Source organism: Cynara cardunculus (genome assembly GCF_001531365.2).
Source record: "Cynara cardunculus var. scolymus isolate 2C chromosome LG 3, CcrdV1, whole genome shotgun sequence".
Taxonomy (NCBI): Eukaryota; Viridiplantae; Streptophyta; class Magnoliopsida; order Asterales; family Asteraceae; genus Cynara; species Cynara cardunculus.
In genome coordinates, this window is record NC_037530.1 from 31,431,531 (window position 1) to 31,500,231 (window position 68,701).

A 68,701-nucleotide genomic window follows, 5' to 3' on the forward strand; every position below is an offset into this window, starting at 1 on the left:
CCCTCTTCACATCCCCCATTGAAGCTCATGCTTTCACAATATCCAAAGACGATGTCGTCTCATCTCTAACTCAAGTAATTCATATCCTTTCATGGCTTCTTGTTTTGCTTTCAATCGATAACCCACCCACCCGTTTCATCTCAATTGGTTTCAATTTGTAGGTGGAAGAGAAAATCGATCTGGTTCAGAAGGTGGGTTATAATGTTTTTGAGTTCACAGGGAATGCAGTTAAAACGGTGACGGATTTCCTAAAGCCGGCGGCGGAAGTGGCAATGCCTGTGTTAAAGCAGGCCGGCGGTGAGGCGATCAAGATTGCTTCGCCGGTGATTTCAGAGGCATCGAAGAAAGCTCAAGAAGCGTTTCAGAGCTCCGGTTTTGATACTCAGCCTGTATACGACGCTGCTAAAGTAACTCAATCGAAACCCCCCAAATCTTACAGTTTGATTAGGAATTATTTCGAATTACCTTTTTTGTGGTTTGTGTTGCAGACGGTGGCAGATGCAGCAGAACAAACTGGGAAGGTGGCGAAGCCGATTGCATCCACGACGGTGCAGACCATCTCATCGGCGGATCCTACCACCATTGCCGTCACCGGCGGAGCTTTAGTGCTGGCCTATTTTCTTCTCCCGCCTGTCTTCTCCGCCATCTCTTTCAATTTTCGTGGGTACAAAGGTAGAATTTACTGCAACTTTAGAGATATAAATTGCATTTAAACACGATAGAAAGATCAAAAGGTTGCTATAATCGAAACCGTTTTGATTTTTGGATGACATTATGCAGGTGATCTCACCCCTGCTCAAGTTCTTGATCTTGTAACTTCAAAGAACTACACTTTGATCGATATTAGGTCGGAAAACGATAAGGACAAATCCGGTGTTCCACGCCTTCCTTCGAGTGCCAAGAACAAAATGATCGCGGTCCCGTGAGTACCAATTTCCTCCCGAAGCTACATAAGCCCATTCGATGTCGTGTTCTTTTTGTCACTTTTTTCAATTATGCTCGTTATGTTGTTTTCTCACTTAGTTTTTCATCGTATAATTTTGGCTATTTTACATTGTCATTTAGCTTATTAGCTAGTTTGCCACGTGTAGCCAATATTATCGGTTGTTAACACATTTGGTCATTTACAATCTTCAGATTGGAAGACTTACCGAGCAAATTGAGGGGCATCGTTAGAAACACGAAGAAGTTAGAAGCCGAAATTGCAGCTTTGAAGATATCTTATCTCAAGAGAATCAACAAAGGCTCCAACATTGTGATCCTGGACACGTAAGTTTTCTGATTTCCGCCATTGTTGCTGTAAAAATCGAGTTTTTCACTGCTCTGATGAAAGTTTACGGATGTTGAATTCATCAGGTACACCGATTCAGCAAAGATAGTTGCTAGATGCTTAACGGAACTAGGGTTTCAGAACAGCTGGATTGTGGCGGATGGGTTCTCCGGAGGCAAGGGATGGTTGCAAAGCCGATTAGGAACGGATTCGTATAATGTATCATTCAGTCGTGTTCTATCGCCATCTCGAGTCATTCCTGCTGTTAGAAGTTTCGGTACTACAAGCTCGGCCAAGTTGCTTTCTGATTAAACCCATTTTCATTGTTTCTTCGAATTATATGTTTATAACAGTGGTCTTAATGTGCATTTGTGGTTCATAGATTATGATCGTTTTGCCTCTTAACTAGGGCTGTAAACGAATCGAACGTTCAGCGAACCATTCGGCGGGAAGTTCGTTTATGTTCGTTTATTTAATAAATGAACGAACATGAACAATTTATTTTGTTCGTTTAGTTAAAGGAACGAATATGAACAAGAGTCTCGTTCGTTCATTTATGTTCGTGAACGTTCGTTCATTTACTGTTCGTTTACATATTAAATTTAATATATAATCTTTTATTTATTTACTTTGMATTCAAATAATATTTATTTATGTTCGTTTAGCCCGTTTGTTTAAGTTCGTTTAGCTCGTGCGCTTATGTTCGTTCAGTTAACATGTTAACGAACGAATATAAACGAACACGAACACACCTGATTTCTAAACGAACGAACACGAACACAAAGATTTTCGTTCGTTTAATGTTCGTGTTCGTTTGTTTGTTCGGTTAAGTTAAACGAACGAACATGAACAAGCCTTTGTTCGCGTTCGTTCGGTTCATTTACAGCCCTACTCTTAAACAAAGGCACATTATTTCGGGTAAAAATATGTGAAACCATGTTAAATTACTCTCCAAAAGAGTCATTGAAAATAGGAGTGTTCAAATCTGGCCGATGTGGGACTACACGACGCTCACAAATTGTCATTGAGTGGTTGACATTAACTTTGATACCATGTGAGAATATGTAGAACTATATTAAATGACTATTTAAAAAGCGCTTGAGGAGAGAATCAAAGGTCTTATGTATATTACAACAAAAAAACTTAGAAAGTCCAGATATATGATAGTTTCTAGTATGAATGTAAGCGGTTTAGGGGTTGTTTGTTTACCTTTTAATAGTTCCATTAAGAGACAACATCTGAATCATTAAGGTGAATCTTGTTTAGCGGTTTAGAGGTTGTCTGTAATCCTTCATTTTATATACTCAATTCTTCAATCCCCTTGATCTCCAAATTGTCTCTCCTATTACAATGGCTCAAAACCCTCATCATCGTCAACAATAATTCTAGTTACCTCCTGTAAATCCACAACGTCGTTGATTGTTTGGAGCTCCAATTTCGTGGAGGTTGATTTGGTAATTGACGATCTTTATCTTTACGAGGCGTCGGAGCTCAGAGACGGTGATAAGAATGAGTATGGCGAGAAAAGGTGTTATTAATGCGTTAAGAACATCAATGAAATCTTGGGCCCAAAGAATGGTCCAGTTATACACATTTTTTTTATGAGTTTAAAGGTTACTGAATAAAAAAAAAAGATTTTAGTTGAACGACCCTCATCCTAGTCGTTCAACTAGAATTGGACCAACTAACGTAACTTGACTGAATCCAGTAGGAGCGGACAGGGTCCTTATTAGCCCTTTTATACTACTTTTTACGAATTTTAAGGTTATCGAGTAAAAAAATAGGTATGACTAAAATAGTAGGGACCGACTGGTCCAGTTATGTCTGCTAAATAAGATGACTGGACCAATATACTATAACTAATATAGCTCGGTTGGATTCAGTAAGGCCGGAGTCCAATCATACCTATTTGAAGGTTATTGAGTTTAAAGAAGTGGTAAGGTAATCATAAATCAAATCGTCTTACAATCATTAAGGGTATTTTGGCATTAACACGATTTGAAGGCCACTGAGTTGAATAAATTCATCCAATGATTTATGTCTTGTAAAACAAATAATTACAATGGGGCTGACTATGATCCTTTGATGAACATTTAGAAATGAAGCAGATTTTGATGGCATTATGCTAGAGATTGATTGAACCCCAAAACGAGTGTAAGGTTAGTGTATGTTTATAAGCATATTATTGGGAACAAAAGAACTGGTTATGCTTTTAATGGTGGTAGCCATGAAAGAATTCAGATACTTCACGCGTTTGCGGAGGCTATGCGAATGGACAGCAAAGGGGCCGTTTACTAAACACTTACTTGGTAAGTGCTTACCGGATAAATTTTCTTATTTGATGAACATGAGAAGGACCAAAAATCTTACCGGGTAAGAGCGATGAGAATGATGGAGAGTCTTACTCGATAAGTGAGAATGATGACTCTTACCCAGTAAATTGTTACATTCAATATGTTTTGATGTACTAAAATCTTGCGTATCAAAATAAAACATATTGTTGACTCCTATCGGTAAGCGCTTACCGGGTAAGCAATTGGGTAAACGACCCCTTACCACTTCCACTCTCAATCCCCTTCTCTCATAAACTCTAGCTTATGGATTTACCTCATGTCAGTAAAGCCTTGGGAACCTTTCACATAGCCAAACATTATCGACCCATTTATCCCTCCAAAATAAAGTCTCTCCCTTCCCCAATTTGCCTACCGAATAACGAAGAAAAGTCCAAACCCACACCCTCTAGATCCTTCCCAACTTTGGTAATGTTCCCCCACTTCAGAATGTCGTGAGACAGTTCAGTCCATATCCAGTGTGGACATTAGAGCATTGAGAGGACCGTTGATCCTCTTGAACCCTCACTAACTCGGAGCCATTTAGACCACCATCCTTCCCATAGATACTTCAAATTACCCTAACCCAAAGCGCGTTGTCCTCTACTCGAAATCTCCACGATCATTTCCCTAAAAGGCCAAGTTTTTAGCCTAACAACTACCAATATCGAGACCCCTTTACCAAACTCTATAAGGACATTTACCCACTTAACCAAATCCAATTGAGAATTTGATCCCTCCCCCTCCTTAAAAGAAGTTTTTCCTTACCCTCTAAAAAATATGAACCATAGTAGTCGGGGAGTAGAACAAAAAGAAATAGTATAGCAACAAGATTTTGAGAACTGATTTCACCAAAGTTAGCCATCCTCCAAGCGAGATTAGCTTTCTTTTCCCTCACACAAGCTTATTCTTGAACTTAGAAAAGAATTGGGTTCCAATTGTCCACTCTGCCAGTGTTAACCCCAATAGGAAGACTTAGGTAAATAAGAGGAAGTGTCCCAACTCCACAACATAATCGGACCGCCAAATATTCCACTTCTGATTGGGCTACCCCACACCGCATAAATTACTCTTCAGTCCCAATAAAAGCTCTAAGCTTTTTAGAATTCTCAAAAAGTTTCTAGCATTAGATTCCTTCCATTCCCCAAAGAAAATTCTATCGTCATCATATTGAAGATGTGAATTGGAAACTGCATTATCATTTGAGCCAAATCGATATCCCACGGAAAACATGCTTCCTTGTTGCCAATCGTATAGCAATATTCAGACCCTCTGTAGTGATAAGAAATAAGAAGGGTGAACGAGGGTCATCTATCGAAGTCAATTTATGATTTTGAGAACACACTCTCATTACTTACATCAGTTATAATAATTCTAACAAATTTTGGGATGTTATATTAAGTATAATTAATTCAAAATTTGAAGATACATCAGAGAAGTTATAATTTATATTCCAAACCTCGCATTTGAATCAAATACTCTCGAAACCTTCTATATTGATAATAATTTGATGTTAGTATCGAAATCTAAATACATTTGAAACTTACTTCAACATTTAACAAGTCCTCGCTTGGTTCAACATCCATAAAACCCTCCAATTTATATTAATTTTTTTTTAAAAACAGCTATTTTTGACCATGATGACCATACAATATATCAACATACTGATACCAATAAAATATCAAGAAGCCTATGGCGTCTAGCTTAGTTGGCAAAATGATGAAGTGACTTTGTTTAAATACAAGACAAATTTTGGGTTCAATTCTAGGCTCTCCGCTAGCCTCTGCCGTCGAGTGAGCCAAAAAATATCTTCTCACATTGATTTTCTTAGAAGTGGTTTCGTATGGGGCCGATTGGAGACTGGAATTGCTGGTAATCAACTTTTTACATATCGGAAAAGTTAAAAGTGTTACGGTGGAATCATATTAAGAAGCAAAGAACAAAGAAGTCATATTAGAGAGAATACAAAGACAAAATCAATTTTATTATCAAAATCTGAATGAAATTTGCACAAAACAAAACTATTTATATTAATACAGTTTGATGGGCCTTGGGGTTTCTAACAAATTTTAACGGACATAACAAACTGGGCTTTTTCTTATAACATTCCTCCCCGTTAACAACAATCTTGACCTCAAGATTTCAAGTTTTGACTACACAACTTAGAACACCAATCGTATGAATATGAGAAGAGTCAAAAATCTTACCGGGTAAGAGCGATTAGAATGATGGAGAGTCTTATCCGGTAAGTGAGGATGACGACTCTTATCCAGGTAAGCGCTTACCCACTAAATTGTTGCATTCAATATGTTTTGATATACTAAAATCTTACGCATCAAAATAAATCATAGTGTTGACTCCTATCGGTAAGCGTTTACCGGGTAAGCAACTTAGTAAACGGCCCCTAAGCCATTGAACCCCTAGGACCATGTCATAATTTCAAGTTTTGCAGTCTTCAAGTAAAATTCTTACAAACAAATTGACGCACTATATTGGCACCATCTGCTATTGTTACTTCTTGAGGACTTGAAAACTCATCATTTAAATCTTAGTCGTTTAAATCAATCTTGATATCAAATCTTAACAGTTTAAATCAATCTTGATATTAAATCTTAGTCCTTTAAATTGTTTATTTTAGGAAAAATTGTATCAAAATGGAACCAACTTTCACCTTATTCCTATTTTGGGGAACCAACTTTCAAAATCGTCATTTTGGGGAACCAACTTTCACCTGATTCCTATTTTGGAGAACCAACTTTCAACTGATTCTTATTTTGAGGAATCAACTTTCAAAATCGTCATTTTGGAGAACCAACTTTCACCTGATTCTTATTTTGGAGAACCAACTTTCAAAATCGTCATTTTGGGGAACCAACTTGCATCTGATTCCTATTTTGGGGAACCAACTTTCAAAATCGTCATTTTGGGGAACCAACTTGCACCTGATTCTTATTTTGGGGAACCAACTTGCAAAATAATTATAGAAAAATAACTAAAATTCGTTTTTTTCATAAATTAATGCAATAAAATTTATTTTTCATTTCAAATCTCGTTTTTTTAACTTCGGATATCAAATTGAAGATTTTTTCGAAAAAAATSCAAATTACCACGATAAAAATTGTTTTTTACTAATGCAATAAAAAATCAATTTAATAGAAAAAAATTAATTGATGCAATAAAAAATAATTATTAAATATCACATTCAAGATTTTTATATCTAACCAATCTGTGTCAATATTAAAGTTTAAATCAAATTTGACAAATCCAACCAAAAGTTTGATAGAGACCCTTAAATTACCTGTTACCTGTTCAACAGATTAATCAGACCCTTAAATAAACAAAAAGTTTGATAGAGACCCCTAAATAACGATTTTAAAAGTTGGTTCCCCAAAATAGGAATCGGGTGAAAGTTAGTTCCATTTTGGTGTAATTTTCCCATTTTTCTATAATTATTTTGCAAGTTGGTTCCCCAAAATAGGAATCAGGTGCAAGTTGGTTCCCCAAAATGACGATTTTGAAAGTTGGTTCCCCAAAATAGGAATCAGGTGCAAGTTGGTTCCCCAAAATGACGATTTTGAAAGTTGGTTCCCCAAAATAGAAATCAGGTGAAAGTTGGTTCCCCAAAATGACGATTTTGAAAGTTGGTTCCCCAAAATAARAATYARGTSMAAGTTGGTTCCCCAAAATGACGATTTTGAAAGTTGGTTCCCCAAAATAAAAATCAGGTGAAAGTTGGTTCCATTTTGGTGCAATTTTCCTTTTATTTTACGATTAATACTAAATCATCTTCAATCTCTTCGATTCCAAGCGTTAATCTCAACTCTTTTCAATTTCGAAATTGTATTTTATGTCCTTCTAGTTAGTGATTTGATTTACTTTATATCTTTTATTATTTTCATTTTCATTTACCATCCTTATCATATTAACACAAGCAATTATATATGAAGTAAAATGTATTTAAAAAAAAGGAAAAATCACCAAAATGACCAAAATATACCCGATATATTCACGAAATAACCAGTTTTTCACAAAATTGCCAAAACGTTCACACAGATCGCCCCCCGTTGACCATGGGGGGCAATCCCCCTTAGTTTGACCCAAAAAGTACAAAAAATAATATTAAAAATCATTTTTGGTGGGTCCCACATGCATCCCTTTAGGACCGTCGGGGAAAAGTGTGATTGGATTTCCACAGCTAACACTATCAGGGTAAAAAGTGTTTGAACCATCTGGTAAACTTTGATGGATTACGGCACTTGATGGATTTCCATCATAACCACTATCGTCGACCACAAAGTGTGTCAACATTTCTTGTAAACTTTGATGAATGGCGTTATGGAACATTAGCACATCGTCGTCGTTGCTTAACTGATATAATATTTGTAACGAATTCGTTTTATAAAATAAAATGAAAGGAGCACGTAAACTCAACTTTTTCGTGACACGTTTAACGACACCACAATGCGTTATTGGCGAAGGCAAACATAATACATGTACGAGGGAGCTTAACGGAAGGTACTCTAAGACACCATTTATCTCTTGCAATGAACCGTCACTTCGAAGATACACCAAAACATCATCACTTTGACGTGATTCCATATATTTGCTTAAGGGTGATGGGTTGTGATGGTAGATTGTGTTTAATGGATTAAGGGTTAAGGGTTGTGATGGTTTATTGTGTTGAAGGGTTAATGGTTGTGATAGTAGAATATATAAGAATATAAATGAAAGAAGAGGTGTGAAAAATAATGAAATAGGAAGTTGTATTTATAATGAAATTTCTTTCACTAAAAGACGAAATAAGATTCAATATAAAATATCTGATTTTTGTCCACCAAATCAGATACAAATAATTTTTTCCGTCTCCACAATTATTATAGAATATCAACATTTCTTATTAAAATATATATATAACAACATTCGTTGCTTAGTTTATATGTTTTAAAAAAATTGGTAAAAATTAGAAATTTTCACGTACAATCATATTTTTATAAGGTTTGTCACGGTAGATTATGTTTACGAGTTGTAAGAGTAAAAGTGTTTTATTTTATATACTAAAACCATGACATTTGGTCCTAAAAAGGTTTAAAAAAAAGTTTAAATATCGTCTCCTATTTATTAAAAACATCCCTTAATCGATTTTAAAAAAAAATTAAAAAAATATTAAAATACTCACTTTCAACGCTCGAACTCCAGAACGAAACTATGGAAGTCGGGGCTAGCCCGCCCCCATGGGCAACCCCCTATCAATCTGCTTTCGCCGCTAGCCTCTCCTTTGCTTTTTTAGGTTTCCTCCCCTACGACACAAAAAAAAAGCGGGCCGAACTTCGCCGCGCGACTAGGTATAAAAGGCACAGGATCCCCACGCAATAACATCTATCTCAGCTCTTGTTTCATCTCTGGTCAATCGGTCTTCCCATTTCAAATAAGATCCCGGGCTCAATCCGGTTTAGTATCGAATCACCCCCGGGGGCGATCGGTGACGTGGATCGCCCCCGGGGGTAGATCCACGCAAAACGAGGCTTGTACTCTTAAGAATGCATGTGGGACCCACCAAAAATGATTTTTTATAATATTTTTTGTACTTTTTTGGTCAAAGTACGGGGATCGCCCCCCGAGGGCCATCCGTGTGTATATTTTGGCAATTTCGTGAAAATTGGTTATTTCGTTAATATATCGGGTATATTTTGGTCATTTTGGTATTTTCCCTTAAAAAATCACTGTTCTTTTTTTACAAATTATACAATTATATTCATCTCGTCAATATCTTCAGATTGAGCCCAATATTGAATATTTTTTTAATTTAATAATACTATTTAAGTATCATAAATACATACAAATTAATTTGTTTTTTCATTTTACACCTTTATCAATATATATTATATTATAAAGTATATTAAATGGTTATTGTTAAATTTTCAAGATGTACAAACCTTAATGCATCATGTACAAGTTTAAAAGCTTCACAATCTCCCCACGTTCAACAAGATAATTAAAAATAAGATTATTTTTTATTTTAAAGTTACACTTTATACTCTTTTAGTTAGGTATTTAATTTACTTTATATTTCTTTCTTTTTCATTTTACACTTTTATCATGTTAACATACATAATCATATATTAACTAAAATACATTAAAGAAATATGTTTCTTCATTTTACAAATTATACCGTTATAATCATCTCATCAATATCTTCAAAATAAGTTCAATATTGAATATTTTTTTATTTAATCATATTATTAAATAACATAAATACATAATAAATTATTTTTAATATCTTAATTTTTCATTTTCATTTTCTATTTGACACCCTTGTCTATACTATCTATATCTATACTATATTATAAAGCATTTGATAAAAACTCTTAAAAATAATTTTTTATGCATGAAGTATTGTTTATTGATGCATATTACTTAAAATTCAATATTACAAATAATTTTGCATAAGTACAACTTATTAAAACTCAATTTTTAAATTCGTGTAACTAACTGCAAATAAAACATAATCAAATACATGATAAAATTTCATTTTAAATATAGAAAATCTAAAATATAATTAAGATTTAAATTGTAACAGAATGTTTAATTATTATATTTATAAAAAATTATATCATTAAACCAAAAATAAATTAATTTGTTATTAAATATAAATAAAATTATAATAAGAAATTGAATTAAAGAAGTTACACAAAAAATCGAGTACTATTAAGTAGTTAATTTGATACTAATAACAATTTTATTTTTTTTCAAATTTTTATGTTATCTTCAAATTTATATTTCATTCAAAAATAAAAACATTATCGTTTTCTCAAAATCACATAAAATCGTATTATATCGATAGAGACAAAGAAGAAAAACTAAACATTAAAATGGAGATCTATCTTGCTGCATTGCGTGAGTACCCTTCTAGTTATTCTTGAATTTTTAAGACATATTCATTTTTATGCTAAATGTACAAGTTGTAAAGCAATTTATAACGACTTTCAAGATTGTGGTTATCTTGAAATTTCAAGAGTACGGGATTTTATGAATAGTGTGTAACTTCTTCAAGCTACATAAAAACCAACTTCTCACACTCATGATCCGTGCATCCCAAGATAATACTAATATTTTTAATTTTTTAATTACACTTTATGGCGTTGTAATTAGTTATTTGATTTATTATTCTTTACTTTTTCATTTTACATATTTTTTTATCATATTAACATAAATAATTATTCATGAACTAAAATACATTAAAAGATACATTTTCTTTTTTATGAATTACATAATTATAATCGTCTCATCAATATCTTCAAAATGAGTCCAATATTAAATATTTTTGTATTTAACCCTATTATTAATGTATCATAAATAAGTGAATTATTTTTAAAACTTATGTTTTATACCCTATATTTATTTATTTATTTCTTTTTTCATTTTTCATCTTTATCTATATTATATCAATGGGAAAAGTCTAAAAAAAATTCAATAGACTTTGGTGTTTGGAATGATTAAGTTTTTGGACATTTCAAAACTTATTAAATAACTCTTTGGACATTCCAAAACCTGTTACATACAGTCTTATAACTTACACACTTAGTCAATGTGATAAAATGATGGAAAAAGTCTGGAAAAAAAAACCTAATAGACTTTCATATTTTGAACGATTAAGTCCAAAAACATTTTTTTAAATACTTACAAATTACATCTATAAAATGAAATAAATATACTAAAAAAAATACTAACATTCACAAAAAAGTACTTACATTTAAAAAAACATTATTGATAAAATTTATTTTAATTAAAAATAAAGTATTTTATGTCAGTGATTTTTTAAATTAAAAAAATATAAAATGATTTAAAATGATTACTGATGAAATTTATTTTAATCAAAAATAAAATATATTCCATTGGTGATTTTTTAAATTAAAAAATAGAAAATAATTTGATTAAATTATTGATGTATTAACGATAAAATTTAACTAAATACATAGTTAATTAAAATTCGTCGTTAATTCATCGGTGAAATGATATCACCGATAAGATTGAAGCACGATCTTTCACACTTATTAACATGTTATTATGTTAAAGCGTTTGACGATAGTCAAGTTAGTCATCAATTAGATATAAGTAATCTATGCATATATATCAATGAACATTAGCGATAAATTTTTATTAATTATGTATTTAGTTAAATTTTATCGTTAATTTGTCGGTAATTTAATCAAATTATTTTTATTTTCTTAATTTGAAACATCACCAATAAAATATAATTTATTTTTAATTAAAATAAATTTCATCAGCAATCCTTTTTTTTAATATTTTTTTTAAATTTAAGAAATCATGTATGGTATCTGTAACTCAAGATTACATTAATGTCATGTAATCTAACTTTATCATACTTATCATCATAATAGGTTCAATCATAACACATTCTCATGTCCGAAATCCCAGTGGAACCTATTATCACGTACTCCACACCTCCAGTTTAAGTCTAAGTATCAGGATACCCATATCTCTTAAACCAAGACTCTGTTACCAACTGAAACAACTTATCATGCATTAAACAATGCTAACAACAAAACTCATACTTTCGCTTACATCATGTATCAAAAATTTACAAACATTCCATGTATATTTACACATGACAAATCAATAGTATAAATTAACAAAAAATTTGTCATAATAAAATTTTCTTCCAAATTTTCTTCTCTACATCTTCCTTTTGCCTTTATAATGAGATGTTTGATGACCTGCAAAACAATTTATTGCAACAAATGAGGGTTAGACCAAATGGTTTAGTGAGTGTGTTGGGTCACCTATTGATTTGGTGATGACTCACTGATCTGTTCCTCTACCTTAGCAACACTTAGTAGTTATTGGTTTCTTTGTATATTGGTGTCTTGGTACATACTTAAGCCATTGGCAAAATCGAAGACTAGCCGATGTGAAGACAGAAGGTCATCGATGCGGTGTTGTGGATCAACTGTCTAATATACTGTTGATCATCTCTCTCAGTGATTTGATGATAATCCCTTTGCACCTATACGTTGTATTTATGTTTCTGTATTTTCAGTTCCAGCGATCTTCACTGAGTATGTTCAGTAATCACTGAAGAACTTGGATTGTAAATCTATCAGAGACAGCAATACTTCAAGAAGACAACATTCACACCAAAGAACCTTCAACAAACGTCGAAAATTGAAACTGAAGATTAGAGACCGGCGAGTACGTGATCTGAAGCGGTATTCAGTGATTACAAGCCTGTCTACATATGTGTGAAGACTGCTCAAGCTTCAGCGAATGATGATGAGACATTCAGGTCATTCCAACATTCAGCGATCAAAGGAAGCTTGCTTAGCACGATTGTTGTTGTCTTGTCCTTATGCACACAAAGGACAAAACCTATACCCTTACAAAAGTTAGTACGATATGGAGCCGACTAGTCGACTCTTTGTCCACCAACTTTAGGTAAGGATGTCTGCTCAGAAATAGTACTTTTGTACTATTCACTGTAGCAAAGGACAAGCCTTCCTCTTAAGGCTTGACACGTACTCTAAACCTACCATATTGCATTAAATGGACATTTAATGCACTGGGTATAAATAGAAGTGTTTCTTCTCCATGCAGAGAGCGCGCATCTCTCTCTCTCTAACCTAATTCTTACTTCAAGCATCTTCTAGCTTAAAGTAAATGATCTTTCTTTTAGCAACTTTTTTCTTGTAATTGCTAAAGCWTTGTGTGTAACCAAAGATTGTTTAGATAGGTTTTTATTACCTTATCTTTCCGCAAACAATCTTGTAAAATCTGTATTGATCTTCTCTATCAATATATATTTTAAATTTGAAAATATTGTGCTTGTATTCATCCCCCCTTTCTAGAAACTGTTTCTCTTCTTGTAGACCCTTACATGACCAACATATACACACCAAGACTCCTGAGTAGCTGAATTGAAGATTGAAAATATTTTAAAACTACAAGCCGATTGAAGGAAGATCTTCATGAACCGAAGATTGAAAATCTTCATGGACTCAAGATTGAAGATCTTCATGGACTGATGATTTGTGAGTAGCTGTTTGAAGCTACTAATCCATCCAAAGAAGATCTTCCTACAGACTGACCATATCTCTGCAAAAGTTTGTCTCTGCATGAACAATGTTGTATGCACGTTGTGCACGATGAATATGAGATATCAACAATGGTCAAGTCAACCCCTGCATTCTTATCCTCAGGTGACAAGTATCCCCATGCATTAAATGCTGAAGACAGTATAAAAGGCAGTGTGCATCTCCCATGCATACAACTGCTTTTTGAAAGATGACTTAGTGCATTCTTAAGGCAATCGGCTATTCTCTTCTACTCCATTGCCCTCCTGTGTGCGAAGAAAATCTTAATGTTCTTCATTTCCTTTCAAGAACTCTTTGTATTGTTCTTGTAAGTTATTCTCCTTGTAAGATTGTACCTATTAGGTTTTCCTTTCCTATCTTCCGCATCCATCTTTTGTATCTCTGTGTGTGTTAATTCTTGATATACATCAATAAAAATTAAAAAGTTAAAAAAAAATATGTGTAATTGTATTCAATCCCCCCCCCTTCTACAATTACTTTCTGTTTATTGTCATCCCCTTCGGGACTAACAAAGTGAATTACCCTCTTACAAACATAATCTACTACAAATCCCAAAATAGTTAAAACCTGAATTTTAGCGTTTAATTAACATTTTGGTTACCTTGCTATTTCATCTATTGCCATAATATGAGTGATGAAGTTTAGTCCAAATACTACTTTATTAGAGAGAGGTCTCATCGGACAACACTTGATCGGTGAGGTTCCTTACCGGACACAACTTTGATCAATGAGTAGGTTACCAGACAAAACTTGATCAGTGACGAGTTCTATCCAGACAACACTTTATCGATGAGGGTCCTTACCTGACACAACTTTGATCGATGAGGATGTTATCGGACAACACTTGATCGGTGAGGAGTTCTATCCGGACAACACTTGATTGGTAAGGGTCCTTACCAGACACAACTTTGTTCGAAGGGGAGGTTACCAGACAACACTTGATTGGTGAGGGTCCTTACCGGACACAACTTTGATCGATGAGGAGGTTATCGGACAACACTTGATCGATGAGGATCCTTACTGGTTAACCTTTTAGGCGATGAAAAGACCTCATCGGACAAAGTCTTATCTGATGAGGGACCTCATCGGATAATGCCTTGTCCGATGAGCATTCTTCTTTGGGTGATTCATTGAATGATGAAATAAAGCAATAATTGTAATGCAATTAAAAACCCATCCATACACCATGTACTAAAATTTTAGCAATATATATCGTGAAGTTATATCAACCAGATATATCAAAAGCAGTATAAAACTCACTTTTGCCAAAAGAAACTCAGCTATGAAATATACTTCCTCTTCTACCTTTGTTGATGAATTTGCCAAAGAGACTTCTTTGATATCAAGTGGTAAAACCTCTCCCTAGTTCAACTAAACTTACTATATATAGTAAGTGGGAAGGAGGAGGTTTTGGGGGCGGTGCATGAGCAGGCACCTCCCCCTCCCATGCATTAACACACTTGAAATATTTAACACCAAAATAAACAATCTAATGAGTAAAATTTAACTCACATGTTAATTTCTCAAAAACCCTCGTACTACATATTTTAACCCCGAACATTTCATTATCATATTGTAGTTTCAACCACTTCCACATTTCCTCCAAAGAGGCCTACTTTTTCACTCCACTCCTCTGATTTAATGGTTTCTCTCTAAATTGGATTGCTTATAACCGATATGCCCTTCAAATCTGTCACCCACCCATCTTAAATTCATATCCCGTATAAAACTATACCCTCAAATCGTTCTATGATCTCTCTCTTTTAGTTTAAGACTGCTCGAGCATTATCTCACATAACTAAACATAAGGTATTTCATTTTCTTCTTTTTTTCTTTCTCTTTAATTATAATTCATACAGTGGTTGTAGTGAATTTTTAGTTTTGTGAAATTCTGAAGACATTACATGATGTGTTCTTGGTCCTTTTTCAACTGGATTCTTGAGTTATCATGAAGTTTATTATGTGATTTGGAATCTTTTTTTCAAAAATTTGGTTAGATACAGGTACCAGAAAAGCTTATGTGTTGATATAATCCATCCCTTGACCCAAAAAGAAAGAAATGGAGTGCTCTCTGATGCAGGAAATCCTCTACATGCTTCTCTCAAATACGATCGAGGGTTTTTTGGTTTGAAACCATATGGATTGATAGATTGAGAGAGAAAAGAGGGATTCCTAAGGCAGTATGAGGGGAAACCGTGTTGTACGTTGTTGTATAGTGATGAACCAAATTTTAGAGTATCATCATTACTATACATGTTAGAGGGTAAACAAAAGTCATCTTTAAGGGGCCGTTTACAAAACACTTACCCGGTAAGTGCTTACTGGTAAAATTTAACACTACCACTTACTTAGTGGATAAGACTTTAGTCAACCAAAAAGACATGTATGCAACAGTTTACCCAATAAACACTTACCATAGTAAGAGTCGTCGCCCTCACTTACCCGATAAGACTTTCGGTCCTTGTTTCTTTCTTACCGAGTAAGATTCGTGGTCCTTACCATATTCATCGGTAAGGTAATGTGACTTGATAAACGCTTATCTGGATAAGCATTTGGTAAACGACCCCTTAGTCTCTATTATTGTCATCTTCAATAAAAAAAAACTTAAATTTGATAAATCTGTTCATGTTGTTCTAGCTTGGTAATTTATGATTCTTAAGAGAAGAGATGATTTATGCCCACAATACCAAAAAGTGTAAGATATCATTCATGTTTACGGACTACGCATGACTAAGGGGTTGTTTGTTTACCTCTTAATAGTTCTATTAAAAGATAAATTTTGTTTGGAAAAAAAAAGTCGGTCTCTTAATGGTTCTGAAACCCTCTGAATGATTTTGTATCATAGACCTCTCTTTACCATTCAGCGCCGTAATTTCATTATAAACAATTATCAAACAATTATATTTCATTTGACACTATAAGTGCATCTTAATCATTCTGCAACCACCAAACAACCCCTAATATAACCAGATTAACATATTTTTTTTATTTCATTTGTTAATACGGGTATAATAGTGGTTGGTTTTGTTCCAAACAAGGGACGGGCAAAGAAAAACCCTGAAAATTTCGATTATATCTGGCGGGAAATTTCGAAACCTGCTCCATATCAATTCACTCAGATCCCCCTCGACGATTACATCCGCCCCGGAGACTGCTCACTGCCGCTCAAGTCTCAACGCCTGATCCCCTTTCCGGTAAATTGCCGATACTTGTGCTAAATTTGCTATTGCTTCTTCACTTCTTGCTAGTTGATAATCGGTTGCTAATTGTTTTGCTCCTGCCTCTTTTTTCTTGGAACCACTGGTTCAGAATCAAGAGAAAAAACCCTAAATTTGTTTGTATATATAGCCTCTATGTAGGATAAATCTATCCTATGTAGGAGAAAAAACCCTAAATTTGTTTGGAAGTAATCGATCTATAATTGTTTTTCGCAATTTAAAAATGCTTCTTTTCTTGTATTATCTCTGTTTAGGGGTTTAGAGAATTTTGCCAGTTAGGATTGATTGTGTCTTACTGGTTTGGATACCACGTGCTTCCTGATTTTTTTGGGATTGGCATCGAAAACACATCTATTTATGAGCTTTTTCTGATTAGTAAACCATATGGTTCCACAAATTACTGCGAATTGTTTCTAATCCTTACCCTGACTTTAAACTTATACACAGTATATTTTCACTGTAAACTCAACTCAAGCTTGTAGATGCTCAAGGCAAGTTGAAAAAACCCTAACTTGTTTGTAGGGGTTCAAGAAAGTGTAATGGCATATAAGGGTGGTTCTAGAAAATCTTCCATAACCTCTAATATTGAAGCCAATAAATCTACTCCTAACTATGTTCATAAGAAAAAAGAAGTGTTTAAAGAGACTTGAGAAGAAGAAATTGTTCTAAATTAAGAAGTTCAATGGTGATTTTGGTTGCTAAAAGAGAAGAAAATAAATTTTAGAAAGTTTCTTCTTAGTAACTTTCTTTGTTGATTGTTTCTTCTTTTTGAGGGTGGGCATGGAGGGATCAAGTAATCCAAGTATGTATGGTGGTTTGACGAGGTTGATGATGTTTTTAGAATGGAATCATTGTAGAATGAAGCATGATTAATGTAACCATATCAGGCAAATGGATATACATTTTCTTCCAGGAGTTTGCTATTGTTTGCCATTTGGGATTAGTGCAATTCTGTTACACCATCTTTGCTTAAATGCCCACTTGGTGGTGACATAATTGTTCTTGTTATCTCTCCATCCATGATTATCAAGAGTGAGGCTATCCTTCATGGTGCTGGAAATTTATTGCACCAACATATAGCAACTCTTTGATTAGGAGTCTTAATTTTGAAAGCCTTTTAGGGACAAACTTTATGGATCTTCTTATTGGACATAATTTGATATTAACTTGTTTCTCATTTTCAGAGGACTTGTTTTTTTATATAGTTTAGCTTCTATTACAAATATTAGCAATGATATTTTCTTAACAGATTCTCCAAATTTTCACCATGTCTGTATCTCCTAGCTAAACCCTATAGGGTTTTTGTGTGTTGGATCTTGGATGTAGAAAGGGAGACCGAGTTCATATTCGATCAACCTCATAAAACAATATCATCATAGCTAAAACATGCTTGTGTTTATTAGTTTGCTAAAGATATCGAGGACCAAAGAAGGGGAAAAGAGATTGGAGATGGAGGGCAGTGAGAGCGAGGCGATTTTTGATTCCTTGAACCTGAATCCTCAACTGTTCATAAACGCGGCCCTAAACATTGTTGATGAATTGATTGACAGCGCCTTCGATCATCTTCATCAGTCAGTTTCTATCCTCTTCTTGTTATTAGCTTCTATTCACCCTGCAAAAAGTTTACTGTGTTCTTACAGGGAGGCATCAACTCGACTCAAGATCGATAATTCAGATAGGGCCGAAGACTTAACCAAGGTCTACCACTTGTTTATGTTTTTTATTTCCCCTTTATTCTTGATTTTGTTTCAAATCGCCTAACCTGTTGGTGCAGATGGATTTAGTTCTCCATTTGTATAGTACTTTGGCTGTTATATATTTCATACTGTGTATTATTTGGTTAACCGGTTCTGTTTCTTTTTCCATTTCATTATCATGTAGGGCTTGAATTATATCCGAAACACAATTCAAACATCCCTGGACAGGCGGCTGGCTATGTGGGAGAAGTACTGTTGTCTTCGCTTTTTTGTGGTTCCAGAAGGATTTTCCCTGACCACAGATGTATGTCCTTGTATTTGTTATGTTCCTATGCTGCATTACATCACTTATGTGGCTTGGTTCAACTATAATTTGAGTTATAATTCCTCTATGTTCCTGATAATCTTCATGGTGATGAAAACTTGCAGTTTGATTCTTCTTTCCGAATAGGAGATCGATATTTAAAATTTGTATGTGTAAGGATGTCTTGATAATAGTCGTATTTATATGGGCATCCAAATCCAATGCTAGAGGAAGAAGTACCATTTACATTATTATGTCACATGTTCACCAGCAGTTGTTCCAATTGTGATAGTCTCAAGGCCCCTTGCTTGCCATATTAATCCTCTGTCGTCATGGATGGCCTTCTTATCTATGTTAACATAAGATCATGTGTACAGAAATAACAGAACATCATAAGCACTTCACTAAGATGGTGTTTGTAATGATAAGGTCACTACATTAAAGTTGCATGGAATTTTACAGAGATTTAAAATATCTAGTGTATGAGGAATTCGTGTGGTATTTTGATTACAACAGAAGAAGAATGCTATTATATAGAAGAGTAACATCCAATGCGATAAAAGAGTCCATGGATGTCATTTCCCTATGATTTCTGATGCAGGAACAATGTTATCAGTGCATTTTCTAAGATTAGGAGTGCCAAAACAACATACCTTTTTTACTCTCTCATAAGTGTACATGTATCTTAGGGCCATCCTATCTTTTATTTCTACTAGTTCTTCCCATTTGCGCATATGGCAAGTTGGAATGACACTGCAGTCTGCACAGTTGAGGGAAATTTTGAGCATTGGGAACAAATGCAAGCATGCCCTTCTCTAGGTTTTAGCAGTTTTCTCCCTCAGAAGTTTATGCTTCTCCCTGTACTGAAGTTGACATCTTCAAACCATGTGTCTTGCATTTTCAAGCTTTATTATTGACAGGGATCATTATGGCTGGTTTTAATCTTTACAATAATGTGAAAACTTGTATACTTTAGTTGGAGATAAATAGCAATATTAGTATAAGATTTTGGAGTAATATCAATTCTCGTATTCTGAGTGACGAAGTTTTAATATGGGTGGGGGGGGATTAAGTGATCTATAAGGTCGTTAGTTTATCCAACTGACAAGTAGAGATATAAAAACCAAGAAGCCTTTAAAATATTAAGCTGAAGACGTTAAAAAAATTAGAAGATGGAATCAACAGTTAATCCATAGTTTATATAAACTTACAAGGAACTCATCTTTTAGATTGCTTCTGCCTCTCCATCCGCAGTTCCACTTGAATTCGGACATTGAAAGCTTGAATATGTTACTCATCATATATATCTCTTTATACAACATTCAATAACTGTTCTGTCTTCAGAACGAAGCATCTGGTGGTGATATAATGGATGTTGAGGATGCTGTTGGTAACCCTGATCTTGATGCACAGTTGGATTCCTTGAGAACAAAACTTACTTTGGTAAGAAAATCCCAGTAGCATGCAGTTAGTATTGTTGGTTTATATTTGTTACTTGGTATGGTTGATAAACAAGTTTTCCATCTTGTACACAGGCTGAACAGGAGTCTTCTGAGCTGAGGAGAGAGATCCAAGCATTGGAGAAACAATCTGTCATTAGTAACCGTCAAGCAACCTCAATTAATGAAGTAATGAAGTTGTCTGAGCAACTTCCCGATGATGGTTCATTCAAAGGTATTACAAGGTCCTTAACTCCTTATGTCCTTTATAGGTGAAAATAAATCCAATGATAAGGGCTGGAAAACATATTTTAGGAGAAAGTAAAGGATAAATGTCATCTTATCCAAGTTAATTGGTATTTCAACTAGTTTTCTTATCGTAGTAGGATTCCATGTAATAGAGATTATAGAGGGTAGGGCAGGCATTTCTACGGGAGTATATTTTTGTACAACTGGCCTAGCCGTAAGGCTCTATTTAGATCTTAACTTGCTTTTATTCAAGTTTTTAATGTTGTAAGCTGTTATTCGCTGCATTTGCACAACAACTCTGTCTAAAATAGCAATTAGATGTATGACTTCCTTGGTGAACAAAATCTTGTACTTTATGTAATCCTCTTGCCTCAAGATTTTGTATAAGATGTTGAAACTACCATTGTTTTCTTCAGAGCTGCAAAACCTTGCCACAAAATTACGTGCAAAAGTGGAGAGGCTAAAGACAGAAAGGGCTGATGAAATCCAACGAGCCAGGTTTGAAAGATTGTGCGTAGCGAACGGAGATTTGTTAAGGATAATTGGTGGGAATGGTAATATCTAGCAATCAATCTATGTTTTTGGTCTTAATTAGATAGTGTTATTAAGTGTATAGTGAAATGGTGGTTTAATATAATGCAGGTCTCTCCAATGCAAAACCGGAAGATATTGAGGGATTTCTTGCAGGTTTCAACACTCGCTGAGCTTTTGATGCGAGGTAAGAATTAATTCTTCTTTCTGTCTTCTACATGTATCAAATTGTGTTAAAAAAAGCTAGAAATGCACAGAATTTCTTGGATTACAACTAAAACAACCCTCTAAGCAGTTGTTGTAAATCATAAGATGTTATATGTGTTATGTACATATAACTTCCTTCTGCCCCATGTAGAAAGTCAGCAAGTTGATTTTGCCAGTTATTTGTCCAAAAGAAGGCCCAGAGGGGCGGTCGAATATATCCCCTTTAGATTATACAACTGATGCAACCCACCTATCCATCATTCATTTTTTATATTCTTTTTTAATTAAGAGTAGTTACAACCGATCAAATGGTAACTGTTGATGATCAAATGGACGCTCCTGATTTGGTTGTAAGAGTTGTAGGAATGTAAAGAGTTGCATAATAATTAATAACCCACCTCTATGTATGTGTGTGTGTGTGTGTGTGTGTGAATAGTATAAGCAAAGGATTAAATGAGACCAGTCTTTTTTCGTGAGATCACAAAAATAACACTAAACTTTCACAGTGTTTTTGTTGTGGACTTACGACTCACAAGTCTTATGAAAATAGATTGGTCTCACGTGAATCCAATCCAAGACGAGATAAGAAATATAATCTTCTTTCTTTTTCGAGAAAAGGACTGCTTTGCTATTGCTCGTGGACGAATCGAGACAATAAAAATACAGGTAGGAATCTGCATATTGACTTGCCTTTCAACCTCAGAGCATTTGTGTGTTAACGCTTTACTAATAAGATAGAAGGGGCTTTTCTTGTTTAGTAAAGTCTTACTTTTTGACAAGAGTTTTCAGTGACCAAGATCATAAGGGAAAAATATGTAAATATAGGAAAAATTGTGACTAATTTAAAGAACCTAAGAAAGTTCGAGGGGACATTTTGAAACTTTAATATAATTAAATCACTAATCTACTCTTTTTTTTCTTCTTCAAATAATTACTCAATTTTTAAATAATAATTAGATTACTCATTTTCTTTTAAATTAAATTATCTAAAATATAATTCATATGTTATTTAAATAAATTATACAAAAAACTATGATATATATTTTTTAAAATTCACATATGAATCTTAAATTGCTTTCAAAATCTTGCTTATAAGATGTAAATGGATTTATATACAAGTTATAATTAAGATATACATGTAAATCTATGTTATGATTTATGTGTTCATAAATGAATCTTAAATTGATTCAAATTGATTACTTATAAGTTGTAAATTGAAATATCAAGAATACCCCTTTGTTAATAATTACTTACGTTTAATTTCAATGCTTCTCATTGTTGGAAGAATAAAAATAATTTCTCTTTCAAAAGTAATCATTTTTTAAGAGTTATCATGGATGACATTTATGATGACAATTTTGTAATAACTCATAATATAATACGTTACCATCTAAGATGAACATATACGAACAAGGGTATTATTGAAAAAAAAATCATAAAAAGATGTGGATGTTTTGGAACTGCTTATGTGTATATCATTGTTTTGTAATTGCACATGAGACTTCCTGGTACTTTTGATCTTTGGAGCTAAGCTCAAACCAATCAGGCACCACCCTTGTGGTTTATCATTATGAACATCTTCCCCTTTATATGAACATGGGTTCACTCATGAACAATAATGAACAATAAGTTCACTTACGAACATTGTATTTGAATATTCACATGTGTTATGTGCATTGCTTGGATATTCACATCTGTTTACAGAAGTTTTTTTGGTTGTTTCATCTTTTTATAAATAGACAATGAACATTGTACACCTATAAAAAAATGTTCACTTATCTTAACAGACAATTAACATTGTACACCTATAGAAAATGTATACCTTAACATTGGGTCTTCTCCACTAATCATAAAATTAAAAATGTTATAATGAAATTATGTTACTCAACTCTTAACCAAATCATTAAAAATATGGGAAATTAAAAACAATATTAAAAAAACAAAAATCATGGGATTTTATGATAATGCAACATCAAATTAATGAAATAGGAGCTATATAGAAAAAATTACACACATATTCTTCACATTAATTTCTTGAATAGAGTTGAACATCATACTAAAATAGATTGTGATTGGTCTAAAAAGTTCATAAAGTTAATATTTTTTTGTGGGTTAACAAATGAACTAAACTCTCTCTCTCTCTTTATATATATATATATATATATATATATATATATATATAGGGTTGGGTTCACGTGAGACCAGCCTGTTTTCGTGAGACCCGTGAGACCACATTTTTACATGTAATCTTCACAGCAAAAACACTGTTAAGGTTTAAAAAAAGTCGAACCTTCACAGCAAAAACATTGTGAAGGTTTTAAAAAGTCACCTTCACAGCATTTTGCTGTGAAGTTTCAAGTGTAAAATGTTGGTCTCACGGGTCTCACGAAAACAGGCTGGTCTCACATGATCCCAAGTCTATATATATATATATTGATTAATAGTTTAATATAAGAAGTAATATGTGCTAAGTTTATAATTTAGTTATTTTATGTTTTTAACTTAAAATTTGAACTATTGTAGTTTAATTTGCTTTGAAATGTAATATTTATTAATCCAAAACTGTCATTTTAATTTAATGATGTTTTATTATATAAATTATCTTAAGATCAAGTGACAATTACTTATTGAGCATAAAAATTAATTTTATATTATAATTATTATGTTTTTAGAAAATAGTATAATAATAAATAAATATATTATAATATTAAACATGTTTTTAGTGTAGGGTTAAAGTCGATTTTTTTAGTGTTCAATAAACCCATAAATTTAAGTGATTTTAGTGTTTTATTTTTAATGGATGGGTTGAAGATGGTTGATGACTTGGAATCGTAAGTGTTCACACAGTGGGCACAAAGTCCCCACAGTAGCGGTACAAGTGTACGCTGATACTATGATCGCTTCAAGTAATAAAGTGGTATAGTACCAAGATTGTTTTCACAGGGATTGACTACTGGGAATCAGAGAGTTTCATGGACTTCTTGAGCATGTTTCGGTTTGTGAATAAAAGTTGAGTTTTGCTGGTAAAAAGCTTAGAATACGAAATAAACCTTTTCAAATTAAGAGATATGTATGGGTGTAAGTTTCCCTTAAGAAGATTGTAGGAACAGTATGGTTAGAAACTCATGAGACTTTTATAAAAACTACAATCTCTCGAAAGTGAATTTTCATATATTGTACCTACGGAGTGCCCACTGTTATCAATTTTAAACTTGTCGAATTAGCTAAGTGATAAAAAGATATCTAGTTCCACTAGCCTGAAGATTTATACTCAAATCTCTTTGTAGTATAAATCTCGACTAATATATGAACATTAGCTAAAAACATGCAAAATCCGTATCCCTACATGATTATCAAAGACTCTCTCAAATCTTTGTGCATCACTTAAGCCGTATTTCGAATCCGTCCATCTCTAGATCAGGGATCTAATATTAACACTTTAAAGTGATCGGCTTATCTGCGTTGAGCTTAAGTTCCGACTTAAAGTGACCAAGCTTAAGAATGAATAACAATGACAACACCTAAGTGTGCCTTCAAGTAATTAAGTTTGACTCATATCCACACCTAAAATGGGTGATTAACTCATAATAAAATTACAGAACATAGAAGAAGAAGAGAAATGTATAAGAAATACTTGAATTGAGATTACTAAAACTGTTGCCCTCAATGGGTATACAATGGATAGAAACGTAGCTGAAAAATTAAATACAAGGCAAGAAGTAAATACAGAAAGTTTTTAAACTACTGCTCCAGATCTTCAGTTGAGAGTAAATGCTTCAATTTATAGGAGGAAGATGGACGTCTCTTTTACTCAAAGGAAGAAAGCCTTTGTTCAATCTTGAGGGCAAAGACTTCATTATATATCTTGCAAAATCTTAGGCCTTGTCATCTTTTTTTGAAAGGATGAAAAAGCTAAAGATGACATTTCCCTTAAAATAAGGGAAAATATCACTTTAAGCCATTTTTTTATACAACTCCTCCCTTTAAATATTGTGAGATTTCCAGAGTTAACTGCAAAATTAATTCTCTTAAATATCCATCAAAACAAGTATTTAAACTTATCCAAATCCAATTTGAAGAAAATATCGAAGTTGGCAGAAAGTGGACATTTTCCAGCAGTGACGGTTTTTCATAATAAAATCAAATCATTGACCTTTCATCACCTCTTAAAATCTTTTAGACCAAAAATACAAGATAGAGGCAAAATGGATACATAAAACACATAAAAATAGAAGTATTGAACAACAAATAACTCTCAAAATTGAGAGTTATCCATGGTCTTAGATCAAAAATCACCAAAATCTTCATTTTAACGAATCTGTTTAGAGATACTCTAAGGGCGCCTTTGGTTGAGGGTATTAAGGGGTAAGGAATGTAGGTTTATATTTTGTTTGTAAGAGTAGAAGGACCAAATATGTAAATAGTCTCTAGAGTAGGTCAACTCATATTGTATTATTAACGTATTATTGAGAAGCAGCCGCCAAGGCAAACCCATTATTTTGTATTCCACGATTTGAATCAATAGACAAGTCGACTGATTTGCTATTTGCATTGTGTTAATGTTATATCATTGTTTCTTGTAATCATCGGGGTAAACACCAATTGACATCAGTGTAGAAGATCAATATTTGAAGAAGACTCAACCTCATTTCTTGGAAAACCACGCATGTGATATCTAGTTCACTGTTTTATTGGTTTTTATTCAATTATGGGTTGTATTTCGAGAGTTAAAGTTGTAAGGCTTTGAATCAACTTCAAAATGACTGTACCCCAGATAATGAACATGATGCCATCTAGACAATCCATCGAATCAACTTAAACAAAGCAAACAACCACACAAAGTTACAAACCCGAAGGTTTACCGAAACGAAAAGATCACTACTCAACTGGAATGACTCATAAGTCTAATACCTCAAAATTCCTTATATGTACCGATTGTTCAAACTAGAATCCGAAATTCAAACCAACCATAAGGACTCCTCTAGTCCATAATCAGAACTCCTTTCACAAAAGGGTTCAAATCTATGGGTCTAATGAGTTCAAGGTTTTTCAAGTGCAAAACTTAACAAATATGCCAATTTACCTCTTTTAGCCATAAAACGACATGGAATGGGATTCCCCAACAAGACTCGCATGAGTCAGTTTATTTCTCAAAATCAGTAAGATGATATGTATATGCGTTTTGGTAAAAACATGAAATAATTTATTGCTGGTTTGAAATTTAGAGCCAAATAACAATATATTTTCATCGTTCTAAAACGCGAACTAAAATATTGTGAAGAAAGCTCAAAATAGAATAATACGCAATTTATATGTAGCAACATAGTTTGCATAAAACTCAAGAGGAAAAGACTACGCAAACGAATCATTACCAAAATCTTCACATCTAGTCGATAAAACCGCATGAAATAAAATTCTCAATAAATTCTCATATGCGACACACACGATAAAGCAAGTTCGTAAAATTCCAAAATTTCACCCCTGAGTCATAGAACATTGTAACACCCATACCACACATTGCATGTAACATATACTTCATACGGAAGAAATACATGTTTATATACCACTCAGGTCCCTTAGTACAAGAATTTACCATACAGAATACATGTCCCAAAAATTCAAAATACATTTCTTGTACTAATCAACATTCATCAATCAAAACTATACATCATAGACAAATCTTCATGCAGATATGCATATAGGAAAATATCACATTTTCCTCTTTCTCTTACTGTCCATACCTCCTGCAATACGTATTTAAAATCAAAAAACGAGGGTTAGACCGAAAGGTCTAGTGAGTTATCCTATTTATGCCATTGCAAGATGAAAATCACCAAAACTTTGTACAAAATAAGTTTTCATATATATAACAAATATATGAACAAATAAAGACATATTACCAGTACCTTTCCACTTTTCAAGCCAAACATTCAGCTATTCAGATAACATACTTCAAACTTTTATAGGTTTGAATCAACCAGGTTCTATATCATGCCACTTTTCAAACCTTTTCATTTAAACAAGGTTTATCTAAAGTTTCAGGCCAAACCTGTTATTTCTTCATCTATAACCTCCAGACTATGATTTCCAATAAAAACTCTGATCCTAAATCTTTAAATCACAAAGAAATAAAGATTCCAGACCACAATGATTTTAAAAGATATAATAGTAAGAGTTATATCACATAACACACATAAATGTCACCCTTATATCCAAAGGTACACCTCTCCTTGATATGTCACATTTATCTCATGGTACACCCCTCCTTTGATATGTCACCTTTATCCCATGGTACACCTCTCCTTGATATGTCATACTTATTTCTTCATCAAAACATTTCACAAAAACAATTCCATATAGAATTAGACTGCAGTCTATGGAATTATCATCAATTCAACTTTAACTTTTCAAAATTCCTCATTCATATATATAAACAAGTCAAAATACAAATCTGGTCATATTAGACTTGGTCGGACTTCATCTCTGGTTAAGTTTTGGCCGATTTATCAAGTCCGAACAATAAATCGCCCAAGACTTGTCCGATTTACCATTAATCCGGTCAACTTTATCCGGATAACAAATCCGGATGATACTTCACATAACTTTGTCCGATTTATCAATCCGGACAACTCATAACTCAAGGTTTTGTCCGATTTAAAATAAACTGGCCACTTAATAGTCGTATTCATACTTCTCCGTTCAAAATACTTGATATAAACTCAAAGATCATAAATCGCTCAACACTTGTTCGGTTTAAGACTAAACCGCTTGACTCTTGATCGGTTTAAGTCTAATTCGGACAATACTCATTAAGCGGTTTATTTATAAATCGCTTAAGCCTTAACCGGTTTAGGGTTTAAATCGCCCAATCCTTGTCCGGTTTATGGCTAAACCGCTTAACACTTGTCCGGTTTATGGCTAATCCGGACAACACTCCAGCGGATAACTTTTATATCAAAAGTAAAGTTCTACAATCAATTATACAATTCTGATGAGTTTAAAAGTAGTAAGAATCATTCACCTTGAAAGTCTTTTGAAACCAAATACTTGAAGTTAATTTGATCTTTAATCCAGGAGTAATCCGGTCAAGACTTCACTTTTTAAATCGCACAAATGCTCAAAAATGGCAAGAAGAAGAGAAATGGAGGCTAAGCCCTCCCTTTTATACCTTTCTAAAACAGGAAGGTCGGCTAAACAGCCCCTTTCCCACGTACACACACTTTACTTCACACAATCATGCATACACATGACATGCATCCATACTCACTCATATAATACGCATGTATGCTTACGTATAAATATTCACATACATATCACATTATACATGCATTTCACTTTGACTTACCACATACACATAATCTCATACATGCATCTACATTATGCACATAATTTTCACACACTAGCATGATTAAATATAACAAATTTATCATATTATCACGTAATCACTTATCAAATAATCACATTAATTACCTTGGGTGATAACCAGGATCCGGTTATCACCCATATAAACAAAATCCAATAAAACTTGCAAACAACTGCAGGAGATGCAGTTATTCATGCGTTTTTCAAATTCGACCCTAGATTACTCATATACGTCTGATTATAACTCAAAGGTGCGATAACACATTAGAGAGTAGTTACTTAATTCCATAAGTCAAACTAGCATCGTTGAAATAAACATTTCCGGTTAACAAGTCAACATCTAGTCCCCTAGCAATCTTGAAACCACCGACGAGCTTAGTTCCAAGCTTATTGTTAGGGCCTACAACTAGAAGGCCTAAATAAGCATAGATTATGTAGAGAAGTCTAGTTTTGGGTTGAAAGCTAAGAGCCATTAGCCTTTCGCGTATCGAGGATTTATTGGGATCTATCGTACAACCACAAAACTGCTTTATCCTGAAAATGTTATTGGTAAAAAAAATATAAAGTTTGCCTATGTTGATGCTAAAATAATTCAAATTCAGATCAATTAAATGAGTTCCAGTTATAATTATTTATACGTGATAAACATAACTTGATCAGCGGGTGAAAGTGTAAGCAAAATCAACAAAATGGATGTTAGGTCTTGCCATTTCATAATCCTACCATCAGTAAAGGAACCTTTGGCTGGAAATACTGCTAACACCTTGAGGCAATGTCAGCTTACCAGAGTTGACAAATTGACGAGAGACGATGGTTCCTCTATAGGATCAAATGGATAAAAGAAAAACGAAATAAGTTGAATAAAAAAAGTTTAAAATATTTTTAAATATGTATTCACATTCTTACAATCTATTGACTTGTTTTATCAAAGAAGTTAGAATATGTATTCACGTACATATAGGCACGTAAGTAATGATTTAAATCAAACTCATTAAATAGTTTGGATTGATTTTTACAAGTTCATAATATATTTGCGGTTTTCATGTGGTCATTTTTTTTTATTAACCTGGATATCCAACCCACTATGCGAGCCAACTAATCCCAGGGCAACCACCTGCTTTGCAGATAGCCCGGAGTCACTGAATTTGAACCTCCGTGACCACAAGGGAATTTTTATTCCTCATTGGATTTGAACCTGTGACCTCCAGATACTTTTGACCTTCAGAGCCAAGCTCAAACCAATCATGTATGCTTTTTCATGTGGTCATTGGTAGACCTACAGCTTGCTTAAGGGGGTCAATTGATCCCCATAAACTTTTGTAAATTTTGGTTTTTATATTATAAATTTTTAATTTTTATAACTGTATATTATGTTCCGACACCCAATAAAAAGAAGGTTTGTCCCTACAAAAAATTTAACCCAGTTTCGTCATCAATTTTTTTTATATAATTTGTTTTTTAAATTTAATTGTTAGGGATGTGTATAATTATTAAAATTTAATTTTTGGATCTCGTTTGAACAAATGCTTGAAAGAGTAGCAAAAGAACGAAAAATAAATCAGTACCAGTTTGTTTTTTTGTTCTGATATAAACATGCATTGTTTGTAAGCAAAATTCTATTTAGTTTTTTCCGATATTGGTTTTGAGTATTAGTTACGAGTGAACGGGTTGTTAACAACCGCAATATAACGTTAAGGGAAAGTCGAGGGATTAGTTATGCATTTAAATGAAAGTTGAGAATGAGGGATTGGTTGGTATTGATCCAAACCTCTTGATAATTTGAAAATCTTTGCCCTTGAAGAACAAGGGTTATACTCCAAATAAGTTAAAATGACAGATACTTACGTGTCATCTGTTCACTCATTGTGTATCAGTAGTAATCATAAGAAAGTTGAGAGAGAGATACTGATTTTTGGAAGCAAAAACGAAGCATAAGTTTTTCCAAGTGTTAATGTAAAACCAATAAAATGGAAGTACAAAAATAACTTCAAATCATGTTTTAGAAAACGGTTAATATCTTAACATTTGTTTTAAGTGCCTTCTACAAGAATGGCATGAAATCAGAGGCTATGAATGTGATCAAAATGGAGTTTATAACATGTTTTGTATGATCAGCTTAAACTCAAAACTGGTAATTGTTAGCCCGACTGATGATTTAGTTTCTTATGGTATTAGTATGCGTGTTGAAAATAAGCAAAAAGAATAAGTAAAATAGAGTTAGAAATGAGTTTCATGTGGTTTTTAGTTCATTCAGCTTGAAAATCAGCGTTTGTAATGGATGCAGGCTTAAAAGTGATATTATGAGGCCACACATATAATATCACAAAAACAATGGCACATGCAAGTTGGAGCTTGCTTGTGAGCCACAAAAACTGAAAGCTAGCTTAAGCTCAGTCATGAGGTTGTTTCTATTGCACCAAGCGAAGTTAGGGGTGATACCCATAATTTTTAACAGTTGTTATTTTGATGGACCAAACCTATAGCAAAATGCATACAACATGGACCAAATTTGTAATTAATATGTTTTAGGGATGGTATCCAGATTTTTTGCATTTGACAGGAACCAAAATTGTAATTTACTCCCTTATTTTATTCAATTATCATATCAACCTTATTTAGTGGTACAGTACATAGGTGTCTAGTTAGAATAGACACCTATGAAATCGGTGAAACGAGAGCCCACATAAAGTTTTCCACTCTGCTCTTGAACCAAGCTGATTGTTTTATTGAAGAACTCTGTGGCAAACGACACTGTTTGCAATATGACCCCATTCGAATTGATGCGCACTCCTTGAGGTGTGATGGGAGGCCTTCGTGGAACTTGTCCAACTGAAACCGCCATCCAAAACTCTCCCAACCTTTCTGCTCGTTTTATTTTATTAGGATTCCCAGCAACATTTACCAAAACTTGTGTTGTATTCGCCCGAAGCCCAACTAACCAATATTTCAAAACCCGCAATCCAGTGAGCTTTGGTACAAGAACAAACGTGCTATCCGCGCTCACGGCAGGGCCACCCCCGCCTGACAGACCACTAAGCAAAACTGACACTTGTCTCGTAAGTGGGTTGTAGCGCAAAAATCTCCCCGTTGAATCGTAGTTAAATCCCGTTTGTGAAGTATTTCTGCCCACCATAACCAAATAAACCAGTATATCCCATCCAGGAAGTATGATCTTGAAGGTAATATGTATGCAGACTTTACTAAAATTCTACAAGATGTACACAAAATGATGGGAACTGAAGTGGTTACCTGATTTCATAAGTCAAACTAGCATCAATGAAATAAACATATCCGGTTAACAAGTCAACGTCGAGGCCGGACGCAAACTTGAAACCACCGGCGAGTTGAGTTGCAAGCCCGCCATTAGGGCCTACGACTAGAAGGCCAAAATAGGCGTCTGTTATGTAGAGAAGGCCAGTTATGGGTTGAAAACTAAGAGCCAACGGCCTTCCGCATATCGGACCCTTGTCAGGATCTGTTGTACCATCGCAAAATTGCTTTGTCCTGAAAAATTATTTAAAAAAATGATTCAAATCTTGATAAGTTAAACGAGTTCCAATTAGGCATACAAAATTCTAATTATCGTGTTCATAAACGTAATTATTTGTAGATGGTAAGACTTTGGGTTTGCTTCCCCATGATCACCAGTATGAGTTTTTTCAGGGCCACTAGAGGTTTACATCATTGTTACTTACAAAGACTTATGGACTAGTCGAGGTGAGCGGAAACCGCAAATTGGCCTGAACACCCACGATTATAAAAAAAAATGTATTTATTTATACACAAGAAGTTGAAGTTGACCTTGCTGGTGAAGTGTATGCGAAATCCACAAAACCGATGTTCGGGCCTTGCCATTTCATAATCCTACCATCAATGACGGTCGTGAAGGGGCCTTCAGCCATGAATCCACGAAATGAAGCCGCTTCGGGACCGATGACACCTCGAGGCAATGTCAACTTATCAAATTTGGTAAATTGTCCATAGACAACGTTTCCATAAACACAAAAGAATACAACAAAAATAGAAAGCATGGATGGTTGTACTTGTGAGGTTGCCATATTTGGATTTGTGAAGGGAGCCATGGAAGAGTATTGCACAATGCTTTTATATATATATATATATATAGTTGGGTTCACGTGAGACCAAAGGTTTTTCGTGAAACCCGTAAGACCAATTTACGTTCATTGATTAACTTTATAAGCTAATGATCTAATGGTCTAAAATTGAACGGTGACAATTTTGTGATTATTGAGAAGTTTCGTGGTGTTTGTGAATGTTCAGATCTGACGATTGATCTAATCCAAGGGATGAGAATTGGTCTTACGGGTCTCACGAAAAAGCCTTGGTCTCATATAATTCCAAGTCTATATATATATATATATATATATATATATATATATAGAGAGAGAGAGAGAGAGAGCTTGGTTCAAATACTAACCAATTTTTTTGTGTTAACTATGTTAACCAAGCTCAATTAATTATATTCCATCTTTTCATTTAGTTCAAATGTAACTCATATATTAAATACAAGGGTATTGAAGTAATTTGTCATTTTATGTAACTCCCAAATAATTAATTGGGAGTTACAAATTTGAAAATATCACAATTGATCATGATGCAATATTGACATTGGGGTTTCACACGTGTTCATGTTTTATAATTCACATTTATTTTAATCGACATTTCTCACCTTTGACATATGAACACATCAGAAATCACACAGCCTTATATGTCGTGATTCATAAGTGTTCATGTATATTCAAGTCACTAGATGTTCATATGAATACATACACACACACACACACATAACATGTGAAAACATGTGAACACGTATGAAAACACACATCCCTAGATGTCTTGGTTCATAGGTGTTCATGTACATATAGCAGAGTTGACTCTTGAATATACAGAAAATGTTCATACGGTTCACATGTTGTTCATATGTCTAATCTTTTTTGTTTGATGTGGTTTGAAGATATACACAAGTTGTTCATACGGTTCACATGTTCACATGTCTAATCTTTTTTGTTTGATGTGGTTTGAAGATATACACAAGTTGTTCATATGTCTGACAACTCGTGTATCAAAGATAGATTATTTTTTATTTAAATACCCTTTGATATTTTGTTCACATATGTTAATTGAAAATATTAATTTAATAATTAATTTTTAAATATCATTAAATCACAACCGTTAATTATTTAAATTAACGGTCAAGACCGGTTAACAAAGTTAACACGATAATCTTGGTTAGCATTTGAACCAGCCCCGATATATATATATATATATATATATATATATATATATTGGGGCCTAATCAAATGAGAACTAATTAGTTTGTGGTAACTGTGAGAACCAATATTAACCACAAATCAATAGATAAATTAAGAAATTTATAATTTTGACAATTTTGAATTATAATATTAATGCAAGGATATTTTTGGTATTTTAAAACTTTCCTCCCTCCTCTCTTCTCTCTCCGGTCCGCCGACCACCGTTCTCCGGCCACCGTCCGCCGACCACCGTCCTCCGGTGATACTACAATGGTATCACAATGCATCATATATGTGCTTGGGTATCACATTGATGTCGTTTGTGTGGTCGATCGAAGATGTAATACAGTGGTATCACTATGCATCTTATATATGATTAGGTATCACAATGTATCTTTTGTTTAACAGAGTCAATATTTTTAGGTATCACAGTGGTATCATAGTAGTATCACCGGAGGACGGAGAACGGTGGCCGGAGAGAGAAGAGAGGAGGGAGGAAAGTTTTAAAATACCAAAAATATCCTTGCATTAAGATTTTAATTTAAAATTACCAAATTTATAAATTTCCTAATTTATCTATTGATTTGTGGTTAATATTGGTTCTCACAGTTACCACAAACTAATTAGTTCTCATTTGATTAGGCCCCTATATATATATATATATATATATATATATATATATATATATACATACACACGGCAATTTCAATATGTTTTTTTTCTAGAAATACGTCGATTTTGAATTATATTATATCTTTAAAGGTTAATTAAACAAAATATAAAATTAAATTTAAAAAAAAAAGAACATGCCTAAAATATATTTGAATTTTATACTATGTCAAATTATTTTACTAAAAAGTTATGAATAATGTGTTTATACCCATTTATGATTTGTGACATTTTTAAAATGATAGAGGTGATTCTACACTATCTGCAAAGCATGTGGTCGTTTTGGATTAGTCGGCTCGCATAATGGATTGAATATTCAAGTTAATAAAAAAATGAATAGAGGTAATCACAAGGGTGGTGCCTAAGTGGTTTGAGCTTGACTCCAAATGTCAAAAGTGTCTGTAGGTCCTAGATTCAAATCTAAGAAGGAACAAGAACCCTCTTGTGGCAATAGACGTTTCAAATGCGGTGACTCTGAGCTATCTGTAAAACAGGTGGTTACCTTAAGATTAGTCGGCTCGTATAGCAAGTTGGATATCCAGGTTAATAGAAAAATGGATAGAGGATGGGTATGCTTAATATTATACTATGCTATATGCTATACTTAGTGTATCAAGTGGATGGCTATCCTAACCGCCATCATGGTTCCTAAACATATCGGGAATCACATCTCTTTCTAATTTTAGCAAATACACCACATTCTTTTATAAAATTTACTTTAAAATGATGTAAATATTCACATTTTTTTTAGTTTATATCAAAACAAATATTCACAAGATGGTTTTCGATTGGTTTGAGTTTGAACTTTAAAGATCAAAAGTGTCTGAAGGTTTTAGGTACAAATTTAAGAAAGAATAAAAAATGCACTTGTGTCCACGGAGGTTCAAATGCGGTGACTCCGGGCTACCCGCAAAGCAGGTGGTCGTCCTGGGAGTAGTCGGCTCATATAACAGGTTGGATATCTAGGTTAATAAAAAAATGTCCATATTTTTGTCTGTTTTTCGAGTTTACTACTTAATTATGAGATGAATCAAATTACTTTATTTAGTTAATTAAAAAAAAATTGTAATAATTACACATTTTAAAATTAAAAATTAAATGTTTTTTTTTTCTTTTTGCAAACTTTTATTTTAAGACAGAGGAACCATTAAATTATACTTTAAAAATAGAAAACATTAAATTATGTATTCATATCGATATGATAACCATGAAATTTGAATATCATTTTTATGAATGAATTTATTCATGTTATATCTCTTAAATTTTAATCCTATTTCTGTGTCTGATAATTTCGTCACCATCGTCATCTTTGAATTATCCCTTATGATTATCGACTCAACGCTCCTTTGACCTTCATCGTTGGCGTCTGATGTCGGAAAACACCTATGTTTGTTTCTGCTACTCGTAAAATCAGAGGATTATTCGTAAATAAACTTTTTAGTTTATTTATAAAAAAATATGAAAATATTATTATTGATGTAACTCATTTCAATTCACTTTTCAAACCACTTAGAATGATATGGTATTCAACAAATCCTTGTAAAATTAGTGTTTATATGTTTTTTTTTTTTAAAGTAAGGGTTGGTTTCAGTAAGAATGAAAGCTATGATAAGAAGGGATCTTTGCGTATGACTTGTCACGCTTTATTTCGTAAGCCGCGAACTAATCATCAAGGATTACTAGCCGAAATTATGAGCGTCTCACAACGAATAGCAGCTAAAGATATAAACAACTGAACAAAAACTAAAATACTTAAAATAATATGCAACACTGAAGTATGATACCATTATTGAGTTGAAAGAATTACCGGATTGAAACATTGTCATCTTTCAAGAAACTGGATATTGTTTTGAGAAAGATGACATTGTTCCAGTACAATAATTTTTCCGTTCAGTATTAGTGTTAACCTCTATTGCGGTCGCTTTCGAACTTGCGTAGTCTATGTAAGATCACAAACTTAGTTCTCTTAAATTGGCATCGACTTCGTCAACACACCTCCAATGCGAGCTCTAAGCTCACGTCACCTAGCCCAATGCATGCTCGCCTTGACGACTCGAACTTGCTCATTCCACTTTCTTCATGACGCACCAATTTCTTCAGAAGCTGGCAATTAAAGCTCACCAACTCGTGCTATGGCTTATGTCCAACTTGCCTGGATGAATCAAACGCAATACATTCTTCACTTTCTACATGCCCAAAAACCGATTCTAGCCATTTGTAAGTCATTTTCACCAGTTCTTTTTCCATAAGGTCGTTTCTAACATGTAATAACATCATGAGGAAATGATACCTCAATTCCAGCACTGACTGATGCATCCGTTTGGAAATGAACCCAGTAATCACACACATAGCATAGAACTCCATATTTTAAGGGTGAAATTTTGTTTAAATTATAGTTTATTTTTAATTAAAAATATATTTATCTCATTTATTAACCTTAAATTAACAAAATTCCCATTTTTGTGGGAATATATAAAATTTTAATTAAATGGGCTATAAAATCTTATGGGCCGTCCCAATCGAATCCATTGAAGGTGAGACAAGCACGTGAGAAGCACACCCCTCTCCCTCTGTTCTTTCTCTCCCTCACAACCTCCTTAAACCCTAACAACAAACTCAGAAAAAACCTACTCTGCTTTTTGCCTCTTTCCCGGAGAGAGAGAGAGTGAGAGAGACAGACGGAGAGAGATGGGAGGAAGCGATAGCGAAGGCGATAGATCAGCGCATAAGGAGAAAGAGAAGAAGAAGTTGCTGGCTTTGGCTCCAATCGCTAAGCCTCTCGCTGGCAAAAAGCTCTCCAAACGCACTCTTAAACTCGTTCGCAAAGGTCCTTTCCATCTCTCTATTCTAATCGCCCGACACGCGATCACGCAGACTGTTCTGATTTAGAATTTATGGGTTTTTGACTTCGATTATTAGCTATAAAGTTGTTAGATTTATGACAATGTTGTTACGGTTTAATGTTATGTAGCTGCTGAACACAAGTGCTTAAAGCGAGGAGTTAAGGAGGTTGTCAAGAGTATCAGACGCGGTAATAAAGGGTAAATCTTTCGAGTGTCTAATAAGTTGCTTCTAAGTTCAAATTTGTTGAAATGTTGTTTTTGATTCAACTAGAAAATCGATAAACCACTCGAATTTATTAGGAAGTTAGTTGCTAGAAAACTAAAACGATGTGTTCAATCTTGAATTTGGAGAGTTAAACTTCAATATGTTAATCTACAAAGGACAACAATTAGATGGTTGTGTGGTTGCAATTGCTTGTATGCTATTCAATGGTAGGTAATTGATCAATGTTTCTATATGCAACTGTTGCTTAATGTGTGATGTGTACCTTTTTAGTTAGTTAACTGCAAATATTGCATCTTTTTGGTTGTTGTTGTGGTGCTAATGTGGATCATGGAGAGGTGTGGAGCTTTGGGTGTGCTAGGGGAACAATGGGATATATTCTTTCTGAACTCAGTTGTATGATCAACTTTAGATGAGAAGCATGGTTGATGGAACTTGCACCAGTGTTGATGACTATAAAACAGTGGAAGCCAAGTGCTTGTTTTTTTGTGGTCGAACCATATTTTCTTAATTTGTAGTGAAAATAAGGATGCTGCATAGGCTAATTATTTTGATATGGATAATGTGTTGTGTTGATATCATGGTGATTCAATGATTCTATAGAGCGCAGCTTGATTCGATATGGGGTGGGATCTTGTTCAGAAATAAAGCGTTTCCTTTTTACGTTAAGCATGAGTAGTTGGTTTATGTTTCATGGAGCTAAGAACAACCCAACCCCCCTTTTTTCTAACTATTTGATTGTTTCGGTGAATGCAGAGTGTGTGTAATTGCTGGGAACATTACCCCAATTGATGTGATAACTCATGTTCCAATATTGTGTGAGGAGGCAGACATACCATATGTCTATGTATCATCAAAAGAAGTAAGTTTGATTTTTTTCCCACTGATTAATATTCTCTGCCAAAAAGGTTCAACTCCACCCTCTGGTCCCATGGCCATCAGGGTGAGAGGTAGATCATGCGGTCTAGGCATGTGGGGTGTCTGGATTCGAACCCTAGACCTCCATTGACTAATACTGTCACATTGTTATTCTATCTCCATTTTATCTTCCCATTTGTTTATTTTTGATGTCAAGGGCTGTTTAGTTGGTTTTTCATTAAGTTCCGTGGATAGAGCTGTTTGTATAGATTGGGAAAGTGTTTGTTTGGAAAGGTTTTTTAATAGATAGAAGAAGCATGTTTTTAATTGGGAGGGGTATGTTTGTTAAAAAACTTGGCTTTCTGCACAAAGGCCCCCCCTAGAAGCTTAGTGAATAAGCCACATTTTGTATCATTAAGCCACTACCAAACAATCATGTATAGCTCATCGAATAAGTTGCGAGTCCTATTAAGTTCACTAAGCTGCTAACAAACAGCCCTTAGGTCCCGTTTCGTTTGCAGGAATGGAATGGATTTGGGAAGATTTGAATTTCAAATTCATTTTTGGTTTGTTGGATTGTCCGCATTTGAAATCCAACAAACATAGGATTTTGAAATCTTTAGAGAATGCTCAGGATTTCACGGGATTTCATAGGATTGTATGAAATAAGGTTTTCAAAATGTCAAAAACATATTTTTTGTAATAATTGATTAATAAAAATGTAATTGAATTATTTTTATAATTATTTATAATTTATTTATAAATAATGTAATCCATTTCCATTCCAAATCCTATAAACTAAACACACCAATTATTTCAAACCTATTCCAATCCAAATCTCTCCAAATCCAAATCCAAATCCTTCAAAAACAATCGTGCAAATCGAACAGACCCTTGTGGTCAACTAGTGATCTGTATATATGTTTTAGAAAGTGATTATACCGCTATTGCATCTTGCAAACGCTTTGATTTGGTAAAACTTAGGATGGTTTTTGAAAACGTTGGTCGCAGGATTTGGCAAATGCAGGTGCCACCAAGCGGCCAACATGCTGCGTTTTGGTTCTAACAAAACCAACAAAGGGGGAGCTTGGAGAAGAAGAACAACAAAAGCTGAAAGCAGAATACGACCAAGTTGCTTCAGAAGTAACTGAACTCGCTGCTACTTTGTTCTAAACGCTATGTTTTTAACCATTTTTATCTTCTTTTCGTTCATATAACACACTTCCTTTTAATGGTATTAGTCGTCCATGAAAATGCTCGATGATCTCTTGAATCATGGTTTATGGTGATTCGTTCGATTATACATACAGTTGATGTCGAAAATGTTGGCGGTTAAATTCTCGGTTTATGATAAAGATTTTCAACGAGTCCGATTAAGAAATTGTCAAAACTTAAATCCTGACGGTTAAATTCTCGATTTGAAGTTAGAACCAACATGTTTGAGTATCGAGTTAAACAATCGGGTTAGTACGAATTTGGTTTTTGAATTTCTTAATAAATTGATTTAAAAGGTTTCATTTATTCAGGTACATTTGTTCTTTGGAACCATTTTATAAGAGCATCCATTATTAGGTTACTCTGGGTTTTTATGACAACCTTTATTGTCGGATAAATGTTTTGTTCGGTCATAAGTTCTTGTATATATTTCTTTTCTGTTATTATTATTTTTATTTCTTAATCATTTTATTTTCTTTTAGTAAACCTATAAAATATATAAGTTAAAATTAATAAAGAAAATATAAATTAATTATTATAAAATATTTTTTTAGATTTTTATACAATATACGTTTAATTTTTAAGTATCTTATTATATTACTATGTTTGGAAGATTATTTTTCGGTTAAATTTATATTAATATGTAAAATTAAAATTTGTATTAATAGGTTTAAATTAAAACTAATATAGAAAAGTGCAAATAAATAAATTATATTTGAATTTTGAGCAAAATGCATAAAATAATAATCTACTTTCATAAATTTATTTATTATAGCATTGTACTTCTAGTTTTTCTTATTACAACAATGTATTTTCAAACTATTTTTTATTAGAATATTGTATTTTGAAAAATTTACCAATTACAACATTGGGTAACCTTTTGATTTAAATTTACCCATTATATCAGGTTTTTATGTCACCTCATTGTCCACGTAGGTTGTCCACATGTACTATAGTAATGTCACTTTTTTATTACAACATTGTACTTTCAAAATTATTTTATTATAGCATCTACTAGTTCTTATTAAACAATGTACTTTTAATTTTAATATTTAGATATTTTACATGTTATTTAATAAATATTAAATGAATTAGAGAAATTCTAAATTATTCATTAATATACCAATATTAATAAAAGTAGTAGAAGACAACTTATATTGCTAATATTTTTAAAAAAATATGTGTTTTTTGAAAAAAGAAAATAAAAATTGTTCATTTTTTACCAAAAATATTATCTTTTAAAAAATATATTATATTTGTTCAAAAACTTTTATTTGACGTATAAATATTAAATTAATTAGACTTTTTTATAACAATATTAAAAAATTAGAACACAATTTATTTTGTTAACATTTTAGAAAAAACTTTAAAATATATGTATTTTTTTTTAACAACATAAAATAAGAAGTGTTACATTTTTTACAAACAAAATATATCTCGAAAATAATGTAGCATATTTATTTAAGAAATATTTTACTTTAGAATATTTAATTTGTATGCAACTTAATAAGAAAAAGTCAAAAAAATAAATAAATGTTTTTTAAATCATAACATTGAAAAATGAAAATCACTAATAATATTTTGAAATAGATTTTATTTTTATTTTAATTAAGTTATCAAAATGATGTGTCATCCACATCACCTCGTTAAAGTCACATAAGCAAAGAAAGTCAAGGGGTTAACCGGTTTAAAAAGTAACAGGTTACCCATTGCTATAATGGGTAGATTTTTTAAAGTGCAATGCCTTAATAAAAAAATAATTTGAAAGTACATTGTTCTAATAAAAAAACAAAAATATAATGTTATAATAAGAAAATTTATGAAAATATGTTGTGTATTTCATGCATTTAAGCCTTGAATTTTTTATTATTCCATAATATATATAGACTTGGGATCATGTGAGACCAGAGTTTTCCGTAAGACCTGTAAAACCAATTCTCAACCTTTGGATTAGATCTACAATCTGAACATTCATAATCACAAAATTGCTACAAGACTTCTCAATAATCATAAATTACCACCGTGCAACTTTGGACCATTAGTTTATAAAGTTGATCAATGAACATAAATTGATCTTATGAGTCTCACGAAAAGCCCCTGATCTCACGTGAACCCAACCCTATATATATATATATATATATATATATATATATATATATATATATATATATATATTAAAAATAGAAAGTGAGGTTTTGTAAAAACTTCGATTGTGGGGTTTTACGGAGATTTTTGTTTTGTTGAAGCGAAAATAATGTGACAGACTCTAGAAATTTGTTAGATCATGTGGTTTAATAAAAAAATCTGAAAATTGAATAAAAAGTTTTCTAGATTTTAAATTTCCTTTTGAAATAGGTCATTTGTAAGGATGCTTAAAAAACCGACCAACCCGATCAATTCGATTAACCCAACCTAACCCAACACGAAATAACTCAGCCGAAGCAACCCTAATGTCTAATCGAGTTGTAAAATTTTCAAACTGTATGTATTGGTTTGATATTGAATTATTATTTGAACTCAACCCAACCCGATGAACCCGATATTTTTTTATTTCTTGAATTTAATATGATTGTTGAATTTCTATTAATATATAAGTTAGACAATTACATTATCGCGTACGCTCTGCATATATACATATTTTCAATCTATTCACATATCTATATAACTCATTCTTATATATGTTCAGTAACTATGAACATATATATTTAAATTGAGAAAATTAATTGAATGTGTTATACGTAAGAAGTATGAATAAGTTGTATCAAATAGTTAATGATGAAAAAGAAATTCTAAGTAGAGAAATAACATATTCAATGTTAAAAATATTTTAATATATCAAAATATCAACTCGACCAACCCGTATGGTTTGGATTGGATTGAGTTAAGATTTTTCAAACCGCAAACAACGAATTAAGTTGTTTAAATTTTTTCAACACGATCAATCCAATCCATAAACACCCATAGTTATTTGTCTGAATACCCTTAACGGATAGCGCGTTAGTTGAGGGTATTTTATTCTTCTTTTTACCAATTTCCTTGACTTCCTTTACAAATTTATATTATATTATATATTTTAGTCTATAGAAAGTTTTCAAGCATTACGGATCTCTTTCACACATTTACTTGGTAAATCGACGGCCAAAAAACAACAGTAATTTTTTTTATTAACCTGGATATCTAATCCGCTATGCGAGCTGACTAATCTCAGGATGACCACCTGTTTTACAGGTAGTCCGGAATCACCGCATTTGAACCTCCATAGCCACAAGGGGAATTTTGTTCCTTCTTGGAATTAAACCTGGGACCTCCAGACACTTTTGACCTTTGGAGTCAAACTCAAACCAATCAGGCACCACCCTTGTGCTCAGTAAATTTTGGTTTCATTAGGTTTGAAAATGTCAAAGATGCTTTGAAAATGGAACGTTTTTTCAACTTTATTTGTAATGGTACCCGTATGTTGAAGGTTTTTATTGCCAATGATCGACTTAACTCGACTGTCTTTCAGTTTGCTTCAAGGTAAGTGATGGTCAATCCTTGAACTACGACTTATCACTCAAATGATTGGAGAGATGGCAGATCTTTTGTGAAGGTGGTGAGTAGATTTTGGTATGAATCGTAATCGTGTGGATGGTGCGGCTAAATCCTCCCTTCAGCTCATGTTTCTTTTAGTTTTGGAGGTAATACCAGAAAGCGATGATATTTAGTTTTGGAGGTAATACCAGAAAGCGATGATATAATATTTAAAATCATCAAATAACATACATATATAATGGTACCAATTTTGAATGAAATTTTTTAGAGGTAGTCGTGGTGGTGGTCGACGGTAGTAGTGGCGATGGGAGGTGGTGGTCGGAGGACGACGATTGTGAAGGACGTGAAGATGGTGGATTATGGTGGTGGTGGTGGCGACAGTTGATAATGGTGGAGGAGGTAGATGTGGCCAATGTAGTGAAGGTATGGTGGTGGTGGTTATGATGGAGGTGAGGTGATAATGGACGATGGTGGTCGGTAGTTGTGGAGGAGGATGTTGCAGTAGAGAAGGAGATAGAGGTGACCAACGGTGGTAGTGATGGTGGCAATGGACGGTGATGGTCGATGGTGGTTGTAAAGGTGGCAATAGACAGTGGTGGTCGGTAGTCGATGATGGTTGTGGAAGTCATGAAGGAGGTTGTTGGAGTATAGGAGGAGTTGCAGGTGGCCAACAGTGGTAGTGTTGGTTGCAATAGATGGTGGCGGTCGGTGGCCGATGGTGGTTGTAGAGGTGACAATGGACGGTGGTGGTCGGCGACTGATGGTGGCTGTAGAGGTGGTAATGCACGATGGTAGTCGGTGATAGAGAAGATTCTTGTAGTAGAGGAAAAGTTTGAGGTGGCCAATGGCGATAGTGGTGGTGGCAATGGATGGTGGTGGTCAGTGGTCTACTGTGGTAGAGATGGCGATGGACAGTGGTTGTGGAGGCGATGGATGATGTTATTGTAATGGAAGAGGAGGTGGAGGTAGAGGTGGCCAACTGTGATCGCCGGTGGTGGCGGCGACAGAAACTAGCGGTGATGACCATTAAAACAAATACCATATTAATGTTACATATTAAATTATGGTAGATTAGTAATATTTTAGTTTACGTCTCATTCTTGTCTCATCTTGTTTCACCTATTTTGATAGAACAAGAAAAAAACTCTTTTATCTCATGTTGTCCATCTTGTCCCAGTTCTTGTGTCTGTTTTATGTCGCACCAAACGTGAGATAGTGAGTTCTTGTTCTGTCCCATGTTGTGCCAAACACGAGACGTTGAGTTTTTTTTCCAGTTTTTAACTGCCCGTCCCATGTACCACATGTAGCCTGTATAAATCCTATGGACCAAAATTATAGTTTACATATATTCCTATCTTATTTTATTTAAAGGAGCATCCGTTTGTCTTTATTTAGGGAGTGTTTGGGATTGCTTATAATAACAACTTATTGACTTAGTCCGGTGTGACACCGGTAATAAACACTTTTAAATGTTTAGATAAACAACTTATATGGTGCCAAATCGATAATAAAAAGTTTTTAAAGAAGCTAAACTATTCTAACTTATAATAAATTGATAATGACTTCTGTAGAAAAACATAAAGTTATTTCAATAAAGCGATGCCAAACAACCCTTTTTTTTTATTCCTTCGGCCTAATTTTATTTTGAGGTTTTTTCCACTAAACGAAACGAAAGTAGGTAAACGGAAGAAGCCTTACGCCGGTGACCAAGAACTCCATCGATTTTGTCACAAACTGATCAATCAGATGGATATCACAGAAGGATCACCGGCTCTTCATGGATTCCGAATGCCCGCAGAATGGGAACCCCACTCTCAAACCTGGCTTGGTTGGCCTGTAAGTCGCCATTCTTTATCTTACATGCTTGATTATTGCTGATTGTAACCTAATTCCTTTTCACTTTGGACTTTCAGGAGCGCCCTGATAATTGGCGAGATGATGGAATCCATGGCCAGCGTATTTTTGCTAAAGTTGCTTCTGCCATCTCTAAGTTCGAACCCGTTACTGTCTGCGCCAGTGCCTCTCAGGTTACCTATATATTTTATTCTCTACCAGTTTGAAATTTGTTTGCTTATCTGTGAATGTTTGCCATAGAAATACCCATGGTTAGATGATGAACCGTATTGAAAATTTATTTTAGATGGATATTGCAATCAATATGTGGGGTCACGGTAAAATCAAACTTGAAATTTGGTGTTTGTATTGAATGTAAAGGACAGCAACATGATTTGAAGGACCAGAATGTCATCAAATGATAATATCAGACAATATTTGAATTGTTATAACAAGTTTGGGGTAGTGAAGTGTAACAAGCGTGGCTTATAAATGTATGTTTGGTGATACTTGTCAATTTTGGACATGATCGCTTTCTGTATTCTCTTCAGTCATCTTCTTCATCAATGATTTGATTCTTGATTTCTTTCATTTAATTTCAACTTTTTTTCCGGTATAAAAGCTTCCTACCTATAGACCATGATGTGTTCAAATACATTCTTGAATAGAAAATCTTCATTAATTTTAAATTCTTGAACCATGGCACCAAATCTAGATTCACCCACCACTAATGCCTGCCTGCAAGGGATTTGTCAATCAAATCTACTTTGTATCCCTTATTCATTCACAGTAACTATCGTCCAGGACTGATAGGAAAAGGTAATTATTTGTTGTGGTAAAAGATGTCAATGCAGATAGTTTTGGCTGCAAAAAAACAAGATAGGTCTTGTAGATGGTAATTACCCTAAACCCTCATATGGTTCCCCTGTATGCTCACACTGGGACTTAGCCAACTATATGATTATTGGTCAGGTTATTAGTGCTGTCTCAACTGAGATCAGCAACTCCTTGAGTTTCGTACATACTATTGCCTCAGTATGGTAAATCATCCGAAAGATTTGCAGCAAGTGATGGATTCCATGTGTTTCAATTCGAATATGATATCCATTCGTTGAGTCAAAATAAGACAACCGCTAAAGTTCATTTTCATAAAATCAGGGGATATAGTGATGAATTAGATGATCCTGATGTACCCAACGTATGCCAATATCCTTGTAAACATGATGTGCAATGTCCTACTGGTAACTATACAACCATTCGAGGACCAATCCGAATGTTGTCACCATTTTCTCTCTGTATCAAAGGCCTACGAAATTTTAAAACAAGAAGAGAAGCACATGTGTATACTGATCTCCTTCCAATAGCTGCTAGCTTTGTTCAGTAAGGATCTAATTCTACTCCTAACCAAGATCTGTTCCAAGAATTCAAAAAACAAACAACTAAATCAAAATTCCTAAATCTAATCATTACAAATCAAATTTTAAACAAGGGGCTGTTTGCAGCAACTGCCATTTGGAGGGGCATTGAAGGGAAGCAGGTTGTAAACTAATTGTATATCCACCGTCCCATCCATTAGATGAAAGCTAAAGATAAGACATCAAAGGGAGGAGATAGGCCTATCATTTATCTTCATATAAAGGTGTTCATAACTGTAAGCTTAATGCTGGTTGCAATAATGAAAGTGAATGACTAGTTCAGCCCCTAGAAAGTGATAGTTTCTATGGACAAAGCCAGTGTTCTTGCAAAATAAATTTAACCAAGTCTTGCTTCTGTGACCCTTTTGAGAACTCAAACAGAGTGTAAACTATATGTTGCTGCAGTTTAAAAAATACACATGATTGGGTGATTGATAGTACTACTGAACATGTTTGTGTGGATATGAATCTCATGCATGATGTTCCAGAATTCACCTGTTCAATCGGTGTTACTTTACCCCCCAAAACATGAGTTTAAGGTCAGTCATGAAGTATCCATGATGCTTAATGGAAGTATTACTCTTCATGGTACTTTTCCTTGCCATAATTTTCATTCAACCCTATTTACATCAGCAAGGCTAGTTCAGGCCTACCCACTTACTTGACCAAATTTAATAAGAATCATAGCATGATTTGGGACCACATCCTGAAGAAGGTGATGGGAATTGGATTCATGCGTACTGGAGTTATTTCAAGTTGGCATGATAAATGATGATGATGATGATGATCACCTAGTGGTGGTTGCTAAGACAAATGTGATGGAGGTTTGGCATAGGATACTTGGATATTCTTCCTATGATGCATTATAACATGTTTTCTTCTTTGTCTCTTGATGATGATGTACTACATTTTGTTGATAAAAGAAGGGCTCATTGTTCTATATATCTACTGCAAAACAACATAACCTGCCATTTTCTTGAGCAATTATGAGCATTAGAATTTTTGAGTTGATTCATTGTGATCTTTGGGGGACTATGGATATTTCTTGACTATAATGGATGATTGCATTAGAGCCTTGTGGATTTTTCTTCTCTCGTACGAAGAAAATGTTCCACCTATCATCATCAATTTCTATGCTTATGTGCAAAACTAGTTGAACAACAGTCAACAAGATGAGGACAGGGCCGACAGGCTACTAACTTTGATTTCCTTTCCGGTCGGAAACGCGGGCTGCTGGTCGGCCTGTGCTCCTTCTCCGTCATCTTCTGCTTTACAACCTGAATAAGGAACCCTAGAATTCATAAGACCGAGTTTGTCAATTTCTCTATGATGAATTACATTAGTCACCCTCACTGTCTGGGGCTATACCATCATGGCAGCATATATCCATCAACATCTCACCATCAGTGTCACTATCTTTTAAAACACACTATGAGATGCTATATTAGAATCCCCCATCCTATTAGCATGTTAGAGGGTGCTTATGCCATGCTTCACAAGACTTGCAAGATAAATTTGTTTCAAGGGCTTTGAAATTTCAACTGCTGGGTACATATGAGGTCAGAAAGCTACATTATGTGATCCTGACTTCTAATCAACAGTCAACACATGTAAGTTATATGAAGATGTGTTTCTTCTTTCCACGTTGCTCTACCTCACACATTGTAGCTAAATGTTAGCATCATCACCCAACTAACTCATACTCAATCTGATGCCTCAACCCAATTTGTTCAACCAGTTTAGCAACAAATAGCCAATGACAATAGCTGCATGAGTTCTAAAACTCAAGTTGGCGAGCCATCATCAAGAACTCAAGTTAAAGCATCTGGACCCATCAAGCTACCCACCAAATTTAGAGATTACGAAGTTGGCTAAACGCCTGCTAGAACATCTATTCATACCAAATATCATCAATAGCATTCTCTAAATGATTCCACTATGATCTACAAATCATGAGTCTATCATTTCGATAACAGATAACATGCAATCTAAGACATATAGGCAAGCATTGAAGGATCCAAGGTAGATTGTGGCCATGGAAAATGAAATATCAGCCTGTTGATTTACAATGTCAAAAACCAATCTACCGGAGATGCTAAAAGGTTTAAGGCTAGACTTGTAGCCAAGGGTTATACTCGGACTATGGGAGTTGATTTTCAAGAAACCTTTGCCCTAGTAGCAAGTTGACCACAGTAAGAAGCCTGCTGGCCATTGAAATAGCTAAGCATTGCAGTAAACATCAACTTGGTGTGAACAATGCCCTCTTACAAGGAGACTTAGAAGAAGAAATTTATGTCATCCCCAATTTACTTATCCTTTACTAATAGTCATGTGTGTAAGTTACAAAAGCCACTGTATGGCCTTATGTAAGCATGAAGGCAATGGTTCTTAAAACTAACACAGGCTCTTCCGTAGATGGGTTCAAACTTGCATAAAGTTTTCCAAAGGGTTCCTTTCCACTTTTTGCAAAAAAAGGATGGGCTCAAGCAAAGTTTGGCAGACTATTCCCTCTTTACATTGAAGAACTATGAAGATCATGGGATGGTCCTGGTATATGTCAATGATGTACTCATGGCAGGACTAATCTTAAGGAAGTTGGATTGATTTATTCAAACCTGTGGCTCTTAGTATTAATTTTAACACCACTTCATATAGAGGGGATGTCTTTGATAATCCATCTTTGTACAGAAAAGTTGTTGGACAGCTCCTATACTTAGTCATTCCAAGGCCAGATATATCCTTCACTGTGTAATTGAGCTAGTTTTATAACACGATCCCACAAAGGTCTGACTAGTCTAAGATACATATAGGCAGAACCAGGTCAAAGCTTATTTCTCCCATCTCAACAGACATGCATATTAGATAATGATTGGAAGTCGTCAACTCCATCATAAATTGGTTACTGGTTAGTGGATGTTGCTAGGACCTTCTCTATTTACATGGAAGTCTAAGAAACACACTGCAGTATCAAGATCATCAGTAAAGTTGAAGTCTAGAGCTATGGAACATTCTGCATGTGAGTTAAGCCAGTTATGTTGCTTGCTTCATGATTTGACTGTCCATGCTCTATTACCCGTTATTTTATTAATAGATGGTCATTTACCATAGCAATTTCATCCAATCTTGCCATGCATTCTTGTAGCAACTATAACAAAATGGAACGCCGTATCATTTGTGAGAAGTTAAAGAGAATAACTCATTCCATCATGTGTCCGAACTAGTTTACAAACTTATAGAAATTTTGACAGAAGACATGGGTCGAACTGCCCATATCCACAACTTGCACAAGTTGTGGATGTTAAACTCTTATGCTTGTGGAACTTGTTGGGAAGGGAAGGGGGGGGGGTACTGAAGGTAAGCACACAAGGAACATGATTTTGAAGGACCAGAATATGATTACAATTAGTATTAGACAATATTTGAACTGTATGTTTAAGTCTAAATTAGTTCTTCAATTAGGATATTCAAACGTTAGTTAGTGATACTGCTTAACAATTGTGAATTAGAAATACAAAGTGTAGGCTCTCTTTCTGTTTTTATCCTCTTCATCAGGATTTTCATTATTAATTTCTGTCGTTCCATTTCAACTCTATCCAGTTTGGAATTGAACATGACCATTGAAGTTTCTTTGTTTCTTTTGCAGTGGGCTAATGCACGCAACCAATTGCCTCATAGTGTGAGGGTTGTTGAGATGGGTATGAATGATTCTTGGTTTCGTGACAGTGGCCCAACTGTTAAGTTCTTCCATTCAGCCTTCTTTCGATTCAATTGCCTAGATGAGATTTATTTAAACTTCTTGCTTTATGATTTTTGATTTTTTTACTCCTTCACTATATAGTTTGTTGTAAGTGAGAGAAAATCAGGTTCAGGGAAGGTAGGGCACAATGTTGCTGGCATTGATTGGAATTTCAACAGTTGGGGTGGTAAGTTTAGCAGAACATAACTCGTTTATTCGTAGTGTTTATTGAATACTGCTGTATGCTTTTCATGTCATCATTGATCAATTACATAGCAAGGTGCTGTTGATAATTCCATTCTATTGAATGTCAAAATAGTTATATGCACGGTGGGTTTGCTTTATTTTGTTGCAGATTCTACAAACTGTAATGACTAATCACCCTTTCCAGTTCTGTTCATAACCCGCTTGGGATGTTACCACTGATAGTTTGTGAATATATCCGTTAGCTATTATCCTGTGTACAAGTATGAAGTGACAGAAATATGAGAATGCTCCTTGAATTAGCCTGGTTTTTCCAAATTAATATGTGGCTGCAAAAGGCGCATATGATTGGCCATTTAACAGTTTTTGGGCTTTTATCTAATCAAAGTTCTTGTGAAAATTAACTTAATATTTTGCATGAGATCCTTTTGTGGTTGTAGTTTTTTTTTTTTGATATGGTTACTTGGGTATTCTAGGTGTTGATGATGGCTGCTACAAAGACTGGAGTCTTGATCTTCTTGTTGCACGGAAGGTTAGCACTGGCAGAGATCATTACTCTTATATGTTGCGTAAAAGTTATAATAACTTGTGATGTTGCAATATTACTAGTTTATGGTAGTGCCTTTTCCTATTCATCACATAGGTACTGTGTCTTTATTTTGATTTCGTGTTTTCTGTTAGATTCTTGCAATTGAGAGGATTCCTCGTTTTCCACAATCCATAATTCTTGAGGGTGGAAGCATTCATGTAGATGGTGAAGGTAACAACTTTCATATTATTGCCGCCAACTATAACAATTCATTGCCATTGTTTCTACACAGATTTGTACTGTTTATTTGGTAGATGATCTTCATGTATTGTTTGCATTTTCTCTTCTAGAAGTGTTCTGTCATTTTCAAAGTGCACACGAATTGTGGGATGAATTCATGGAGGTTGCACTAAGTTAATGAGAAAATGGTTGCATAAGCTAAGCCTGCCTTCGATCTTAGTCATTAATATAAGCTATGAAGTCTGTCAGTTTGACATTACATTGTCAGTAAATAAATGTAGAAGGTTGTTGCTCATAGTATCCCTTGATTAAATGCATTTTTTTGCTTATTTTGTGCCTCGTTTTCCACAATCCTTAGGAGGCATTTGGTTTGCAAATATGTTTTCTGAAGGAATGGAATTTGTCAAAGGAATCTGACTTTGAAGGAATTGGAATGGAATCTGACCGTGTGTTTGGTTGGTATGAATTGGAATAGGATCCGTTAAATGATTTGGAATTTTCCTGTTTGGTTGGTAGAATGTAGCTTCAGAATTGGAATGAATAAACAATAACCGCCCAAAATACCCCTTTTATAACGGTGGTGGTCGGTTGTGGTTCAGATCGGTGGTGGTCGGCGGTGGTTTAGATCGGTGGTGGTCGATGGTGGTTCAGAGTGGTGGTGGTCGGCGGTGGTCTGGACTGGTGGTTTAGATCGGTGGTGGTCGGCAGTGGTTCAAATTGGTTAGAACGGTGGTGGTCGGCAATAGTTTAGATCGGCGGTGGTTAAGATCGGTGGTAGTCGGCAGAGGTTCAGGTCGGTGGTTTAGAATGGTGGTGGTCGGCGGTGGTTCAGATGGAGGTCATATGGGTCTTGGTAAATCAAGTAGGGAAGATGGGGATAATTTTGTCTTTTGAGAAAATGGGATGGAATGGAATTGAATATTTTCTCAATTGTGATGGAATGGCCAAATCCATGAATGGTGGAATGTGTGGAATTCAATTCCATTCCATAGGTAAACCAAACGCCTGAACGGAATTTGGTCAATGGAATTGATCATTCCAATTTTTTCAGATTCTGTCGGAATCCTGCAAACCAAACTCCCCCTTAGTTCTTGAAGGTGGAAGCATGTGAAGGTAACAGCTTTCAGATTATTATGGCCAACTATAGCAATTCATTGCCACTGTTTCTATGCAGACATGTCCTGTTTATTTGGTTGATGATATTAATGTATTGTTTGCATTTTCTCTTCTTGAAGTGTGGGAGAGTGTACTAACTATCAGGTTAATGAGAAAATAGTTGCATAAGTAAAGTTTTTCTTCAATCCTTAAGTCATTTATATGAGATCTGTCATTTTGACATTACATTGTCATTAATATAAATGGGGAATGGTTGGTGCTCATAATATCGCTGATATAATGCATTTTTGTTTTTGTTTTTGAATAATTCTCTGCAGGTTTTATGGAGTCATGTTGCCAGTAGATGAATTTCCTATGTTAAATTTTACGAAAATCAATATCTTCTAAACTGTATTTCTTCTCTCAGGGACCTGCCTCACGACTGAAGAGTGCTTGTTGAACAAAAACAGGAATCCACATCTGACCAAAGAACAAATAGAAGATGAGCTCAAAGCATATCTTGGAATCAAGAAGATTATTTGGTTGCCTCGTGGACTATTTGGTACTTAACGTATATCCTTCATAAAAGTTTATATAGTATTGCATAGATATCTTTCTTCCCCATGAGGCCTCCAGGGTCGGTGTTTTACCAATTAGGGAGACGATCATATGAAGGGTTAGATGGTTAATTATTCAAATATCTCTAATTTTTGTAATGCTGAAGCACTTCATGGCATTCAGAAGGGGGAGATATATCTGTTTAAACAAGCATTCTACAAAACTACAATCATGTCAAATAGTGCTTGCAACTTCGCTTAACATGATGCTCTTATATCTACCAGAACTGCAATATCCCTTTTATCTTTTTCATGCCTGATGTATAAAAGAATGGACAGTAAGTGCCGTTCATAATTTTCAACATCGCCAGTCTCAAATCAGTTTTGGGCAACTTTTGGACGATGGAAATTTTCAAGATCATCAGAATCTTGTATGCTCTTCCTAATTTTCTCATAATATTCACATGCACTCCTCTACAGGTGATGATGATACTAATGGGCATATTGACAATATGTGCTGTTTTGTGAAGCCTGGTGTAGTCTTGTTGTCCTGGACGGATGATGAATCAGACCCTCAGTACGAGCGAGCTGTAGAAGCTTTTACTGTTCTCTCAAATTCTACCGATGCTCATGGTAGAAAATTTGAAATTATTAAACTCCATGTACCGGGGCCTCTCTATATGACGGATGAAGAAGCTGCTGGATTTGTTCAGGTAGGCTGTCGATTTAGAGTTCTTATGTCCACTTTATGCACCTTAAGGTAGTGTAGATTCAAATGGATGTGCTTTTTTCATTATGAGCCATTGCAGCTTAAGACATAATTTGTTTTCTAGTTGTAATGTGTTTTTGGCTCCTGCTAATTGGTTTAAGACATACCATTTGACCAGACAGTTTTTTAAGTAAATGTTTTGAGTATTTGTTAGACATCCTAGCAAAAGAATCTTACGGACTACAATCAATATCACTTGGTTTAAGACATACCATTTGACCAGACACTTTAGTTTTTTAAGTAAATGTTGAGTATTTGTTAGACATCCTAACAAAAGAATCTTACGGACTACAATCAGTATCACCTGGTTTAAGACATGCCATTTGACCAGACACTTAGTTTTTTAAGTAAATGTTTTGAGTATTTGCTAGACATTCTAGCAAAAGAATCTTACGGACTACAATCAATATCACAATAAGATGTAATGATGACAATGGGCAAGGATTCTAGATTAAGAAGTTACCCAAAAAAGAAAATCTTCCAATTTTTGTGGATGGAAATTGATGCATCCTTACAGGAATGAGGGAGTGTTCATGAAGGAACCAAGCTTGATCAATTGTCAAAAGGTTCTATTGTGCATGAGTGTCAATTTGTGGCGTCTCTTTTTGTATCAGGATATGTGATGTGTTTGGATTTAAGCTAGCTTTGATTGAAGTGGATTTTTTTCCTTTTCTTCTTGGTAAATTCACTCTTTTGTAAGTAATGAGAGGTTTCCTTCGCTTTTACCAAGAAAGCTTTAGGACTTCTGTTTCTATAACTTCACATTGCAAAAGTTGGATAACGTGATGTTCTTGCATTATCATTCCAGATTGGTATCGAGTTACTTCTGAGCATAGCTTATCTCTCACAAAGCAGAACTAAAATGTTAGTTGCACTTTTTTCTTGTTTAGTGTTGTTAATATGTTAACACACAGGTTGGTGAGGCTAAACCGAGACTTCCTGGTACAAGGCTTGCAGCTTCATACGTTAACTTTTACATTGTTAATGGTGGCATTATAGCACCCCAGTTTGGAGACCCAAAATGGGACAATGAAGCTGTCCGTGTCCTGTCTCAGGCCTTCCCTGATCATGAAGTAAGCATCTCTTTCAGCGATGTTGTTTTTGCATTGTCTTCATAACTCTGATCAATCAATCAATGATAATTGGTGAAATTTTCCATGTTATGCTGTCAATACTTGATTAATTGCAAAAAGAAGAAACAAAAAAGGGTCAATTAATTTACCACAATAAGGGGCTGTTTGGTAAGGACTGAACTAGGTTTTTAGTAACATGTATGGCTTATTTGCTCAGCATATGGAGGTGTGCTTAATCCACAAAGCTCTCATTTCCATCTCTGCCCTTCTCAGAAGCTCTCCTTGAAACAATACCCATGCTTTCAACACATCCCACCTTCTTGTCTTTGCTTCTCAAAAGACCTTTCAAGATTGTCTTTGCTTCTCATAATGGCCAAATTTCGATGTAGCTCATATTTCCACAGAAAGGGTTTCAAGATTGTCATTGCTGAAACAGATCTGGGTTTCCAGCAGAAAGGGTTTCCATCTACAACCCCAAAACACCTCTACTTTTGCCTGCTGCTTCTCGTCTTTGTCACAGTTCCTCGCCTAGTGCTCCGTGCTGCTGATTCGGGTTGTAGATTGGAAGTTATATTTTTAAACCAGATCGATGGAAGATGATGCACGCAGATCTGGGTTTCAATTAGATCAGAAGAAAAAGTTTGGATTTCAAACAAATGGCAACCAACAGAAAATAAGAAAATGGGCAGTGTTGAATATGTAAATCTTGAATTGTTAGAAGGTTAAGCCAAGGTTTTAAAAGCGGAATCGAGCCTTGAGGCGTTTTCCCTCAATGAGGCGAGGAGCCTCAAGGCAGTCCGAGGCATAAGCCCCAAGGCAGAAATATATATACCATGTATATTGACTATGCAAAATATATTTATACTAATCTACATTCCATTGCTTATACACAGAAAATATGTGCAATATATACACACACACTTGAGTACTAGACACAAAAAATATATATATATATACACACACACACACATATATAAATATATATATCATACTAAATTACTAAAAGAATATACAACACTTTTTTCAATCACGAAATATAGATATAGTAACAAAGAAAAAAATTGATCTATCAATAATATATACATATATATATGTATATGTATATATTGATATGGTCAAGCTCATCAAGAAAAAAATATTAAAATATCGAAAAAGTGGTAGTAGAAGCAGACTCTGACTGTGACACATAGTAGAGACTAAATATAAAAGAAGTACATCCGCTATTATCTATACATAATACTCTGGTGAACCGGAGAATAATCAAAGAAGAAAACGCAAAGAAAACGAGAGAAAACTAGAACTCACGGAGGACAACATATGAGTAGCAGATAGGGCTTAGGAAAACCAGAGAAGAACAAGGTTTTCAAAAAAGAAATCGGGAAGGTTTCAATCATTTTTTCTAATAATTTAGCCTCTGTTGTGAGGTGTACGCCTCTCCACTGCCTCACACCTCACCGCCTCAGACAACCAAGGCGTACGTCTCATTTAGGGATTGAGAGGCGCCACCTTAGGTGCGGTTTTGACCGCCTCGCCTGGAGGTGTACGCCTCACACGCTTTTTAAAACCATGGGTTAAGAAGACCTTGAGTGCTCTTCTTTCATGAAAGGACTTCAAATGGTTTCTTTGCGGATGAAAAGGGAAGCTCTGGGAGTGAAGGGAAGTGTTGCAGGATGCGTAGATTTTAGCACATATTAAAAAAATTATATTGCAAGATTGAAGTGAAATTTACCATGTTGATACAGACTAACGTGAGCAAACGAACCAACAACAGGTTTCATTTCTCAATCGATTTCCATTATAAGTATTAATAATAAGAAGATAAATGGACATATTCATAAAAAAATGAAATATGTTATTTAAAGATAATCAAATAGAAATCAATTTCAATTTCGATCAATACAAAAGATAGAATTTCAAATCCAAAATAAAAAAAATAGAAAAAATGAGAATTATATTTAATATATATATATATATATATTGATAGAGGGGGGAGGCCCCTCTTATCAAGATAAAACACTAAAGGCTAAAAGCAAGCCAAATATGCGCTCGGGTGGGGGCGAACCACATCCACCAGAATAATCCAAGGCTCTCGGGGGGAAAGAGAGGAAGAGAAGAGAGTGGAGAAGAGAAAGAAAAAGAGAGAGAGAGAGAGAGAGAGAGAGAAGAGAGGGAGAGAGAAAAAAAAAGAAACCAACCACAAGGGAAGGGCCCAGCCAAGCCAAGACAGGGAAGCAACGGGGAATACCCTAAGGGCAGGAAAAAGGGCCTAAAACAGGCACACCCTAGACCGCACCGAGAAAAACATGAGAGCAAAAAAGCTCACAGGAAGAGAAAGCGGACAGGGGGACAGACCACTAAGGAAGGTTCCAGGCAAGCCGAGCCCGAACAACATTGGGGGGAGGGCTTGAAGGTCAGGCTGAGGAGCCTGGCCCGGGCATCATTGGTAATTGTCTTCACCACCATAATATGCGATCTTCTTTTGTTTTTGAAGATGCGATTATTTCTTTCCTGCCACAGGTGGTAGACGGTCCCAGCTAGTACTAATCTTCGAATGATAGACCAGACGGTCTTTCCTTTGGTGGCTTGCTGGAACATACCAATAATATCAGCCCAGTTATCCGGGACACCAATGAGGTTAAGCTTGGGCTTTAAGCCATTCCAAACCTGATTAGGGAACGGGCACTCAAAGAAGAGATGCGAGTGCGAATCAGTCCCATTTTGACAGAACACACAAGACAGGTTGGAGTGGGCTCCCAGAACCGAAGCTTATCATGCGTCTTGAGACGCTGCTTGAGGGCAAGCCACATAATAAAGGCATGTCTGGGAATGCTTTGAGAAAACCAGACCATATGATGCCAGGAGACATCAGGCTCATTGGGACGGAGGGAGAGCCAAACCTCATGAACGGAGAACGAAGTGAGATGGCCATTCTTAGTTCTCTAGAGGAGTTTATCAAGGACAGCCGGGGAAAGGACAGGAAGAGGAGAATTGCAGATTAAAGGGTTAGTACTGTTCCTTAAGTGGGGGCAAGTCCAATTACCCTGGAAAATGATATCCCTTAACGGAGGCAGAGAGAGAGAGATTAGAGTTAAGGATATTGCGGGAAGAGATTTGCCGGTAGAGGGGGCCAGCAGGGTGCCAGTTATCATACCAGGTAGACGTGGAGGCGCCATCACCAATCTGGGAGACAATGGAGTCTCTTATCTTATTCCTCATGCCCAGGATCTTTCTCCAGCCCCAACCAACATCACTGCGGATCGGGACATCCCTGAAGTTACGATCTTTAAGCCTGTAGAAGTGAATCCATTTAACCCATAGAGAATCTTTATTGGCAAGGAGTCTCCAAGTGTGGGAGGCCAGAAGGGCAAGATTTCAGCTGAAAAGGCTCTTAATACCAAGACCACCTTGAGATTTGGGAAGGCATACGGTCTTCCAGGAGACCTTAGCTTTCCCCCTTTTAAGCTCATCATGGCACCACAGGAAGCCCCGCATGAGCTACTCAATCTCCTTAGAGGTAGAAATCGGAAGAACAAAGATAGAGGCCCAATAGATTTGCATAGAGAACAGGACCGAAAGAATGAGCTTCAGCTTACCGGCAAAGGAAAGGGACTTGTTTTTCCAGTCATTAAGTCTGGATTTGACCTTGTCCACACGAGACCCTTACAGTCCTGATGATAAAGGCGAGTAGTAATGAGGGGGACACCAAGAAACCGAACCGGAAGGGAACCATTCGGGAATTGGATTATAGACTGAATGGAATTCTTTGTATGCTGGCATACATTACAATAGAAAGCCTCACTTTTGGTCGGACTGGGGAAGAGGCCAGACACTCCAGAAAACTCATCAAGGGAATTCTTTATGACACGGACAGAGTCACTATCACCATGGCAGAAAATGAGATCATCAGCAAAGCAGAGATGGGTGATCTTTAGCTCCTCACAATTCCGATGACAGGAAAAGGTGCCCGTCTCACTGATTTTTCTTTTGGTCAAGAGGTGAAGAACCTCCATGACCAAAGTGAAGCATATAGGGAGAAAGAGGATCACCCGGCCTCATGCCACGACCCCCCTTAAAATAGCCATGGAGGTTTCCATTGATACTGACCGAATAAGAGGCAGTGGAAACACATTTCATAATCCAATTAATCATGGTAAGGGGAAAACCGTAGCCAAAACGAGCAGTGCGAAGAAGATGCCAATCAACGGTATCATAAGCCTTTTGGATGTCAACTTTGAAGGTACAGCGGGGAGGGCCCCGTTGCTTATCATAGCCGCGCATGAGCTCCTGGACAAGAAGAACATTATCCGTGATGAGACGACCCGGAATAAACGCAGATTGATTTATGTCAACCAGAGAGGGGAGGTGATCTTTTATGCGATCCACAATGATCTTGCTAATGATTTTATATAGGACATTACAACAAGCAATGGGACGGAAGTCGGTGACTCTGGAAGGGGCAGCCGACTTGGGAATAAGGCCCAGGATAGTGCTATTAAGGGACTTTAAGAGCTCACCAGACGTGAAGAACTCACGAACGGCAGAGCACAGGTCCTTGCCAACAATACTTCAAGTGGCCTTAAAGAATTTGGAGGTGAAACCGTTAGGCCCCGGAGCCTTATCGTCTCCCATCTGGAAAAGGGCCTGTTTGAAAACAAGAGAATTTGGATAAGAACAATAGTTACTTATTAAATATAACTAAAAAGAAATTAAATAACAACAAGATACGTAATAGAAATAGGATTCTAATCGATGAATTGTGATATGATTTATATATTATTGAAGTGTTAAGGTTCAATAGATGTTTTTGGATGTTTTTGAAGATTCAATATGATGTTGTTGAAGGTTTAATTGGATGTTGTTGAATAGCAAAATTGAATTGATGTAATCCTCCATGAAAAATAAATAAACAGTGAGGGTAAAATGGTCTTTTGGATCATTCAGACAGTTTTATTTAATAGTCCACACAACAAACAAACAACATTTTAGCTTAATCCATACAGACAACTTTATACGTCACGCAATGGAAAAACAACCAAACAGCCCCTATCACTTGAACTATCAACCATTCACGAGTTTGACAAATTTGTTTCAAAAATGACTAAAAAATGATCTGGCAGTGGATTGCTTAATTAATTGTATTTGTGATAGAGGGAGTTGCCCTGTTTCACATCCATCCAGAGCACTAGGGACCCCCCCAAAAAAACTACACCCTTAGAAGACAAAGTTTGTTCAATGGCACGATGTCAACAAACGTCTGATTCATGTTGTGCAACTTCTACCATCAACTGAATTAAGTTTGTGTATGTTGTTTGACTTAGGTGGTAAAAATTGAAGGTGCGAGGGAAATCGTTCTTGGAGGAGGTAACATCCATTGTATAACACAGCAGCAACCTGCTGGTCCACAAGCTCAATGAGCTTTGTACTAAGCTTTGCCACTTCAAAGTGGCAAAAATGGCGTTTTTGTTAAATTAAAACACAAACTTTTCTTTGTTTTTGTTGTGGTCGTTGGCACATTGGAAATTCGTGTGCTAGACTTGTATAATTTATTTTTAAAGTTCTATATCCTATGGTATTGTAATCGATGGATCTTAACCAGTAAAACTACATTAAACCAAGTCACCATCTTCTTTTAAGTGCTAATCAACGAAACAAAGTTGAATATTTATGTAGTCTTCTTTATGCCTGTTGTTTTTTTTCCTTGTAACCATGATGTCTGATTTCGGCTGACCATGCAAGGACGAGGTTATTGCTTTTGTGAAATTGTGGTGACCCATTATAGAGAATGATAACACCAATGATTATATATTATATTAGATGTCTGTATCCAAACCCGCTTGGCGATCCAGTCTAAGGTTGTTGGAAAGGGATGCATACAAACCCCAAAAGCCTACCAGCGCTGAGCTCAGTCAGGACCAGGCCTAAAAAGCCCAACAGTCCCTATTTGGTGTTGGATTGTGAAAAGCTTGTTAATTAGGCCAAGTCTGGGACCATTTACTGCATTCAAATTAAGGTTTGGCCAAGAAAGCCAAGAAGCATGATGGACAGCTTTGGGTTTTCATCTTGATATGGAAGAGCTTTTGGAGTTTGGAATAACCTCCCTTGGATGATTTTAAAAGGTGTTTTACTTGATCATAAATCATCCCCATAATATTTTAATATATGCATTTTGCATCATTCCCTTCTCTTGCTCCATTGAGTGATCAGTTTTGATCTGTGCTTGCAGTTCTAAAGGAACTAAAGTCAGTTGGTACAAGTGAATATGGGGGAATACAGGAATGGTCTAAAGTCTAATGCACTTTGGGTGCTGCTTTAATCCTCATGGTTTTACCATCAAATGGGTACAGTGGACCAACTGCTTCTTACTGAACTAAATTAAGTTGCAGCTTTGTGCAGGACTGAATCACATGCACATTCTTGATGCCCCATATGCATACAACACGTTGCAAAGGACAGCATCTATGGATTTTGGACACCCGACTCCTCCTCCTGCTCTCAATCAGAGGCATTGGAGCCAGCTGCAGGTTCTTGTTCCCTTCTCCCCTTTGGGCATTTCTGTTTTACATTTAATCTTCACTCTGAAACGGCATGGAAATTTGATAAATTTGTACAACAAACCAAGTTTTTGGTTTACATCATTTTGTGCACCAAACATGGAACCTTTACAATTTACAGTAGCATTCAATTTATTAAGCATTGAAGGTAGTTTTCACAATTGTCAGGGAATCTTCCACATCAGGAAACAGGACACTATGTGGTGATTTTGGGGGGGGGGGGGGGGGGTTCAAAAAAGTACAGAAGCAGCATAATACAGCTGAGCATGTTTCTGAGCTCCTGAGTTGTGGGATAGCCCAACCCTTGCTCATCTGACTGTAGGATTTACTGATTAGTTTGGTTTTAAACATTTTCCTTATCACATTGATTCAGCATATCTTCATATGACATATAACTTAAATATATGTACCATTGGTCGTTGTGCTTGACCAAATTTCCCCTATTCAAGTACCAAGTTTTTTGAACTGAACCAACCAATTTGAATTTTCTTCCTTATGGTTCTGGGATTAATTTTTTCCATCAATGTCTTTGACCCACACATAAATTGCATCAAATGGTTAGTACAATAGTCACGCTGCATTTATATGCATAGACAGTACAGGCACCTAGTAACATAAATCTCACTTGGGCAGGAGTTGCATCAGTATTGGAGACAACTATATATATATATATATATATATATATATATATATATATATTTATTTATATACACATACACATACAGAGTTAGAATCATGTGGGAAATTTTCACTGTCTTAAGACAGTAAAAACAGTATATATATATATATACATATACACACACACACATANTTTCACTGTCTTAAGACAGTAAAAACAGTATATATATATATATACATATACACACACACACATACAGAGTTAGAATCATGTGGGAAATTTTCACTTTCTTGGGAGACAGTAAAAACAGGTACAGATACACACATACACACATTTAATTTAGCAGTTGTGACTTCTTTACATTTATAACAATCATGTATTTAAGCCAAGATCCTTGATACCGATCTTATATCCAGCTAACCAGAACCGATCCTATATCCCTACACCATGCACGACCCAAACAAGATTGGTTCTCACCTCTTGAGCCTTGTCTTGTGTCTTAAACTCTCACCAATTTGGGTGTCTCACTCTTCAACCTACAAAAATAAGATAACGAAAACGTAAGTAATAACAAACATGATATTACCATTAGATGTCATAATAAGAAAATAGTAGAAACCTGAAGATCAGAGGACGAGCTAGCACCAGACTCAGTGGTGCTATTGCATGATATTAAGAAGTGACGTATTCCCCTTGTGACGCTCTCTCCCCTCGAAGGGTACAACCTAAACTCGTCCACTTTTTGCGGGTATGTCCAAACTCGAAACAATTCGATTAGTAGTTATTTCTAACACGAGAAAAAAAATTTGAACTTATAATCGGCTTAAGGACTTGCCATCTATCTTTCACATTGTCGGTTGTACGATGGAGATGGATCTATTTGGTAATTTTAAACATTATAAATATGAAAATTACTGGCAATTAACGATGACTTTTAATGAACTAATCAACTCTTAAAATCTATCGATAATTTTAGAAAATTTAAAAGAATATAAAATCATATTAAATTACTAACAAATTTTAAATAATTAATTGATTAACGATAATCCGTCGGTTGCTCATCGACAATTTAAATTTGTTTATTTATTAATTATTTAATCCGTGGATTTTTTTAATTAATTAATTATTTACTTAAAATTTGTTGGTAATTTTAATTATTTAATTTTTTTTAAGAAAGAAGCATTCTAAAATTACCAGCATATTTAAAATAAATAAATAAATATTTAAAATCAGTCGATAATCCGTCAATAATTTTGAAAATTAGAAAAGAATTGAAATTATTGACAGCTTACTTTACGAATTTGTGATGAATGCTGACAAATTTAGGTGAAAAGTCAATTTTCGTAAATTTGTCGGTAATCCGTTACTTCTATAATTTCCTTCGGTGAAAGTTTTTTTTTTCTTCTAATAATGGTCGTTAAACAAAGAAAACGAGAAAAATGAGGTCAATGGTCAAGATGGTACGTAATTGACGAATTGTACAAAATAGTAATGTGTGAACAATGGTTGACAAATGAGTGAACAATAACAAAAAGAGGTTATATATATAGGGTTGAGTTCCGATGATACGGAGAATTAAGGTGAGAAATGTAAGAAGGGATCTCCATCTTCGGATGCATATTAGGATGTGATGTATCGAGATAAGATGCGTTGAGATGCACCAGATTAATTCCTGTGCGATTCATGGGTGGCAAGAGATTAAAAGTGATCAAGGGTCCAGATCTTTTCTTACGCTTTTCATCTTAACTCGCCTTATCACACGATCATTCGCCTATACATCCCATTCTTTTGCAAACTTTGTAACTTTTACAAAAAATCATATAAATCAATCTCAACCGTCCATCTAGACTAATAAATATATGGTTCCATAAATATTTTGATTCTTTTTTAATTTAAAAGGTTGATCGTAATTACTGAACTTTGATCATCTTCAATAAATATCTTAATCATAATAGATGACCCCTCACCGTATTCTATAAATATCTCAATTGTTTGGTATGTAACAATTAAAGGATTTGCAAGTGATTTACTCTCTCTCTCTCTCTCTCTCTCTATATATATATATATATATATATATGTGTGTGTGTAGGTAGGTAAAGAATCATTTAAGAAGGGGTAAATATTTGAGAAGTAAATAACTGATCATAGCCTTTTTATCTGTTCAACATTCACGGCTTTGACCATTGAAGCACCCGATAGTTTCTTACATGTGTATGCAAACGATAGAATGGTGGTTTCATAAATTTTACAAATAGGTGACAAACGGGTTCATATGTGAACCCATATGATTCACATATGAACTATAGGTTCATATATGAATTGGTTAAATAGTTCATATGCGAATCACACGAAATCATATATGAATTAATTAATTAGTTCATATGTAAATCACAAACGTTCATATGTGAATATGTTAAAATAGTTCATAGGTTAATTATACGAGTTCACATAGATTCATATATGAATCCGTTTGTCGTCTATTTGTAAAGGTTACAGAACAACCCCCTCTATTTTTTTATAGTCGCAACTTTTGACTAGTCAAAGCCACAATTATTGAACAATCAAATCCGATCTTGACCTTATCAATGGATAATATCACTTCTTTACTTTTCAAATATTTACCAATTCTCAAAATAATCTTTGGATATATATATATATATATATATATATATATATATATATAGAAGGATGTTATTCTACACCCTTTGCCATTCCTACACCCTATACAACCCTCATCTCAACCATTCAATTTTTAATCAATTAATTGTTTCCTAATATAAAATATTAATCATAATTAATAAACTCTATTCATATTCCATAAATATTCAAATCATAATAAATGGACTTCAATCATTTCTATAAATATTTCAATTAATTGGGTTGCAAAGGTTGTACAAATGCATAAGGTTGTATATATGTGTGTGTGTGTGTGTGTGTAGGTTGGTTATTATACAACCCCTTGCATTTGTACAACCAATACAACTCAATCTCAATCATACATTTAATTTAATGAATGTGTAATTTCATAGAAGTTTTGATTATTTCATAATATAAAGTATTGATCATAATTAATGAACCTTATTTATCTTTCATAAATATTTAAATCATAATAAATGAACTCTTATCATTTTCATAAATATTTCAATTTATTGAGTTGTATTGGTTGTACAAATGTGATGAGTTGCATTTGAAACAAACTCTCTCTCTCTCTCTCTCTCTCTCTCTCTCTCTATATATATATATATATATATATATATATATATATGAGAACTAAATAGTTTGTGCTAACTGTGAGATCTAATGTGAGCCAATCATTTAAGAAAATTAATATTTTTTAATAAATAAAATAGAAGGGTAAATTAGTAATTTGAGTTGATTATTCAATTTACTTTAATTAGATTAATTACTGTATTTTGGGTATCACATTGTTCATGGTGTGTATCACAATAGTATCTAGTTCTTCCTTGAATGACTTCACACACACACACACACACACACACACACACACACATATATACAACGTAGGTATCATAGTGGTACACTACAGTTAGTATCACAATGGTATCACAGTTGGCATCATAGTGGTTTGAAAGTTACTTGGTGTGTTTTGAATATTACATTGTGTATCTTGGTGTATTTTGGATATTACATGGTATTAGCCCAATTAAGTTTTACCGGAGGCCGGAAGAAGAAGAAGAGAGAGAGAGAGAGACAGAGGAGAGATAAAAAAATTTAAATACCTAAAATGTCCTTTGATTAAAAATTTAAGTCAAATTACCCAAAATATTAGGTTTATAATTAATCTATTGATTTGTGGTTGAGATTGGATCTCACAGTTATCACAAACTAACCAATTTTTCTTTGAATGGACCCATATATATATATATATATATATATGTGTGTGTGTGTGTGTGTGTGTGTGGAGGTTCAAACGAGAACCCCTGTGATTTACGAGAATGCGAGAACAACTTACTAACCTCAAACTGTTTTTTAATCAATAATTTAAATTATATTAAATACAAATAAGTCAATAAGCGCAATAATGTAATTAAGTATTTTTTTATAATTTTCATTTTATTTTAATTATTTAGATTATCTCATCCTTTTTTGTTTGGATTGATCACATTCACCGTATCACTTTCTGCTATCCTTTTCTTTCCATCGGTTCATAGTATCTAAACTTTTTTGACCTAGAATGGAGGATTTGAATGTTATAGATTAGTAATTGAGAATTTTGATGTTTATCACATGTGATAAACATCCTAATTTAAAATTATCTGAAAATGGTTTTGTTGATGATATGAATGTTTGATAATAGTATGATAACAATAATATTTCATCCTTTTTTTTTTCTAAATCTGTTGTGTTATTGTTAGGACTATAATGATATGGACTTTTTATCACATGTTATAAAAGGTACATGAAATTCTTAATGTCAACATTTTTAGTCGATTTATAGTTATTGGTACCTGTTGATTTGAGTTCAATGTTACAGTAGTTTTGTAATTGAGAATTTTGATGGTTATCACATGTGATAAACATCTCAATTGAAATTGTATGTTACTGTAATACTTGATGAGGTTGATTATCACATGATTATCACACCCATATCACACCAAATTGTGTAGTCGATTTTCTAAGTTAACCCTAGCCGAGCGGAATCCTTGTGATAATTTTGTGATAATCACATGATTATCACACTCATATCACACCCAAATCACACCAAATCGTGTTGAAATAAGCAATAACCATAATAGCCAATTATGTTATTCCAGATTATCGGTTTTAGTGTGATCGTGCTTTTAAAATTTTCATCACTTTGAATTCCAATATTACCCTTTTGCCTCTCAATTTTTTTTGAATTATTTTTAATTTCATTTTCAATTTCAAAAATCTTTTAACTTTTATTGTTATCACAATATGAGGTTAATAGGTTGTTCTCGCTTTTTTTGTAAATCACAGGGGTTCTCGTTTGAACTCTTCCCTATATATGCAACCCTTTACATTTGTTCAACCAATACAACTTAATCTCAACCGTCCATTTAATGTGATGAATATGAGATTTCATAAAAGTTTTGATTGTTTCATAATATAAAATATTGATCATAATTAATGAGTCATAGTTGTCTTCCATAAATATTCAAATCAAAATAAATGAACTCTCAGGGTGCGTTTGGTTTGCAGAAATGTTTTTTGAGGGATTTGGATTCCCAGGAGGGATTTGGATCCATGGGATTTGGATTGGATTGGATTTAAAATCTATCCTGTGTTTGGTTTGCAGGATTTGGATTGGATTTAAAATCCATCCTCTGTTTGGTTTGTAGGATTTGTAGTATTGGGTCTCCTTACTCAATTGACAATTATCGAGAACTACAGCAAAATTGAACCTAATCTGTATATTTAACCTAATCTGTCAAGATGTATATTCAACCTAATCTGTCAAAATTGAAGGATTTAACCTAATATGTGTTCATAGTTTAGGGGAAAAGGGATTTACCTGTTGAGTGATGGGAGAAGGCAGTGGGCGACGGCGACGATGAGCGACGACCACCGACGGAGGCGGCGACGGAGCCGAAGGGCGACGGCGACGAAGGGCGACGATGACGAAGGGCGACGGAGACGAAGGCCGACAGAGACGAAGGGCGACGATGACGAAGGGCGACGGAGACGAAGGCCGACAGAGACGAAGGGCGACGGTGATGAAGGGAGAGGGCGACGGAGACGAAGGGCGACGGCGACGGTGAGCAATGGAGGAGCGATGTAAGCTGTGGGAGAAGATGGAGACGAGTTTAGCTCTGGATATGGAGATGGAGACGATGTACAACTGTGGGAGAAGATGGAGCGATGTAAGCTGTGGGAATGGATTTTAAAATCCCGTGTATTTTCAAAGGATTTCCAAATCCATCGTTTAAGGGATTTCAAAGGAATCCTTGGATTTCAAATCCTCACAATCCAGCAAACCAAACACATGATTGGAATGGATTTCAAATCCAAATCCCCCCAATTCCATTCCAATCCCGCAAACCAAACGCACCCTCACTCAATTCATTGAGTTGCATTGATTCTACAAATATGATGGATTGTATTTGAAACGTATTATATATATATATATATATATATAGAGAGAGAGAGAGAGAGAGAGAGAGAGAGAGAGAATTTGTTTCAAATAAAACCCATCTTATTTGTACAACCAATGCAACCCAATAAATTGAGATATTTATGGAAATGATGAGAGTTTACTTATTATGATTTGAATATTTATGGAAGATGAATATGGTTAATTAATTATGATCAATACTTTATATTAGAAAACAATCAAAAATTCTATGATATCACATATTAATCAAATGAAATGGACAGTTGAGATTGAGTTGTATTGGTTGCACAAATGTCAAAGGTTGTATAATAACCAACATATATATATATATATATATATATATATATATATATATATATAGTAAAAGGTATTCGTGCAATGCAGCGGTATACATATTCATTTTAATGTTTCGTTTTATTTTTTGTTTTTGTTGATATAATACAGTTTATATAGTTTTGAAAAATATAATGTTTTTACTTTTAAATAAACATAAATTTGAAAACATCATATTTTTTTTTTAAAATAAATCGATATAATTTATTTAATTTATTTTTTATTATAATTTATTTTAGGTCAAATAGCAAAATAATTTATTTTTGGCTCAACAAATAATCTTGATAAAAGATAATGATTATGTTAGAACTCAATGATTATC

The 68,701-nt window shown here is 34.5% G+C and overlaps 5 protein-coding genes across 5 annotated transcripts in view; 4 read left to right on the forward strand and 1 right to left on the reverse strand.

Annotated features, from left to right (window-relative positions):
• LOC112509642 (calcium sensing receptor, chloroplastic) overlaps window positions 1–1,662 on the forward strand; it is a gene marked incomplete at its 5' end in the record, with an annotated part of 1,852 nt that extends 190 nt beyond the window's left edge. The window contains 6 exons of the mRNA XM_025114710.1: window positions 1–74; window positions 162–407; window positions 489–672; window positions 781–922; window positions 1,138–1,269; window positions 1,357–1,662. The exon at window positions 1–74 is cut by the window's left edge and continues 190 nt beyond it. Coding sequence (XP_024970478.1) covers window positions 1–74; window positions 162–407; window positions 489–672; window positions 781–922; window positions 1,138–1,269; window positions 1,357–1,582 — 1,004 coding nt within the window. The remainder of the gene's footprint in view (window positions 75–161; window positions 408–488; window positions 673–780; window positions 923–1,137; window positions 1,270–1,356) is intronic.
• A 15,094-nt stretch (window positions 1,663–16,756) lies between these two features.
• Window positions 16,757–21,531, forward strand: LOC112510031 (protein MIS12 homolog). Its single transcript, XM_025115291.1, has 8 exons — window positions 16,757–16,903; window positions 18,331–18,498; window positions 18,568–18,625; window positions 18,809–18,928; window positions 20,273–20,371; window positions 20,464–20,602; window positions 21,033–21,170; window positions 21,259–21,531. Exons 2-8 carry the CDS (start codon window positions 18,377–18,379, stop codon window positions 21,318–21,320), a joined length of 738 nt encoding a protein of 245 aa, XP_024971059.1. The 5' UTR covers window positions 16,757–16,903; window positions 18,331–18,376; the 3' UTR covers window positions 21,321–21,531.
• Window positions 21,532–31,308: 9,777 nt separating this feature from the next.
• Window positions 31,309–32,774, reverse strand: LOC112510503 (protein STRICTOSIDINE SYNTHASE-LIKE 11-like). The gene is made up of 3 exons (XM_025115933.1): window positions 32,518–32,774; window positions 31,966–32,220; window positions 31,309–31,838 (listed from the first exon to the last, which is right to left on the reverse strand). The coding sequence occupies exons 1-3, from the start codon at window positions 32,772–32,774 to the stop codon at window positions 31,355–31,357; spliced, it is 996 nt and encodes a 331-aa protein (XP_024971701.1). The 3' UTR covers window positions 31,309–31,354.
• Window positions 32,775–37,186: 4,412 nt separating this feature from the next.
• Window positions 37,187–39,858, forward strand: LOC112509982 (H/ACA ribonucleoprotein complex subunit 2-like protein). The gene is made up of 4 exons (XM_025115225.1): window positions 37,187–37,485; window positions 37,630–37,699; window positions 38,481–38,586; window positions 39,594–39,858. Exons 1-4 carry the CDS (start codon window positions 37,347–37,349, stop codon window positions 39,753–39,755), a joined length of 477 nt encoding a protein of 158 aa, XP_024970993.1. The 5' UTR covers window positions 37,187–37,346; the 3' UTR covers window positions 39,756–39,858.
• Window positions 39,859–44,956: 5,098 nt separating this feature from the next.
• LOC112509597 (agmatine deiminase) lies at window positions 44,957–60,440 on the forward strand. The gene is made up of 10 exons (XM_025114645.1): window positions 44,957–45,164; window positions 45,242–45,355; window positions 50,220–50,309; window positions 50,415–50,499; window positions 50,993–51,048; window positions 51,198–51,276; window positions 52,808–52,942; window positions 53,418–53,650; window positions 54,621–54,779; window positions 60,098–60,440. Exons 1-10 carry the CDS (start codon window positions 45,075–45,077, stop codon window positions 60,191–60,193), a joined length of 1,137 nt encoding a protein of 378 aa, XP_024970413.1. The 5' UTR covers window positions 44,957–45,074; the 3' UTR covers window positions 60,194–60,440.
• Window positions 60,441–68,701: the final 8,261 nt, after the last annotated feature.

Excerpts from the sequence above, each read along its gene's own strand:
- LOC112509982 (XM_025115225.1), top strand. The coding sequence starts at position 37,347 with ATGGGAGGAAGCGATAGCGAAGGCGATAGATCAGCGCATAAGGAGAAA. Across the intron at positions 37,486-37,629 it reads TCTTAAACTCGTTCGCAAAG|CTGCTGAACACAAGTGCTTA; the intron begins GTCCTTTCCATC and ends AATGTTATGTAG. Across the intron at positions 38,587-39,593 it reads TCTATGTATCATCAAAAGAA|GATTTGGCAAATGCAGGTGC; the intron begins GTAAGTTTGATT and ends CGTTGGTCGCAG.
- LOC112510503 (XM_025115933.1), bottom strand. The coding sequence starts at position 32,774 with ATGGCAACCTCACAAGTACAACCATCCATGCTTTCTATTTTTGTTGTA. Across the intron at positions 32,221-32,517 it reads GCATACACTTCACCAGCAAG|GACAAAGCAATTTTGCGATG; the intron begins GTCAACTTCAAC and ends ATAATTTTTCAG. Across the intron at positions 31,839-31,965 it reads AGTTTGACTTATGAAATCAG|AAATACTTCACAAACGGGAT; the intron begins GTAACCACTTCA and ends TATGGTGGGCAG.
- LOC112509597 (XM_025114645.1), top strand. The coding sequence starts at position 45,075 with ATGGATATCACAGAAGGATCACCGGCTCTTCATGGATTCCGAATGCCC. Across the intron at positions 51,277-52,807 it reads CATTCATGTAGATGGTGAAG|GGACCTGCCTCACGACTGAA; the intron begins GTAACAACTTTC and ends TTCTTCTCTCAG. Across the intron at positions 53,651-54,620 it reads AAGCTGCTGGATTTGTTCAG|GTTGGTGAGGCTAAACCGAG; the intron begins GTAGGCTGTCGA and ends GTTAACACACAG.
- LOC112510031 (XM_025115291.1), top strand. The coding sequence starts at position 18,377 with ATGGAGGGCAGTGAGAGCGAGGCGATTTTTGATTCCTTGAACCTGAAT. Across the intron at positions 18,626-18,808 it reads GGGCCGAAGACTTAACCAAG|GGCTTGAATTATATCCGAAA; the intron begins GTCTACCACTTG and ends ATTATCATGTAG. Across the intron at positions 21,171-21,258 it reads AAGGATAATTGGTGGGAATG|GTCTCTCCAATGCAAAACCG; the intron begins GTAATATCTAGC and ends AATATAATGCAG.